Below are 60,948 nucleotides of genomic sequence, written 5' to 3'. Positions count from 1 at the left end.
CAAAAGCCAAGGAAAAGTCATATGAGGAGCTGTAGGAGAAGTTGAAAACTGATAAAGGAGAGAAGGACTTGCATTGTGTGTTTGTGGATTGTCAGAGAAGTCTGGGGTGTCAGAGTGTCAGAGAAGTATGTGAGGGTGGTGCAGGACATGTATGAGGACAGTGTGACAGCAGTGAAGTGTGCAGTAGGAACGACAGACTGGTTCAAGGTGTAGGTTGGACTGCATCAAGGATCGGCTCTGAGCCCTTTCCTGTCTGTTAAAGGAGTTTTGTTTGCGGATGATATTTCTAGTGAGAGTAGGGAGCAGGTGGAGAAGATCCTGGAGAGGTGGAGGTACACGCTGGAGAGAAGGGGAATGAAAGTCAGTAGGAGTAAGACAGAGTACATGTGTGTGAATGAGAGGGAGGGCAGTGGAGGGGTGCGGTTGCAGGGAGAAGAGGTGGAGAAGGTGGAGGAGTTCAGGTACCTGGAGTCAACAGTGCAAAGTATTGGAGAGTGTGTTGGAGAAGAAAAGAAAAGCGTGCAGGCAGGGTGGAGTGTGTGGAGAAGAGTGATAGCAGGAGTGATTTGTGATAGAAGAGTATCTGTAAGAGTGAAAGGGAAAGTTTATAGGACTGTGGTGAGACCTGAGATGTTGTATGGATTAGAGACAGTGGCATTGAGTAAAAGACAGGATGTGGAGCTGAAGGTAGCAGAGCTGAAGATGTTGAGATGTTCGTTGGGAGTGACGAGGATGGACAAGATTAGAAATGAGTTTATTAGAGGGACAGCGCATGTATTTGTAAATCACCAACTGTTTGTCTGTCTGAGATTGTTTGCATTGTTTTGCCCTGAAAGTTTGTGTTTTATGATAAGTATTTGTGTCAGGTAAATACATAGTTAGATCACTTCCTTCAATAGGGTTAGCAAAATGTAGATTTTTCTAGTTTGTATTTTATTTTTATATATAGGTTTTATATAGGTCATGTGTTTATACTGTATACCTCTTGTGTTTTATGCGTTTATGCCTACGCTTGTTTACATATGTCGCACACTGTGAAATGAGACAAAGTTACTCCAGAACCCTGGTGCTACATAAAAAACCATAGAGCTACAAAACACAACACAGAGCTAAAAACAGAACACAGAGCTACAACACACAACACAGAGCTACAACACACAACACAGAGCTACAACACACAACACAGAGCTACAACACACAACACAGACCTACAACACACAACACAGAGCTACATAACAGAACACAGAGCTACATAACAGAACACAGAGCTACAACACACAACACAGAGCTACAACACACAACACAGAGCTACAACACACAACACAGACCTACAACACACAACACAGAGCTACATAACAGAACACAGAGCTACATAACAGAACACAGAGCTACAACACACAACACAGAGCTACATAACAGAACACAGAGCTACATAACAGAACACAGAGCTACAACACACAACACAGAGCTACATAACAGAACACAGAGCTACAACACACAACACAGAGCTACATAACAGAACACAGAGCTACAACACACAACACAGAGCTACAACACACAACACAGAGCTACAACACACAACACAGAGCTACATAACAGAACACAGAGCTACAACACACAACACAGAGCTACATAACAGAACACAGAGCTACAACACACAACACAGAGCTACAACACACAACACAGAGCTACAACACACAACACAGAGCTACATAACAGAACACAGAGCTACATAACAGAACACAGAGCTACATAACAGAACACAGAGCTGCAACACACAACACAGAGCTACAACACACAACACAGAGCTACATAACAGAACACAGAGCTACAACACACAACACAGAGCTACAACACACAACACAGAGCTACACACACAACACAGAGCTACAACACACAACACAGAGCTACATAACAGAACACAGAGCTGCAACACACAACACAGAGCTACATAACAGAACACAGAGCTACAACACACAACACAGAGCTGCAACACACAACACAGAGCTACATAACAGAAAACAGAGCTACAACACACAACACAGAGCTGCAACACACAACACAGAGCTACATAACAGAACACAGAGCTACAACACAGAGCTACATAACAGAACACAGAGCTACATAACAGAACACAGAGCTACATAACAGAACACAGAGCTGCAACACACAACACAGAGCTACATAACAGAACACAGAGCTACAACACACAACACAGAGCTACATAACAGAACACAGAGCTACAACACACAACACAGAGCTACATAACAGAACACAGAGCTACATAACAGAACACAGAGCTGCAACACACAACACAGAGCTACATAACAGAACACAGAGCTACAACACACAACACAGAGCTACAACACACAACACAGAGCTACAACACACAACACAGAGCTACATAACAGAACACAGAGCTACAACACACAACACAGAGCTGCAACACACAACACAGAGCTACATAACAGAACACAGAGCTACAACACACAACACAGAGCTGCAACACACAACACAGAGCTACATAACAGAAAACAGAGCTACAACACACAACACAGAGCTGCAACACACAACACAGAGCTACATAACAGAACACAGAGCTACAACACACAACACAGAGCTACATAACAGAACACAGAGCTACAACACACAACACAGAGCTACATAACAGAACACAGAGCTACAACACACAACACAGAGCTACATAACAGAACACAGAGCTGCAACACACAACACAGAGCTACAACACACAACACAGAGCTACAACACACAACACAGAGCTACATAACAGAACACAGAGCTACAACACACAACACAGAGCTACATAACAGAACACAGAGCTACATAACAGAACACAGAGCTGCAACACACAACACAGAGCTACATAACAGAACACAGAGCTGCAACACACAACACAGAGCTACAACACACAACACAGAGCTACAACACACAACACAGAGCTACAACACACAACACAGAGCTGCAACACACAACACAGAGCTACATAACAGAACACAGAGCTGCAACACACAACACAGAGCTACAACACACAACACAGAGCTACATAACAGAACACAGAGCTACAACACACAACACAGAGCTACATAACAGAACACAGAGCTACAACACAGAGCTACAACACAGAGCTACATAACAGAACACAGAGCTACAACACACAACACAGAGCTACAACACACAACACAGAGCTACAACACACAACACAGAGCTACAACACAGAGTTACATAACAGAACACAGAGCTACAACACACAACACAGAGCTACATAACAGAACACAGAGCTACAACACACAACACAGAGCTACAACACAGAGTTACATAACAGAACACAGAGCTAAGGACTAAAGTGTCCTCACCACATAAAGTACATTGTGTGCAACCGAGTGCAAACAGTGCAGACAGAAGACAGTGCAAACAGTGCAGACAGAAGACAGTGCAAACAGACAACACAAGACAACTGTTAAAAAAGGCTTTCAATTATATATCAGCATTAATTTGCATATTTCTTTAAACATTTATTTTGATTGAGTATAAATCAATGCCTCATTGATACCTTAAAATAATTAGGCAAAAATAATAATAACTATTGTCCAATAGTTGTTCTAAATATTGTATAAGTCAAATTCTGTATTGTTTTTTCAGTTAAACAAGGTTTATGATGGGTTTGTTATTACACAGGGTATTTAAATTATTTTTAGATAACAGCAACTAATACAATAGTGTGGGTTTATTCAATTGAATTCAGTTGTATTTGTATAGCACTTTTACCAATGGACATTGTTACAGAGATAAAGAAGTTATAAAGTTGTATAAATGTGTATTTAACAGGCCCAGTGGTAACATCCAAATCACGTGTCAGGGTACGGACCACGAATCGGGAGCGGAAGTAGCTCTACCATGATTTATTGTATTACAGCAAAACACACACACGAGTTAGAGAGCGTACGAACCGTCACGCGGGTTGAGTCCGTAAAGCCGGTATAATCCGATAGGGAATAAATTGGTTATGTGACAGCCAAGTTGTAAAGTCCCCGCTAAGCCAACAGAGGGCACCATCGCCCAAGTTCTGAACACTAACAGATCCTACGAACACTTCCAGATTTTGGCATTATTTAACCAGTTCTCTTGCTACCTGAAACTGCAAAATATTGTGTTCGCTCCTTTCACTTTACGGAGGCATTTATGTTCATGCCTTTTATGTTTCGACCTGACTCTGTTATTCGACCATCATGTTTTTGACACATTGTTTATTGCACATTGTTTATCTCGCTGACTGTCATTTCTGTGCACCAAAGTGTTTGCCTGTCTCAACCCTGCTTCTGTTGATTAAATGCTTGTGTATTCCAATCCAGCTGCCTCCACTTTGGCTTTATAAGTATATAAGTTTAGTGCCTATACATTTGTTCCTTATAATTGTACGTTTATTCCTAATGAGCAAGCCAGTGGCAACTGTGGCAAGGAAAAACTTTCTGAGATGGTATGAATAAGAAACCACGAGAGGAACCAAGGCTCTTCTCGGTTCTGGCACCGAGAAATGAAAATAGCGAGATAAAAATCCTTCTTTAATTAAGAGTTCTTACTGTACATGTTTTTTTTTTTCTTTTTACATCTACAACAATTGAAGGATACATATTATTTTTAAATGCTTAACAAAAACTAACAATTGAAGCTGATGAATTATAAAGCACTACTCTGGATCATACCAGGATTTCTCTGATGATCTCAGGCCACTGGAGGAGGAGGGACTGGGAAAGTGAGTGGTAAAGATGTGCAATATTTGGCTAATAAGTCTTCTGTGTGTAAGAGATAAGAAACAGGCATAATGTGGATAATTATGAGTGGTTCTTGAGGGTGAGAGAGCTGGTCAGCACAAAGTCCTGTGTGTGAGGTAAAAATAAATAAATAAATAAATAAAAAGGAGGTTGAATATTGGAAGAAAATAATGAGCCCTTTTGTTGAGGTTATCAATAAAACCATCTTTTCATCTCCCTCTGACCCAAGATGAGTGCTACTCTGAAGTATGGTGCCAAAGTAGTAGTCAGGCTAATGGTGCTGGAGCATATAATTACAAACTACTGAAGGGTTGCAGAAAAAGTCCAGTGCCATGTCTGGCATTGCTAGACAGCTTTGTGGCTGTGTCTCCAGCCACAATGCAGCCTGATAGAAGTGGGATTATTGGTCCACATCTCCTTGGGGCTTGGATACAGGCTTCAATCCATCAATGTCATGCCATCACAAAATTACATTTACCCATGGTCTTGAACCCTTTCAAAATTATTTGTGTAGATTTTTAGAACGGACTGCCCAAGGGGATCGCTTGGTGCTTATTTTAGATGAAGATAAAGTAGAAAAGTAAAGAAAAAATTAAAGATCCCTTTTTTGGGTTCACCCAAGCTTTCCTAGCACCTCCTCATTTCCCTCAAACACTAAAGAAAATGCTAGAATTACATAGTGGGATGGTAGCTTAGCAGTTAAGGCATTGGTCTTCGGAACCGAGAGTCATGAGTTTAAATCCCAGTCACACCAAGGGGCGACTCCTTGGCCCCTGAGCAAGGCTAATGTGAGTCTCTCTTAATAAGGGCATCTGCCAAGTATCGTAGATGTAAATAGGGGGCTTTTGGGCTTATATACAGATATAAACTACAATTTAGCATTATTAATTATTTTAAATATATAATAACCTTCGGATCCAGAATCCACTGATCTACCACCAACCCCAGGACCAGTGTTTATTATAGAAGGAAACATTTAGTTAGTTAAATATATAAATAATTCAGTGTAACCTAAAATTGTATGAGTTCTTAGATAGATGCAGGAAAAACCCACACTGAATTAAGAATAATTTAGTATCCATTTATATACAAATATATTTTAAACAAAAGGCAAACAGTTCCACACTATGTATTATTTTTTACTGTTAGTAATTTATACTTAAGCTAAAAATCCAAATCCAAACACATCAAATATCACACTATATGCTGTATTTTGCTGTAATGTGCATATGCAAAGACATCAATGTTAACTTAAGCTTAAATAAAAATGCATTCTAGCAATGTTGCTGCCTAGTGTTATTCAGAGAACTAATCACATTTTCCTTGTCCTTGTGAAAGACCACTCCATCTGACTGCTCTCTCCATTTCACAGTGATGTTCTCAGGCATGATTCCATGATCTGTCAGTTTCTGCTTGATCTGAAGTACAGAGCTTGAGTTTATTAGTGAATAATGGAGGATAGAGGATTTTTAAGGAGCTTTGTAAAGATGCTACATAGGAAGTATAATGATGCTGATGAAACCCACCTTCTTCATCACGGATGCCATTATTTCAGGATCGTTCACATCCTGACTGGACTTGACCTTCATTCTTATGACCGGCAGTTGATCTGGGAAAGCTGGAGGCAGAAATGTACATAGAAACAAATATACAAAAATAAAAACAAATTTAAGAATAAAATTTATTAGCCAAAATATGAAACGGATTTTGAATGTAACTCACAGTAACAGAGGAAAGGCATACTGTCTGAGCACCGTGCTACATCACCAATGCTGTTAGATAAAACGCCACAACTTTTATTCTGCAAGTAATCATTTTTATCCCCAAGTAACCACACAATGGGGGCCGAATAAGTGGTCTGGTCTGACCATTTCCAGGGGTCTCTGCTGAGTCCAATCCAGGTCCACTGCCCACTGTTTTTTCCCCCTACAATTGAGTTTTCTGTTGCATCTTTCACACTGGCCAGGTCTGTGTACTTCTGTCTACAGTAACTCTGAGCATCAGTCCACTTCATAGCCGCAGTGATTAAAACGTAGCTGCCAGATCCAGTGATACTGTCTGTGAGAATGAAAGTAAAAGTTCATGATTTCATGTGAGTATTTAAGGTATGTGAATTTTCCTGAAAGATAATCAGAAGGTTAAAGATGTATTTAGTGAATTCCTCAATAATTATTAACAGTTATAGACAAGCTAAATGGTTTACAAGTTAAAATAAATATATAAAATTAAATACTTTTTTTTTAGCATTTCTATATCTGTAGCCTGCTTCTTTTTACTCTCCTCAATTAGGGCATTAATATATTTATATATAAATTAATATTTAAAAAAATGTCCTATTTAAATAAAGATAATTATTGATAGTAGTAATATTCTAGAAAGAGTTGATAGAGAACTAAATTTTGTTACTTACCATCAAAACACACAAAGCTGAGTATTAATTCACATGGTGCATCATACCAATACCCCTTAACTATGAAAACGCACTCTTCATTTCCCCCATAGTTGTTAGGCTCTGAATTTTCCCAGAATGTAAAACTGCCCAGAGGTTCGTTATTAAAGGACCAATGCCAGCTGGTTATATTAGTGTACAGTCCAATCCATGCACTGGAACTGAATTTTTGTGTCTGTGCTTCATTGCGAAAGTTGACCATGTCCCCGTTACTGTTGATGGTTGCCAGGTCAATGTATTTAGCCCGGCAGTATGCCTGAGCATCATTCCATGTTCTCCCCTGCTGTATCAAATGATACTTACGAGGGACAGACAGGACGAGGGGAAGTACTCCTGTGGAGAAGGTTTTTAACATTTAGTTTGTGTAGTTTCTGCTGTTTAGCATGAATAAATTTTAATAATTTGTACTTTGGCAGAACAGTTTCATAACTATATGATACATAAAACTGTTAGTAATGTATCTTCAATTGCACATGCATTTGTGATCATGTTTTTTATTATGTGACATATTTTCACTCACCAGTGAAAAGCAGGAGTACAAACTGCTGCTTCATTACTGCCACATTACTGGATAGTTTACTATAATATATAAAATGTGATTAACATCCAATCCACAGGGCGGCTCCATTAATGTACCACTTTGCTCTACAAGAACTCACTTGTATTGTACACCGTTCAGGCATAACATTATGACATTATAACATTCTAAGCGGTGAAGTGAATAATATTATCTCTTTATTATGAACCAGCGACAGGGTCGTGGGCGGCCGAGGCGCATTGTTGCACGTGGAGAGCGAAGGCTGGTCCGTGTGGTCTGATCCAACAGACGAGCTCCTGTAGCTCAAATTGCTGAAGAAGTTTATGCCCAAGGGGTCACGACTGTTTTAGCAGCAAATGGGAACCAACACAATATTAGGCAGGTGGTCATAATGTTATGCCTGATAGGTATATGTATATACAGTGGGGTCCAAATGTCAAAATTAAAAATGTGAGATTTTTAAATGGATAATTTTTTAAATATCAAATAAAAACCTCTTTAATTCATGTTAATATAATTAAAGATTGCCTTTTTTTTAATCAAATTGTCAATAAAGTACTTTGTAATGATTATTTTTATCATGTATATAGAAAGTATTCAGACCCCCTTTACTTTTTTATAAAAATTATTATTCTACACTACAAAATAATGAGATTATTGTAGAAGTATCACATGTACATAAGTAATCAGACCCTTTGCAACAAAACTAAAATAATTTTCTACCCTTTGCCTGTAGAAAAGTTGATTGGACATGATTTGGAAAGGCAGACACCTCTCTACAGCTGACAATGCGTTCTTCTTCATCTTATTAATATTATTCTTTCAGCTTCTCCCATTAAGAGTCTCCACAGCAGATCATCCGTCTCCACACCCCCCTGTCCTCAACATCTGCCTCTTTCACACCAACTACCTGCATGTCTTCCCTCACCACATCCATTAACCTCCTCCTTGGTCTTCCTCTTTTCCTCCTTCCTGGTGTCTCCATCCTCAGCATTCTCCTACTGATATACCCCATGTTCCTCCTCTGCACATGTCCAAACCATCTCAATCACACCTCCCTCACCTTGTCTTCAAAACGTCCTACATGCGCTGTCCCTCTAATAAACTCATTTCTAATCCTGTCCATCTTTGTCACTCCCAACGAACATCTCAACATCTTCAGCTCTGCTACCTCGAGCCCCACTTTAGTCTTTTATTCAAGCAGCTGACAATGCATATCAAAAGAAAAACCAAGTCTTGAGGTCAAAGAAATTACCTGCAGATCTTAGAGAGAGAAGTTATTGCAAGGCACAGGTTTGCGGAAGGCTACAAAAAAATTACTGCTGCACTGAAGACTCTCAAGAGCACAGTGGCCTTTAAATTTTTTTAAATGGCACAACCAGGACTCTTCCATGAGCTTGTGGATCATGGTTAATATATATATAAAAACAAATTAATTATAAATTTTATTATATTTATTATTTATTATCATTTATTATTATTTGTGTTTTTTATTATAAATAAATTGCACCAACTGCAACCCGAGAATCTGGCCGTGAAGGGGTCTGGTGGCTGCCCTGCCTTGGCCCCCCAGGGACATGCTCCGTTAACCCTGCCACCCATAGGGCTTTAGGGCCAGCTCCAGTGAGCTCTCTCCTCCATCGTACAGGAGATCTCGCCACCTTCTTCTAAGCCCCTAGAGTCGTTTCAGGGCACTGCCCCGGCTCTAGGCACACCGGAGGTCAGTCTGGAGAGACTAATACCCTTAAAGCACTTTCTGGCAGCTTGGAAAACTTTTCCAGACGTGTCTAAGTGGGTCCTGCGCACTATAGAGCGAGGTTACTCGATTCAGTTTGGGTCTCCTCCACCCTGTTTTCACAGGCTCCTTCCCACCCTGGTGGGAAACCAGCAGGCTCTGGTCATGGAATAAGAAGTAAACACTCTCCTGAGGAAGAAGGCCATCAAGGTGGAATTCTGATAAGACGTAGATTTTTCTCATCGGCCCAAAAACCAGTACACAGAAGCTCCAGCATCTCAACCTGCATTTAGACGGTTGTTCTGTAACTACTAGTTCAACAGTAAAAGATCTGGGAGTTATTTTAGAGCAACTTGTCTTTTAATAATCATATCAACCAAGTTACAAAAACAGCTTCTTTCACCTTAGAAATATTTCTAAGCTAAGAAATATGTTATCTATATCTGATGCAGAGAAGCTCGTCCATGCGTTTATGACCTCCAGACTGGACTATTGTAATGCATTACTAGGTGGATGTCCTGCATCATTAATAAACAAGCTTCAGTTAGTACAGAATGCGGCAGCAAGAGTTCTTACAAGGTCGAGAAAATACGATCATATAACCCCAATCTTATCGTCCCTACATTGGCTTCCTGTTGAGTTGTGAATCGACTACAAACTACTGCTTACATTTACATTTACATTTGCAGCATTTAGCAGACGTCCTTATCCAGAGCGACGTACAAAAGTGCTTTGAGTCTCTAGCAATGAATAAATCTACACTGTACACAAGATTACAAACTTAATATATGCTTCTTACTTACGAAACACTAAATGGTTTATCTCCATGTATCTCTCCAGTCTTCTAACACGCTACAATCCGTCACGCTCCCTGAGATCTCAAAACTCTGGACTTCTAGTAGATCCTAGAATAGCAAAGTCCATTAAAGGTGGTAGAACATTTTCACATTTAGCTCCCAAACTCTGGAATAGTCTTCCTGACAGTGTTTGGGGCTCAGGCACACTCTCACAGTTTAAGTGCAGATTAAAGACGTATCTTTTTAGCGAGATCTACACATAACATACATCACATTGGATCATTGGATCCAAGATGGCGACGCGGCAGTAGCTTACAGCGGCCGCTGCGGGTCCAAAATGGTGCTACTTTCACTTTGTAGCCTGCCTTATGCAACATATGGACATCGGAGCAACCGGTGTCCCTGTGTACCACCGCAAAACACTCAAAGAACTCAGAAACCACCCCAATAACACAATAAATGATGATCTGTGGCAGAAGCTCTCGACCTCTGCGTGCTTCGAGAACCAGGCCTCCAGACCTCGGCATCGCCTGCGGTGGATAGACGGAGGAGGGGGATTTGAAAAAAAGGGCTGCGCGAGGAAGCGTGGAAAGCGAACAGGGGCTAGTGCTAGGCTAAAAGCTAACAGAATGCAGCTCTGTGCGGTAAGACTCGTGGCAGCGGTCTGTGTGTTTACATCAACACAGAATGGTTGCATGCAGTGGCTGCTGTGGCTCTGATGTTCCGGGATGCTGAGAAAATGGTGCTGTCACGTCCTTTGAAAACCTTCTGGTGTGTATTTCTGTGGATATGCAGTTGTTAGACTACCTGATAAAATTGTTGAAGCTAAATCATTACCATACACATCTGCACTAGCTGCAGAGTTGGTGGCACTTTCAAAAGCATGTCAGTTGTCAAAAAGTAAAGTAGTTACTATATACACTGATTCTAAGTATGCTTATGGTGTTGTACATGATTTTGCCGAAAAGACACTTTAAAACAGCTGATGGAAAGCCCATAGCACATTTTAATCTCATAGGCGATGTTTAAAATGCTGTACAATTCACATATTACCAATACACCAGATATTGATCCAAAACTAACGTACATCGACCTGTACAACATACTGCGCTTACTTTTCCTGAAGCCCCTTTCCAACACCTACAGATAGATTTCACACATATGCCACCTGTATAAAGTTTGAGATATCTGTTGGTTAGGGTTGATAGATTCAGTAAAAGGCCAGAAGCATTTGCATGTGCGACAGAGAATGCTAAAATAGTTGTAAAAATATTAACCAAAGAGATCATCTCTAGGTTTGGTATTCCTAGTGTGATTGAAAGTGACAATGGCAACACCTTTTGCTTCTAAAGTAACACAACTTTTGGCTGAAAGTTTAGCAATTGACTGGCATTTTAATATTCCCTCTCACCCACAGTCAGCTGGAGTGACACAAACGAACACAACCATTAAGGAGCAGGATACTAAAGCCTGCACTGACATAGGCCGAAATTGGACTGTTGTTCTCCCGGCAGTACTCACAGAAATGAGAATGACCCCATCTTCAAATAAAAACTAATCTTTTGAAAGTTTAATGTTCAAGCCTTTCCCGACCCCATGGGTCAGGGGACGCACTGGAGTTTCTTTCTTAGGTAACCTGGAAGTGATGGTGGACGACTACATTTCTGTCCTGGTTAAAAAATGTAATTATATTAGTGCTGATATCTCACTAACTCTTCCTCTGCCCACAGATAAGCCAACACACCCTTTTGTGCCTAATCAGCAGGTCCTGATACGAAGTCTAAAGCCTACCAAGGTCGGTGAACCGAAATATCTGGGTTCAGCGAATGTTCTAGCTGTGACCAGAACTGGAGTTCTGACTGAGTATCAGCCACAGTGGATACACGCAAGCAGGATCAAAACAGCACCCACTTATTCTGTGCCCTTATGGGTCTGTTGGCCTAAGAAGCCAGCCTAAGTGAGTGTTCAGGGCTGAAACAGTTGAGAGCCCACGAAAAGATCCTTTCTTTATTGTAGAAAGGGGGCCACCTCCGGGGTGAAGATCTGACTCACTCGACTGTTTAGTTTAGCGTACCCTGATACCTGCTCTAGGTCTAAATTCTATAACTATATGTGCATAGATGTAATTACACTTATTTTACTTATTCTCTTTAAACACATTATTCAGAGAGGAAACTGTTACGTTACGTTGCCATGTTTGATGATGATGATGGTAAGACAGGACATAAAGTTCTCGATTGGAGTGATAATGATGAAGGATTATATGCATGTAGGGATGAAATGAAATAAATCTGTTGTTTTTGTTTTGTCTTTTTCTTTTCATTTGCTGTTTATATCACCGATCCTGTTCCCATGAAGAACATCCTATATTATGGTGTGAGGTTCTAAATCATAAATGATTTGAAGTGGCCATTGTTAGTGTTAAGATGGTTCTCACACTGGTTCTCTAAACACATTCCTGTTATCTGTGCAGTGTCTATTGGATCTTTACGATGTGAGTATGTGAGGTCTACAGGAAGTCTTTATCTGGAACAGTTTTAGCTCAGGTTTTTTCCAGTGTGTGTATATACTTGTCTGTTATTTGCATTAAACTGAAGAAGAACATTTGCGCCATGCTGTGTGCTGTGTGCTGTGTGATTTCTCCCTAAACAGAAAACTCCAAAAATTATGTTTTGTTTGGGTATAATAAAAAGATCTGCATATTATGTGTTGATCTGTTGAGCAAAACTTGCTTTATTTAGGGAAATGAGGCCCAACCGAAGGCAGCCGGAAAGCCTAAGTAATGGCTGCACATCGCTTTGGACCACACAGAACTGTAGAGTGTAGATTTGACCATTCAGATGGCAATTTAACACTGTGTATTCTCTACCATAAGCAACAAGCTTTACATGGCTTGACACCTTCTTGCTTGATTCTTGTCTTGCTTTACTTGTGCAAATGTCTGCAGGGACATGATACATGAGGCTTCTGTGTCATTCTTAATTCAGTTGTTTGAACTGTGCAAGATATTGTTTTCTTTGGCTGTTTTGAGTCAAGTTCAATCATATACTAATGCTTCATATATTTATTTTTTTGCGCAATGAACTTTAGGTGATTTGCGTTTTTGGATGTGGTTCTATTTTTTGCACCTGTGACATTGCTGGCCATATGCAGGACATCTCTCTCGTTTGTTGCTCCACAATTGTTGCAATTATGAACTTGCTGTGAGGCAAACTTGTCTAGCCTGAGTTTGAGAGTTTGAAACAGCTTCCTTTTTACCGTTGGTTAAACACTGTCCACATTTGTCAGGTTGTGTTTTGGTCCAGCGTTTTGTGTGGTGATGTGTTAGTTCATGTATCTGACATATTTTAATAGTCTTTGCTAATGTCAACACATTGTCACGCCACAGGAGTTTTCCTTATTCCATCATTTCATTTCAATTCATCTTGTAAATCTCCAAACCAGCAACTCTGTGCCTTGTTTCTTTAGTTACTCACATATGCCTCAATTGTCTCGCCTGACTTTTGATTTCTCGAATTAAATTTATGTCTTTCCATCGTTATATTTGTGTCAGGATCTCCCGGGTTTCTGATCCTGTTACTGATCCCTGTTCTGTTCTGCTCTGCCTCCCTAGTTCCTGGTTTGGACTCTGGACTGTTTTCTGGTTTGTTTTGCTCTGCCCTGTATTGATCTGTTTTCTGGGTAATGGATTTTTGCACTGTTTTGGTTTTTGGTTTTGGTTCTCTCCCTGCATTACCCTGTTCGCCTGTGTTTAGACCCTGAACTGTTTTTGGACTGTGTTTTTGCCTTTGCCCCTTTGCTCTACTTTTTTATATTAAAGTCTGTTTTCTCCACAATCCTGTGTGCATCCTGCATTTGGGTCTTTACTCACCTAGCCCTGCACCCGTGCCCTCTGACAATTTGTTTGTGGACTACAACATTTGTGGGACGTTTTTAAGCTGATGTTATTATTCATCTTTCTTCTCTCTGTCCCATTTACACCACGGGTGCAAACACGAACGTTCATTCACGTTCAATGGCTTCCAAGCCAGCCAGGTTAAGCAGTGTGAATGCTTTTGTGCGAGGCTCTTTCTTTGAGTGTACCGAAGAAATGAATTTATCATTTTGGCGATATTGCCATTAAAGTCAAGTGGATTGGGTCTGCTGAAGCCTTCAGCCATAATTTATCATGCAGCAATCTCTGACAGCTTACTGTGTGAATGTCATCTTAAGTTTGTGCAGACCACTTCTGACACCATGTTGGATGATGAGCCGAGACCAGAGAAACAGTTTAACAAGTGTCTCTTATTAATTGAAATGCAGGAGTTCGTCCACATACATGAAACTTCTCTAGGATAACACCTAAGCATGTGTAGAGACAAGCAAAGGAAATGAGAATTTAAAGCAACAGAACACTTGTGCTCTTTAACTGTCAACTCTCATATAATTGCACTCCTTGTAATGGTGATTTGCATGCCGGGAGCCTGGGGGACAGGGGCTGGTGTGAGGCTCTGTCAGAGGAGAGGAACTATATCTCAGTAGCTCCTGCATGTCACATTTCACTAACCATTGTTTTCCTCACTTTTGAAATAAAAGTTTGCTATGCATCTGCTGCCTCCAGTACATGACAGTTAGCAGGTGAAGTACTTTGCAATTGTTTTAAGGTTTTATTTTTGTATATTTTTAAACCAAAAATTACAATAAATTACACTGAAATGGTATTTGAAAGGTATTTAAAAGAATTGATGTATAACATAGCTGAAAACACTGTTGATTACTGTGTTTGACCCTGTTTCATGTATGTGCACTAAAAGCACAGGAGCAGAAGCAGATGCAAGTGCTAAAAATGGCTTATTGCATAAACAGGCAAAAAAATTCCATTTGTCAGGCAGAATCAAAACATGATTCATACTAAGAACGGGAAAGAGGCAAACAACATGAACATGGAAACCAGAAACTTCATCAGAAAACCATTAATAAGAACAAAAATAACTAAATGGCTTTGTAATCGTAGTTAAACAAATGAGTTACTTTGCAAAATGTAAACATGCACATCATGTTTTTAACCACAAGCTAATTACAGGGCGAATGCAAAATAGCTGTAAACACTTAAGATATGTGATGGAAATGACAATTCAGGAATTAGGGGCAGAGACATGAATTAAATAAAAACAAACACATGTAAGTACAGAAGTGAATGCTCACTCTATGAGTAGGTACACACTTCACACTGCCATAAATGAGGTGAGGGGTGGGGGATCGGACACGCTGTTATGATTAACATTTTTAAATACATTTACAGCACATGAATGTTTACACCACCACCAAGTCCTGCCAGTTTTTATAGGTTTTAAGGAACATGAACAAATATATCCGAAAATCTAAATGTTTAGCTTGGTTTTACATGCACTCTAATAAGTATTATTTTGCCAAGATGTGTACCAGTGTGTGGCAGCGGGGGCGTGGCCGAGCGTCGGTTTGTGAATGGGGGGCGAGGCAGGACGCAGGTAAGCGGGGATTTGCCTCACCTGCAACTAATAAAACCGGATGTCTTTGCTTTCTTTCTCAGTGATCAGGAGGCGCATAAAAGCCGAGGGAGCGGTGGTGTGTGTGTGTGTGTGTGTGTGTGTGTGTGTGTGTATGTATATATATATACAGTGAGGAAAATAAGTATTTGAACACGCTGCTATTTTGCAAGTTCTCCCACTTAGAAATCATGGAGGGGTCTGAAAATGTCATCGTAGGTGCATGTCCACTGTGAGAGACATAATCTAAAAAAAAAAATCCAGAAACCACAATATATGATATTTAAACTATTTATTTGTATGATACAGCTGCAAATAAGTATTTGAACACCTGTCTATCAGCTAGAATTCTGACCCTCAAAGACCTGTTAGTCTGCCTTTAAAATCTCCACCTCCACTACATTTATTATCCTAAATTAGATGCACCTGTTTGAGGTCGTTAGCTGCATAAAGACACCTGTCCACCCCATACAATCAGTAAGAATCCAACTACTAACATGGCCAAGACCAAAGAGCTGTCCAAAGACACTAGAGACAAAATTGTACACCTCCACAAGGCTGGAAAGGGCTACGGGGAAATTGCCAAGCAGCTTGGTGAAAAAAGATCCACTGTTGGAGCAATCATTAGAAAATGGAAGAAGCTAAACATGACTGTCAATCTCCCTCGGACTGGGGCTCCATGCAAGATCTCACCTCGTGGGGTCTCAATGATCCTAAGGAAGGTGAGAAATCAGCCCAGAACTACACGGGAGGAGCTGGTCAATGACCTGAAAAGAGCTGGGACCACCGTTTCCAAGGTTACTGTTGGTAATACACTAAGACGTCATGGTTTGAAATCATGCATGGCACGGAAGGTTCCCCTGCTTAAACCAGCACATGTCCAGGCACGTCTTAAGTTTGCCAATGACCATTTGGATGATCCAGAGGAGTCATGGGAGAAAGTCATGTAGTCAGATGAGACCAAAATAGAACTTTTGGGTCATAATTCCACTAAACGTGTTTGGAGGAAGAAGAATGATGAGTACCATCCCAAGAACACCATCCCTACTGTGAAGCATGGGGGTGGTAGTATCATGCTTTGGGGGTGTTTTTCTGCACATGGGACAGGGCGACTGCACTGTATTAAGGAGAGGATGACCGGGGCCATGTATTGCGAGATTTTGGGGAACAACCTCCTTCCCTCAGTTAGAGCATTGAAGATGGGTCGAGGCTGGGTCTTCCAACATGACAATGACCCGAAGCACACAGCCAGGATAACCAAGGAGTGGCTCTGTAAGAAGCATATCAAGGTTCTGGCGTGGCCTAGCCAGTCTCCAGACCTAAACCCAATAGAGAATCTTTGGAGGGAGCTCAAACTCCGTGTTTCTCAGCGACAGGCCAGAAACCTGACTGATCTAGAGAAGATCTGTGTGGAGGAGTGGGCCAAAATCCCTCCTGCAGTGTGTGCAAACCTGGTGAAAAACTACAGGAAACGTTTGACCTCTGTAATTGCAAACACAGGCTCCTGTACCAAATATTAACATTGACTTTCTCAGGTGTTCAAATACTTATTTGCAGCTGCATCATACAAATAAATAGTTACAAAATCATATATTGTGATTTCTGGATTTTTTTTTTTAGATTATGTCTCTCACAGTGGACATGCACCTACGATGACAATTTCAGACCCTCCATGATTTCTAAGTGGGAGAACTTGCAAAATAGCAGCGTGTACAAATACTTATTTTCCTCACTGTATATATATATATATATGCATATCCCAGTACTCTAATAAAGAACGGCGGTGACGTCGGTGAACCGACCTGTTGTGGCTGTCCTTTTTCCTCCCTCCCACTCGCTCTCCCACACAGTGCTTTTACACATTACTTGTAAATACTTGAATTATAAACTAGAATTTACAGAATGTTAAAATGTAATTGTGATGTCTTTAATGTTAATGTTATATGTTCAGTTTTATCCCGTGAAAAATCACTTGCTGCTTTCAGACCACCATGAAATGAACATGAATGCTACAGACAGTTTACACTCAAGTCTCCATCACTGAACAACTAATAACATTATTAGCAAATAACATAGATAACAGATCACTTTAAACATGTCTATTGTGGCAATCTCCAAGAAAAAATGCTGGAAAAAAATCCAGATAATTACCTAAAATTAATTTTTATTACATGAAAACATTAATGTAATGTTGTCCAGTATCAGTGTTGAGTAAAGTACCTGAAATCTGAAGAAGGCAATTAATCAGTCTTGCAGCACTAACACACCTTACTCCTTCTGGTATCTGGTAGACTGAGTTGGCTATTTGTGTTCCGTCAGTTTAGATGTCTCATGCAAACTGCTTGTGCATATTCACCTACTCTAAACTGGATTACTGAAACGCGAAGTGGAAGGAAATAAGTGAACAAGTGAAGTTTCTGCTTAGTATCTAATTAAAGATAGCATGACTTCTGCAAAAAGGGATCATTAATTACTAAATGGCTGTGGCTTCTTACTATCTTCCTGATTTCAAATCTTTTACACAGCAGTGTAAAACCACAGAACTAAGGACACAGGGGATGTGGCTGAGGATTTGTTTAAAATTGTCATCTAAAAAAATCCTTTACTTATTTTTACAAAGTAAAAGTTGAATAAATCAAAATGTTATAGGACCCACTCATAGTGGCGACACACTCTCAATTTAATACTAACATTTGGATTAAATATAGAAAATGTAGTCATAATTCAGTCACAGTCTAAAGTTATTTCAGATGATTACCTCATCTCTTTTAAAATCTGCCTCAGTCACTTACCGTGTTAAACATACATTCACTTCGGCTACTGCAGCAAATTTTATTAATAATCTCCTGCAGTTATTAACATTGCATCAGCATGTGACCCCACAGAGCTTGACTAGGCTACTGAATGTATAGAATTAACATTCCATTGCACTCTAGATAATGAAGCTCCCCTCAAAAGTAAAATAATTAGAGAGAAAAAATGAGCATAGCTATAATGCAATGATCGTACGCACACCTCAAATCCAATCACTCAGAAATTAGAACGTAAATGACCAACTAAATTGACAGTATTTTACACAGCATGAAAGGAGATAAAAACAAGCGCTTATTGCTGCCGGATTGTAATAGTTCTCAATGCAATTCCCACTACAAGGGTGAAGGGATGTTCGGGCCAAGGGTCACCTCCTGTGTATATGGCTCTAATAGCTGACAACTTGAGCTGTCTTTTTTTTAAGAAGTGTTTTGAAAAGCTCTCCTAAATCTTGCTTAACAGGCTTGGATTTTACAGTGCTGACATAACCCATAATTAAAAGAAGATTTTGAGAACACCACCAAGCATCTGTCATTCAATTACCCCAGTTTCCTGGAACTGAGGTGCAGGGGCCCCTTGGAATCAGCTTCACATCAAGGAGACTTGAAAAAAGATGAGTATGATGCAATATACAGACGTTTTGCCTCTTTACAATATCTCAGCATGCAGCATTGTGTGATGTTGGACATTCAGTGCCAACCAGATGAGGATGAGGTTCCCTTTTGAATCTGGTTCCTTTCAAGGTTTCTTTGTCATGCCATCTCAGGAAGTTTTTCCTTCACCACAGTCACCACTTAAAAAAAAAAAAAACTTACTGGCAATAAACGTATACATTTTTTATACAACTTTATAACCACATTCATACAATCTCTGTAAAGATGCTTTGAGACAATGTCCATTGTTAAACATGTTCAACAAACAAAAATTTATAGAATTAAATGTAATTGTTTTCACCTCTACCATGTAGCACATACCTCCAGGGGCTGTGGAGAAAAGGTCCGGACCTATAGCAACCCATCCAATGTATCTGAATATGGAAAAAAAAGTGGTTTGGGCTAAACTTAATGCTATGCTTGACATAGGAGGTGTTATACTTGGATTTATGCTCAAGACCAACAACTTAATTTATTCAATCAGCTGTAGGCTGAAGAAAATTGAGCAAACCAGCAGGTAATAGTTAATGATTCTTCCCTGTGTCTGATTAGATGTAGATTGGATTAGATTAGATTAAACTTTGACATTGATTCAACATTGTGCAAGGTACATGTACAGGGCCAATGAAATGCAGTTAACATCTAAACAGAAGTGCATAAGTGGCCTATTTACAATGAATAAATAGCAGTGTAATAAATAGGGTATGGGGTCCATATATACAGGGATGAAAGTAAATAATGTACAGAAGGTGCAGTAGGTGATCATAATATGGTATATATAGTAATATACAATATACTGTGCAAAGATTGTGCAGAGGATAAGACATGTCAGAAGATTCTGACATTCAGATTAAAATAACATGATATAGATATGTACATGTATGAATGTGTGCATAATACAGTATATACATAATAGATATATGTGGAATGTACAGTAGTGCAATGAGAAACTTACATCATGGATGGTGCAAAAATGCATAGTGAATAAAGCAGTGCAATACACACACAATGTGTCTTTTTGTGCAGCTCTGAGGCACCTGTAGCGTCTCCCAATGGGAGAAGGGGGAATAGTCCATGAGGCACCTGTAGCATCCCAATGGGAGAAGGGGGAATAGTCCATGAGGCACCTGTAGCATCCCAATGGGAGAAGGGGGAATAATCCATGAGGCACCTGTAGCATCCCAATGGGAGAAGGGTAAATAGTCAAGGTTTGGGGTGAGAGGGATCTTTGATGATGCCTCTCACCCTTTGCAGGCAGCGTTTACTGTAAATGTTCTCCAAGGTGAAAAGCTGAGTGCAGATGATTCATTAGGCAGTTTTCACCACCCTCTGAAGGTCTTCACGGTCCGAAGCAGTGCAGCTGCTGAACCACACTGAGATGCAGTTAGTGAGGATGCTCTCAATGGTACAGTGGTAAAAGTTTTCCAGTATCCTGTAGTAAAGATGGAACCTTTTAAGCCTCCTAAGCAAATATAGGGGCTGTTGTGCCTTTCTGACCAGGAGAGAAGAGTTTAGAGACCAGGTGAGATCCTCAGAGATGTGGACTCCAAGGTACTTAAAGGTGTGTACTCGCTCAACAGCAGCTCAGTTGATGTGAATAGGGGCATGAGTGTAATTGCCTGCTCATCTATAATCCACAATGATCTCTGGAGTTCAGTCTGACAGACTGAGGTCTGTTCGTAAGGAAGTCCAGGGTCCAGTTACAGACATGTCTGCTGATGTCAAACTGTTTCAGCTTTAAGATTAGCTTTAAAAGGCTAACAGTGTGAAAAGCTGAGCTTAAATCAACAAACAACATCCTGGCATAAGTGTCGGGGTTGTCCAGGTGGGTCAGGGCAGAATGAAGTACCGTAGAAATGGTTTCCTCAGTTGACCAATTTAGGCAATATGCAAATTGGTATGGGTCCAGAGTGGGTGGCAGACAGGCTTTAAGGTGGGGGAGGACCAGTCTTTCGAAGCACTTTGCGATGACAGTGGTGAGTACGACAAGACGAAAGTCACCAAGTTTAGTTGTCCTTCGGTGCAGTGTTCCCGTTTCCCTTTTGAGTCTGGTTCCTCTCAAGGTTTCTTCCTTATGCCATCTCAGAGATTTTCCTTGCCTCAGTCACCACCAGCTTGCTTATTAGGGACAAATTTACACTTAGGGACAAAAAAAATCTTATTCATTCTTTATTACAACATTATTTGGGTAAAGCTGCTTTGAGACAATGTCCATTGTTAAAAGCGCAATACAAATAAAAATCATTTGAATTGAATTGGCACTGGCACAAAGGTAGCACACTTGAAGCAGGTGGAGACTCAAATGGTAATAACTCTGCTTTGGGCATGGGCTCTGTATTTTCCGCAGAGTTGAAGTGCTCCTTAATCTGCTGTTTGTAGGTATGTTTGGCTTTGCATATTCCACTCTTCAGCTTGGCTCTGGAAATACTGTAGGTTTCCCTGTCTCCAGACCTGAAGGCTTTGTTGCATGCTTTGAGCAGAAGAAGGACCTCCTGGTTCATCCAGGGCTTCTGTTCGGGAGAACACGTTCTTTTGTGTGGTCACCCGATCCACACACCTGTTAATGTGATTAAGAACAGATTTGGTGTAAGTATTGATGTTGGTTAACGTGTCAGTGGTGGCCTGTGCAGCAAATTCACTCCAGTCTATATGTGTGAACTGCTGCTGGAGAGAAGCGTCAGCCCCATTGAGCTCTTTCATGGCTAGGCTAGCCTTAGCATCAGGGGACATACAGTGCTATCACAACAACGTATGTGAACTCATGTTAAATGAAAGGGTCTGCAGTTAATAATCAGGTATTTAAGACCAGCAGAGCAGTGAGAAGAAACAGTGACAGAGAAAGTGACACATGTTTTGTTTACATAAATGCATAAGCCTCTGCCTCTGTATTTACCCATGCCTGCTGCTTCTCTAGAAGGAAGTGCGGCTATGGTGAAATCCCAGGGATCTCTCCCCAGGTGGGTGCATCCCCAGCCCGGCACGACCGGCCAACCTGAGGGTGGTCCTCTTCTCGAACAACTGGTCAGTGGTGAGGAGGCCCTGACAATCAGTGCTCCCTGCATCGAGGGGGATGGTCTACACCTTAAATGCTGCCCATACCTACTTGTCACCACCAGGAGGCCAGGCTGTTAGTTCACCTCGATTTGTGGGGGTTAGTACCCAGGTTGGTTCCCCGATCAGGTTTCTTGGCTTGGGAGGCCAAGTTTTTAACTCCGCCGCGGAGTGTCTTGGAGCGCAGCCTCCCTCCAGCTGGTGCTTTTCCCCATCTCCGCACGAGTAGTCGCTGCGGGTGCCTCTCAGGAGGCCTCGACGGCTGCAGGGCATCGATCCAGCCGCTCTGAGTAGGTCTGGGGCCAGCCCTGAGGGGTTGGTTCCCTGATTGGATGCTTTGGAACAGGTGGCCACGCTGTTAGCCCTGCCACAAGATGTGCTTTGGGGCGCAGCCTTTCTCCACCGGATGTCTTCCTCCATTTCCACCCAAGAGATCGCTGCGGATGGAGAAGACCTGCCACCTCTCCAGAGAGTCCAATGGCTGCAGGGCATTGCTCCAGCCGCTCTGAAAGGGTCAGTGGCTGACCACTTCTGACCACAGAGTTCCTGGCAGCCTGAGAAGTGCTCCACGGATCTCCATGGGTCCTGCGTACAGGCTACACGATTCGATTCAGAGCAGGCAGGCTCTGGTCCTGGAACGGAAGGTGCACACCCTGCTAAGAGGTGTATCGAGGTGGTTCCCCCCTTGGTCAGAGAGTTGGGCTAATACGGCTGGTACTTCGTCATTCCGAAGAAGGACAGCGAATTGAGGCCGGTCTTAGGTCTACACTCCTTGGGCCGCTCACTCATGAGACTCTGGTTTGGGACGCTTACACTCGAGAGGTCATGTAACGGATCAAGTCTTGGGACTGGTTTGTCACGATATATCTATGGAACGCCTGTTTCCGCATAGCCGTCCTTCCAGGAGGTTCCTGAGGTTTGCTTCGGGGATGAAGCCTACCAATACGGTCCTTCGGCCTAGCACTCTCTCCCCATGCCTTCACAAGTTTGATCAAAACTTCAGGTGGTCCGGCATGGAGATGTCGTTCTTGCCTGCATGAAGGGGCTAGGGTTAAGACTGAACACGGGAAAGAGTGTGCTCGTACATCAACCGCTAGGGTGTCTTTGATTTCACCTCCTGTACAGGCTGGCACGCCGGATGTTCTGGTGAGAATCCGCCGGAATGGAGTACGTGCCCTCCTGTTAGCACCCCACTGGCCGGGCAGACCATGGTTTGCGGACCTGCTGTTCCTCCTCTAGGGACCTCCTAGGGATATTTCTCCAGGGAGGGAATCTCCTCTCGCAGGCCGGGGGAACCCTGGTTCAATACCGCCCAGAGTTATGGAAGCGGTGGCCCCTGTGGGGGCATGGTTTCTGGCAGCTGGTCTCTTTACTGCGGTAGTTGAGACCATTCTCCATTCCACAGCTCCCTCCACAAGGAGGTCGTATGCCGCTAGATGGCAGCTGTTCTGTTGGAGCAACTGTTTGTCTGTTATGGCCCTCATGGGATAGGTTTTCCTGCCAGTATGCAGGCTCTCAGTATATGGATGGTGAATGTGATTTTGGGTTGGTTATGAGTCCTCTGATCTTCCCACCCCGTTTGGAGTCAAGGCTCATTCGACCCGGAGTATGGCGGCCTCTACGGCCTGGTCCGCGGGGGTGCCCCTGCAGGACATATGCAACGCTGCGGGTTGGTAAACACCTTTGACCTTTGTCAGGTTCTACGACCTCGACATCAGATCCACTCCGGGCTCCTCTGTCCTGCACACTCCTGTTGCCCAGACACTCTAGGCAGGGACTGGTCAGTAGAGTGTGAAGGCATACTCGTTCCCAAAGCGTTTTGATGCAGCTCGAGTTCCTGAAAGGGAACGTCTAGGGTTATGGCTGTAACCCTAGTTCTTTGAGGGAACGAGACGCTGTGTCTCGGGCCATTCTCCCTGCATCCCTGCTAGCGCTTAACTTCACTTTTCTCAGAAGCTAATGCTGCTACGCCATTTTGTAGCTTCCTGGTTTACGCGACTTCGCCCGCCGATGACGTCACAAGTTGCCTACTGGCCGGATTTTACACATAAATTTAGAGCGTGGACAACGTCGGGCTTTCCCAAAGCATTTCAACGCAGCGTCTTGTTGCCTCAGGGACCTAGGGTTACAGCCATAACCTAGAGACGATCTTAGTGCTGCATTCGACACTATAGATCATGATCTCCTCCTGGATTGCTAACAAATTACATCCGCATTCAGGGACAGGCATAAAGCTGGTTTAAATTCTACTTGTCTGATCGTTACCATTTTGTAGACTTAAATGGAGAGCTATCCAGGTTAATGCAAGTAAATTATGGGGTGCCACAAGGTTTAGTTCTAGGACCCCTGCTTTTCACAATATACATGCTTCCCTTAGGAAATATTATTAGAAAGCATTGGATTAGCTTCCACTGTTAGTTAGCGCTTTTCACAACAGACATTGTCTCAAAGCAGCTTTACACAAATCAACAGTTAAGGTGAATGGTGTTAATTTGTCCCTGATGAGCAGCCGTGGAGACTGTGGCAAGGAAAAACTCCCTTAGATGTTATGAGGAAGAAACCTTGAGAGGAACCAGACTCAAAAGGGGAACCCATCCTCATTTGGGTGACATCAAGAGTTTAATCATAAATCTTTCAACAATACAGAACACTGGAGAGTGAGAACTAACATGATTACTGGAGTATAAGATTATAAGTGATGTTCTTTCTGCAGTCTTATACAGTCTATATGGTTAGTAGCTCCTAGTTTTATAAGCTCAGCATTTGTGATCATCACAGATCCAGCATCAGCTTCTCCATGCCAGAGCCTTTAAACACTCCAGGAGGTCCAATGTCAAAACTCCACACATGTAGCGGGATCCAAATGGCACTGGTACGTCTCTAGATGGTTCGGGATGTTTGCGAGTTCCGCATCTACTTCTTCAAAGGTCCGTAATCATCACGAGGTGGGAGGTGACTGGAGCTGGAGGAACCTCAGGGTGTCTCGGGATGGGGAGAGAAAGAGAAGCAGTGGAGAGGAATTAGCGTAGCTGCTGTTCATAATATTAACAGCACAAGTTGATAATGTGCATGTGATCAGATGTCCTGGAGCACAAAGTTATGATATGTGATGTGTGTTATGTGTAGGCTTTGCTAAAAAGATGTGTTTTTAATCTACACTTAAACTGGGTGAGTGTATCTGAGCCCCGAACACTGTCAGGAAGACTATTCCAGAGTTTAGGAGCTAAATGTGAAAATGCTCTACCACCTTTAGTGGACTTTGCTATTCTAGGAACTACTAGAAGCCCTCAGGGAGATCTCAGGGAGCGTGGCGGATTGTAGCGTGTTAAAAGACTGAATAGATACATGGGAGCCAAACCATTTAGTGCTTTATAAGTGAGAAGTAATAGTTTGTAGTCTATTCGAAACTTAACAGGAAGCCAATGTAGGGACGATAGGAATGGGATTATGTGATCATATTTTCTTGACCTTGTAAGAACTCTGGCTGCTGCATTCTGGACTAACTGAAGCTTGTTTATTAATGATGCAGGACATCCACCTAGTAATGCTCAATATCTCATCGAAACCGGACAATACAGCTTAAAAACCAGTACACAGAAGCTCCAGCATCTCAACCTGCATTTAGACAGATGTTCTGTAACTACTAGTTCAACAGTAAAAGATCTGGGAGTTATTTTAGAGCAACTTGTTTTTTAAAAATCACATCAACCAAGTTACAAAAACAGCTTCTTCCACCTTAGAAATATTTCTAAGCTAAGAAACATGTTATCTATATCTGATGCAGAGAAGCTCGTCCATGCGTTTATGACCTCCAGAATAGACTTTTGTAATGCATTACTAGGTGGATGTCCTGCATCATTAATAAACAAGCTTCAGTTAGTCCAGAATGCAGCAGCCAGAGTTCTTACAAGGTCGAGGAAGTATTACCATATAACCCTAATATTATTATCCCTACACTGGCTTTCTGTTAATTTTCAAATCCACTACAAACTACTGCTTCTTACCTACAAAACACTAAATGGTATGGCTCCCATGTATCAAAACTCTGGACTTCTAGTAGTTCCTAGAATAGCAAAGTCCACTAAAGGTGGTAGAACATTTTCACTTTTAGGTCCTAAACTTTGAAATAGTCTTCCTGACAGTGTTTGGGGCTCAGACACACTCACCCAGTTTAAGTGCAGATTAAAGATCTTTTTAGCAAGTTCTACACATAACATATGTCACATCATAACCTTGTGCTCCAGAACATATGATCACATATTAATATGTTAATATCATATACAGCAGCTACGCTAATTCCTCTCCACTGCTTCTATTTCTCTACCCATCCCAAGGCATCCTGAGGTTTTGCCGGCCCCAGTCACGTCCCACCTCATGAAGATTGTGGACCTTTAAAGAAGTAGATGCCGACCCTGCAAACATCCCGAACCATCTAGAGACGTACTAGTGCCAATTGGATTCCACTTCATGTGGAGTTTGGACACTGGACCTCTGAGTGTTTAAAGGCTCTGGCATGGAGAAGCTGGTGTTGGATCTGTGATGGTCGCAAATGTTAAGCTATTTTATGAGTTGCTCAGTAGCTCCTAGTTTTATAGCCATAATGACTGTTTACTCTTAATTACACACTCCAGTGCTCATGTTAGTTCTCACTCTCTAGTTCTGTATTGTTTAAAGACTATAATCACCGTCTTGATGTCACCCAAATGAGGATGAGTTTTTCCTTGCCACAGTCGCCATGGCTGCTCATCAGGAATAAATACACACCATTCACCTTAACTTTTAAAAAAAGCGCAATAGAAATAAACTTCACTTGACTAACAGCAAGCAAAGAAGGCAAAAACAAAGTCCACAAAACAATCCAGGGTCTGAACACAGGCAAACAGGGAAATGCAGGCAGAGACAAAACCAAATCCAAAAAAAACAGTCAAAAAATCTAAGAGCCGCCAAACAGAACAATGAAGGGCAGAGCAGAATCAAAAACCGAAAAAGAGTCCAGAGTCCAAACCAGAGCAGAGGCAGAGCAGAGCAGAACAGGGGTCAGGGTCAGGATCTGAATTAGGACACAGGAACCAGAACAGGCAAGTTGGCAAGAACTATCTGAGGAAAGTAAAAAGCTGGTGAGATAATCTGGCAGGAAGTAAATCTCTAAATTGTCCTAAAATACCGGGTGGTGCGGGAAAAACCAAGTGCGCACTGCGAAGCAGGAAGTGCGTGCCACGAAACCTGGAAGTGCGTGCCTCGAAAATGGACAACATCTAAAGTCATCTTTTGGTTATGATCTTTGTATTTTCCTTTTCTTCTTACCCTCTGTTTAAAACTTTAAGAGTATAGGTGTAACAGACACAGAAAACTGAACCAGATTGGTCTGCATGCCCATTCTAATCCACTTCTCTCCTATGACAAGGATTACCTTATAATATGGCTTGTGCAGTTTAATAATCAGTACCTGGTTTGGTAGCTCAGTGGTTAAACTGTTGGATCTAAAAAGGTCATAAGTTCAAATCACAAGCTGCTTTTTCTGAGCCCAGTACAAAAATGAGCTAAATTTGAGTTACTTTGGAGAAGGGTGAGTGCCAATTGACATACAGTAAATGCTAATGTGCATACCCAACACTTTGGTTCAAAGGTTTAATATTTCTCTGATTGTACCTAAAAAGAGAATCTTTTTTTTTTTTAAGTTTTCTTTCTAGAGTTAGCTTGTTTAACCGGGGATGACATAAGACATCTATGCAAATAGCCTATAAAATTTGATTCCCAGACCAGCAAATAAAGCTCAGGGATAGTTAAATTAGCCTCTTTTTCTTGGAAAAATTGTACATTCTTGTCACGCCACATCTTAGACGGTGAATTAACCCCATAATCAGCTGGCTAATAAACCCACATTTGTACTTCCTGTTTCTTCATGACTGTTGCACCAGGTGTAATTTACATTATTATATATATTATACACTAACCCAGCCATTAGGGGGGCACAAGCCAGTGTACTCTTAGTGCCGGTCCCAAGCCCGGGTAAATGGGGAGGGTTGCGTTAGGAAGGGCATCCAGCGTAAAACATGTGCCAAATCAAATATGCAGATCACAAATGAGAATTTCATACCGGATCGGTCGAGGCCCGGGTTAACAACGACCGCCACAGGTATTGTTAGCCGACAGGGTACCGGTGGAAATTGGGCTACTGTTGGCCGAAGGAGGAGAAGGAGAGGAGGAAGGCGTCTACAGAGACGGCAGGAAAAGGAGCAGTGTAGGAGAGTAGAGGTTCGGGTTGGTACTTTAAATGTTGGTACTATGACGGGTAAAGGGAGAGAGAGAGCTGATATGATGGAGAGGAGAAAGGTAGATGTGTTGTGTGTTCAGGAGACCAAGTGGAAAGAGAGTAAGGCCAGGAACATTGGAGGTGGATTTAAACTGTTCTATCATGGTGTGGATGGGAAGAGAAATGGTGTAGGGGTGATTCTGAAGGAAGCGTACAGTAAGAGTGTAGTGGAGGTGAAGAGAGTTTCTGATAGGGTGATGATCGTGAAGGTGGAAGTTGAAGGGATGATGATAAATGTCATCAGTGCCTATGCTCCACAAGTTGGCTGTGAGATGGAGGAGAAAGAAAGATTCTGGAGTGAATTAGATGAAGTGGTAGAAGGTGTACCTAGGAAAGAACGATTGGTGATTGGGGCAGACTTTAATGGGCATGTAGGTGAAGGGAACAGAGGTGATGAGGAGAATGATGGGTAGGTATGGTTTTAAGGAGAGGAATGTGGAAGGGCAGATGGTGGTAGATTTTGCTAAAAGGATGGAAATGGCAGTGGTGAACACGTATTTTAAGAAGAAGGAGGATCGTAGGGTGACGTATAAGAGTGGAGGAAGGTGCACACAGGTGGATTATCTTCTGTGTAGAAGATGCAACCTGAAGGAGATTGGAGACTGTAAGGTGTTGGCGGGGGACAGTGTAGCTAGACAGCATCGGATGGTGGTCTGTAGGATGGTTTTGGAGGCGAAGAAGAAGAGGAGGAAAGTAAGGTTTGAAAGAAGAATAAGATGGTGGAAACTGAAGGAGGAAGAGTGTAGTGTGAGGTTCAGGGAAGAGGTCAGACAGGGGCTTGGTGGTGGTGAAGAGGTGCCGGATGATTGGGCAACTACTGCAGGAGTGATGAGGGAGGCAGCTAGAAAAGTACTTGGTGTGACATCTGGAAATAGAAAGCAAGACAAGGAGACGTGGTGGTGGAATGAGGAAGTGCAGGAGAGCATTAGGGGAAAGAGGTTGGCAAAACAGAAGTGGGATCGACAGAGTGATGAGAAAAGTAGGCAGGAGTACAAGGAGATGCGGCAGCAGGTTAAAAGGGATGTGGCGAAAGCCAAGGAAAAGGCATATGAGGAACTGTATAAGAGGTTGGACACTAAGGAAGGAGAAAAGGATTTATACCGATTGGCCAAGCAGAGGGACCGAGCTGGGAAGGATGTACTGCAAGTTAGAGCAATAAAGGATGGAGAGGGAAATGTGTTGACTAGTGAGGAGAGTGTGTTAAGAAGATGGAGGGAGTATTTTGAGCAGCTGATGAATGAGGAAAATCAGAGAGAGAGAAGGTTGGAGGATGTGGAGTTGGTGAAGCAGGATGTAGATAGGATTAGTAAGGAGGAAGTAAAAGCAGCGATTAAGAGGATGAAGAATGGAAAGTCGGTTGGACCAGATGACATACCGGTAGAAGCGTGGAGATGTTTAGGAGAGATGGCAGTGGAGTTTTTAACCAGATTGTTTAACAGGATTCTGGAAGGGGAGAGGATGCCTGAGGAATGGAGAAGGAGTGTGCTGGTACCGATCTTTAAGCATAGGGGAGATGTGCAGACCTGCAGTAACTACAGGGGAATTAAGTTGATCAGTCACACCATGAAGTTATGGGAAAGAGTAGTGGAAGCCAGGTTGAGAGAAGAGGTGACCATCTGTGAGCAACAGTATGGTTTCATGCCGAGGAAGAGCACCACAGATGCCTTATTTGCTTTAAGGATGTTGATGGAGAAGTATAGAGAAGGACAGAAGGAGCTGCATTGTGTATTTGTGGATTTAGAGAAAGCGTACGACAGGGTGCCGAGAGAGGAGTTGTGGTATTGTATGAGGAAGTCAGGTGTGTCAGAGAAGTATGTGAGGGTGGTGCAAGACATGTATGAGGACAGTGTGACGGCAGTAAAGGACTATGGACTATGATGTTTGTAGATGATATTGTGATTTGTGGTGAGAGTAGAGAGCAGGTTGAGAAGAGCCTGGAGAGGTGGAGATATGCGCTGGAGAGAAGGGGAATGAAAGTCAGTAGGAGTAAGACAGAGTACATGTGTGTGAATGAGAGGGAGGGCAGTGGAGTGATGCGGTTGCAGGGAGAAGAGGTGGAGAAGGTGGAGGAGTTCAGGTACCTGGGGTCAACAGTGCAAAGTAATGGAGAGTGTGTTAGGGAAGTAAAGAAAAGAGTGCAGGCAGGGTGGAGTGGGTGGAGAAGAATGACAGGAGTGATTTGTGATAGAAGAGTATCTGCAAGAATGAAAGGGAAAGTTTATAGGACTGTGGTGAGACCTGCGATGTTGTATGGATTAGAGACAGTGGCATTGAGTAAAAGACAGGAGGTGGAGCTGGAGGTAGCAGAGCTGAAGATGTTGAGGTTTTCGTTGGGAGTGACGAAGATGGACAAGATTAGAAATGAGTTTATTAGAGGGACAGCACATGTAGGATGTTTTGGTGACAAGGTGAGGGAGGTGAGATTGAGATGGTTTGGACATGTGCAGAGAAGGGACATGAATTATATTGGTAGAAAAATGCTGAAGATGGAGCCACCAGGTAGGAGGAAAAGAGGAAGGCCAAGGAGGAGGTTCATGGATGTGGTGAGGGAAGACATGCAGGTAGTTGGTGTAAAAGAGGCAGATATAGAGGACAGGGTGGTATGGAGACGGATGATCCGCTGTGGCGACCCCTAATGGGAGCAGCCGAAAGAAGAAGAAGAAGAAGATATATATTATACACTTACTGTGGTTAATTCAATCTACAGCAGTTATGAGAGGCAGCTGATCTGTTTGAGTACTGGTCCAGAAAGGCCAAACCTCACTCTGACTTTAGTAAGTGTGAATGTCTCTAGGGTACATATGTAACCCTAGTTGCCTGAGGGAACGAGACGCTGCGTCGCAACGCTTTGGAAACGCGACTGCGTTGTCCACGCTCTGAAATAATGTGTGTAATGTGGAAGAATATAGTGAATCAAATATGCATATTCAATATGTATTTGTAAATTCTATTAAAAATGTATTTCTGATGTGTACATACAGGAATGCACAATGTGGGGTATCTATGCATGAAATAGTTTAGTTTGTTATGTGTGTGTGCGTAGACATTTGTACCTAGACATCAGGGACACCACTATTGTATGGGGGGGCCAAATGAGACACAGATGTTAAGTGAACAATGTATGGATGGAGAAGTGGGATGTATAGACATGCATTTGTGGTCCAGGTATAAATAAACTTGGATTGTGACTGGAGAGTCAGTTGCTCTGCAGACTAACTCGGGCTTTTGTTGACTGATAATAAAAGCCATATTTTCTTGAAGCAAAACCAGTGACTCGGAGTCGTTTTCTACAACAGTAATCAGTCAAAATTGGACGCGCGCCATCACCGGCGGGATGACGTCAGGAACAGGAAGCTATAAAACACACTTGAAATGAATACGGCAGTGTGGCATAAAGATGCAGCATCTCGTTCCCTCAGAGAATTAGGGTTACATACATAACCTAGAGACGTTCCCTTTCAGGAATTCGAGCTGCATCGCAATGCTGTAGGAACGAGTGTCCAATCACGCCACACTGACCAGTCTCTGACTAGTGTGTATGGGCACAGCTAGGTTGAAGGACAGAGGGGCAGGAGTGGCACTGAGGTCCAGGTTGTAAAACTGGATGAAGGTCAGCAGAGTGGACCAGCCTGCAGCGTTGCAGATGTCTTGAAGGGAACTCCAAAAAACCAAGACTTTGAGGCTGCCACACTCCAGCTTGAGTGAGCTCTGACCACGAATTGAGCGGGGAGACCAGAGGACTCATAAGAGGATGCAATAGCAAAAACTATCCATCTGCTCAATGTCTGCTTATTAGCGGGTGGGCCACTTCCAGCACAGAACCAACTGGGCAGTGGACTGGATCCAAATCCAGACTGGCAATACAAGATGGCGGCGCGGCAGTAGCTCGCAGCGGCCGCTCCGGACCCAAAATGGTGCTACTCTCACTTTGTAGCCCGCCTTACTACAATACATGGACATCAGAGCAACCGGTGTCCCTGTGTACAACCGAAAAACCCTGAAAGAACTCAGCAACAACCCAAACAACACCATTAATGATGACCTGCGGCAGAAGCTACGCGACCTCGGCGTGCTCCGAGAACCAGGCCTCCAGTCCTCGGCATCGCCTGCGGCGGACGGGCGGAGGAGGGGGAATCGGAAGCGCTGCGCGAGAAAACAGAAGCGCGGAAAGCGAGCGGGTGCTAATGCTAGGCTAAAAGCTAACCCTAGCCGGCCCGCTCTACCATCACTACTGCTGGCAAATGTCTGCTCCCTGGACAATAAACTAGACTACATCAGACTCCAACAAGCTACTTGGCGTGAGTGCAGACACTGCTGCGTTTTTGTGTTTACGGAGACGTGGCTGAGCGACAGAGTTCCGGACGCCGCCATCCAGCTGGATGGGCTAGCCGCGTTTCGTGCCGACAGAAATGCAGCTCTGTGCGGTAAGACTCGCGGCGACGGTCTGTGTGTTTACATCAACACGGAATGGTATAAGAACTCTGTGCTTGTTTCTACCTACTGCTCATCGCTGCTGGAGTTTATTGTTGTGAGATGTAGACCTTTTTATTTACCCCGGGAATTCACCACCGCTATTGTGCTCGGAGTGTACATACCACCTAGCGCTAATGCTAAGGAAGCGCTCAGTGTGCTCTACGGGACCATTAGAGGACTTCAAAACTCACACCCTGACGGATTGTTTATAGTCTCCGGAGATTTTAATCATGCAAATCTCAGGACTGTGCTCCCTAAATTTTATCAGAATGTGGACTTTGCAACCAGAGGAGAAAACACGCTGGATGTTGTTTACACAAACATCCGGGGCGCATACCGGGCGAAGCCCCGCCCCCACCTCGGTTACTCAGACCACATCTCTGTTATGTTGATCCCAGCATACAGACCACTCAGCAGGCGTTCAAGACCAGTTCGGAAGCAAGTGAGAACCTGGCCAGCAGGATCCATGTCTGCCCTCCAGGACTGTTTTGAATGCACTGACTGGGACATGTTCAGGGAAGCTGCAACCAACGGCGATTTCATCAACTTGGAGGAATACACGTCAACAGTGACCAGCTACATCGGCAAGTGCATTGATGACGTGACTATCTCCAAGACCATCACTACACGCTCCAACCAGAAGCCGTGGATGACCGCCAAGGTGCGTGCGCTTCTAAAAACAAGAGACTCTGCCTTCAGAGCAGGGGACAGGGCGGCCTTGAAAACAGCAAGGGCCAAACTGTCCCGTGCCATCAGAGAGGCGAAGCGCGCACACGCCAAGAGAATTCACGGCCACTTCCAGGACAGTGGAGACACCCGGCGCATGTGGCAGGGCATCCAGGCGATCACGAATTACAAGACCACATCACCTGCTTGTGACCGTGACGCCTCCCTCCCAGATGCGCTGAACGACTTCTACGCCCGGTTCGAGGTGCAGAACAACATGGTGGCGAGGAAGACCATCCCTCCTCCCAGTGACCAGGTGCTCTGTCTAACAAGCTGAAGTGAGGAAAACTCTATGCAGAGTTAACCCACGGAAGTCTGCTGGACCAGACAACATTCCTGGCAGAGTGCTCAGGGAATGTGCACAACAGCTAGCAGATGTCCTCACTGACATCTTCAACATCTCCCTGAGCAGCGCCACTGTTCCTATGTGCCTCAAGACGACGACCATCATTCCTGTGCCGAAAAAGTCTTCTGTCTCCTGCCTCAATGACTATCGTCCCGTTGCACTCACACCCATCATGATGAAGTGCTTCGAGAGGCTCGTCATGAGGCACATAAAGACCCAGCTTCCACCCGCACTGGACCCCATGCAGTTCGCATATCGTCCAAACCGCTCCACGGACGATGCTATTTCCACAACCCTTCATCTGGCCCTCACCCATCTGGATAACAAGGACTCTTATGTAAGGATGCTGTTCATAAACTTCAGTTCAGCATTCAACACAATCATTCCTCAGCACCTGATCGAGAAGCTGAGCCTACTGGGCCTGAACACCTCCCTCTGCAACTGGATCCTGGACTTCCTGACTGGAAGACCTCAGTCAGTCCGGATCGGAAACAGCATCTCCAGCACCACCACACTGAGCACTGGGGCCCCCCAGGGCTGTGTGCTCAGTCCACTGCTGTTCACTCTGCTGACTCACGACTGTGCACCAATGCACAGCTCGAATCACATCATCAAGTTTGCAGATGACACGAACGTGGTGGGTCTAATCAGCAAGAACGACGAGTCAGCATACAGAGAGGATGTGCAACGGTTAACAGCCTGGTGTGGAGCCAACAACCTGTCTCTAAACGTTGACAAAACTAAAGAAAATTGAAAATGTTTTTGTTTTGGTTTTTTTATTAAAGGCTATATTCTGAGAAATAGAGTCTGAATTGTGTGTGTGTGTGTGTGTGTGTGTGTGTGTGTGTGTGTGTGTGTGTGTGTGTGTGGTTTTAAATGAAATGGTATCATTATTTTATCGTTATTTTTATTTTACTTAAAATACCTTTGAATTGTTAAATTGATGGGGAAAAAATAAGACCAAACTATGAATTGCAAATTGTTATTTAAATGCCCTATGCATTTGTTAGGGATAGTTTTGGTGTTTTGCTTAAACATTTTGCATGGATGCTCTGATGCAATGTGCCATGTCTAAGAACAAGCCTGCTGTCATGGTTGTTTGGAATTTATCTGTCATCATGATCTGTACACCCTGCACTGTAGGAAATTACTTAAACTAAGTTGATAACAGTCATGTCAATTTCTAAGCAACTAGGAATTAACATACACTAGCTGGGAAGAATGAACTGAAATCTGAACAGTCTCGAAATATTATTACTGTAGGAGATTTAAAATAAAAAATACATAGATCAAAACCACTATGACCAGTTGCATATCTGATACAGATGAAAACAGTATGAGCCTTTTTATAGGGACACAAGAACAGATTTATGGCTTCATTTCATCACATGTACAGTGCATCCTGAAAGTTTTCACAGCATTTCACTTTTTCCACATTTTGTTATGTTACAGTATTATTCCAAACTGGATTACATTTTATACAAACAAACCCCCATAATGACAACGTGAAAAAGGTTTGTTTGAAATCTTTGCAAATTTATGAAAAATGTTAAAACAAAACAAAAAGATCACATGTACATACGTTTTCACAGCCTTTGCCATGACACTCAAAATTAGGATCAGGTGCATCCTGTTTCCACTGATCATCCTTGAGATGTTTCTACAACTTGATTGGAGTCCACCAGTGGTAAATTCAGTTGCTTGATCATTTGAAAAGACACACACCTGTCTATAGAAGGTCCCACAGTTACAGTGCATGTCAGAACACAAACAGGAATTATCTGTAGACCTCCAAGACAGCATTGTATTAAGGCACAGATCTAGGAAAGGACACAAAAACATTTCTGCAGCATTGAAGGTCCCAATGAGAACAGTGTTTGGAACCACCAGGACTTTTCCTAGTAGAATGGATGGGAGAGCCGGCTAAAGTTAGTGTTAGGTTTCTAATTAAGAGCAAGACACCATGTATTTCAAAGCTTTGCCTATATTTTAAACAGTAACTTTACAGGTTCGCACCTAGCTCACTCTTCTTCTTCTTCTATATCCTTTCTTACCATTTACCCTATTCAGCGGCTCTAGCAGTAGCACGAGGAAATATATATACTTTCTTTTCGGCTTCTCCCGGAGGTCGCCACAGCGGATCCTCCGCACGTTTGATTTGGCACATGTTTTACGCTGGATGCCCTTCCTAACGCAACCCTCCCCAATTTATCCGGGCTTGGGACCGGCACTAACAGTGGCTGGGGATGGTTCCCTGACCGGGAATCGAACCCGGGTCGCAGCGGTGGGAGCGCTGCATCTTAACCACTAGACCACCAGGGGACAGTAGCACAAGGAAATACACAAGACAAAACAATACACAAGACAAAACATTTCCCCTCTTTTTAAGAATACTACTCTTAACTAGAAGGAAACATTTACTCTGAATAAAGTAGGTGAAACAACCTCGGCAACTATTCATTAGCAGTCTTTACAGAGCATTGTGTTTTATATGTTGCCTTAACTTCTAACATGAATACATTAACTGTCAGTAAATGCTGAACTTCCACAGAACAAAGAAATATTCTTTCTTTGTAAGCTACATTTTATGAAACAGATCCAAATAGGCTTATGCCTCATACGTAAGACTTTCACAGGACTGTGTGTTGTGTTAGGTGTTTGCTGAAACATGTTACTTGCACAGTCAGTCAATCGAGGTGTGGGGTGCCACTCTCTTCTCTACTCTTATAGGAGTTCCGTTAGTACAGATGTACGGATGTGTTTTATGTCTCACTGTTTTAAAAACTTGTCAAAGACAGCAGAAGTGAAATGGGTGCCATTGTCCATAACGATACACTCTGGATTGCCGTGACGACTAAAGACAGTGCTCAGAAACTTTATAACATCCTCAGTAGTTGCACTGCTAACAAAACGCAAGCTCTGGCCACTAGGAATGTTATAGTTTATGTGCAAGCAAGGGTGGCTGTTCCAAATGGTCTGACTATATCCAGACCCAGTTTTTTCCATAGGCCCTCAGGAAACTGAACTGGCTGCAGGGGTGCTGCATGCGTTACAGCCGATTTGTCATTGGACTGGTAAGGAATGCATGCAGACACTGTTGACTGGACCTGAGAGTCCATCTGCGGCCACCAGTAAAGGTTCTGCAATCACTGTTTCGTACATACTACTCCCTGGTGAGCCTCATGTGCCAAGGAAATCACAGTGTGTCGTAAGGCTACAGGAACTAACAGTGTTGTTCCTCTGAAAACAACTCAATCTTTTACTGAAAATTTGTCTCTCACTCTTATTTTCTTTCCGTGCTCAGCCATAGTTGTGTTACAAGGACAGTTGCTTTCTGTAATGTTAGGTCCTGTGGGAGTAACAATGTCTGTGTAATATCATTGCTTGGTAAATGTTCCAGCAACTGGTCGCGAATTACGTATATCATCGATTTTATCACCGAAGTCACAGTTAGCAGGAAAGTGCATGCAAAGCATCAATGTACTGTCGTATGTTTTCGTCTTAGGCTTGCACCCTTTTTCTGAATGTATGCTGCTCCATAACAACGTAAACATTTCTGTATGATCTGTTTTTTTAAAGCAGCGACAGCAGTGTTATATGTTTACCCTCAGTGCCTAAACAATGAAGTAATGTAGCCCTCTTCCAAGTGTCAGGCCATGCAGAGCCCACTGCATTGATAACCAGCAAATAGTTATCAAAGACATGTAACCAAATGTCGAATGGCATGGTAGGCTCGCCCTGGCAGGGCAGGAATGTTGTTTGTGCTGAGACATTTAAGGACATTATTAGTCAGTTAATAAAGTCAGTATGTAAGCTTAGTATCCTCGTCGCCAATTTGTTAGGTTTCTAATTAAGAGCAAATCACCATGTATTTCAAATCTTTGCATTTATTTTAAACAGCAACTTCACAGGTTCGCCTTTAGCCTAGCACGGACACCCCCCCGATTGTCAAGCTTCCGGTTATTCAAGCAGCGCTTCCGATATCCCCTCTCTCACCAGCATCAGGCGACACCTAAGTAGCCTAAGTCGCAGCAAGCCGAGGTCACGAAGGTTATTTAGTACTTCATCATGCAGATAGGTTGTTGCATGATTTCTGTACTCTAACAGTGTCTGGCGGTCGTATAAATGAACACAGCTGTCTCTGGTGAAAGTCAAGCTAAAGACACAAAAAGCACCATTTTGGATCCAGAGAGGCCGCTGCGTACTACTGCCACGCCGCCATCTTTGACTCTTTTTAATATCATAACATTTCACTTACTTTAAGAAAACCTTTTATACAGTGATCTCAATCTTATTTTCTAACCCGTCAAAATTTTTATAAATATACCAGTTAACCGTAATGCATATTTACATTTATTAAAGTTAATACAACAGCAAACTATAAACATTCTCATTGCCTCGTTGTATGCTACAGTGCCTTGCAAAAGTATTGACCCCCCTTGGCGTTTTTCCTATTTTGTTGTCTTACAACCTGAAATTAAAAGGGATTTATTGGGGGTTGCCTACCACTTTGAAGATTCAAAATATTTTTTATTGTAAAACAAACAAGAAATAAGACAAAAAAAACTGAAAACTTGAGCGTGCATAACTATTCACGCTCAAGATCCTCTAACCATCCTCTAACCATCCCGAACATCCCTGTGAGAAGCTGATGAGCTGAACTCACCCCCATGCGCACTCCACAATTTACTGGCCCCTGAAAGGGCCTCTCCAGACAGGAGAGAAATGCAGAAAGCGATCTTGGCTCGTTCGGAGGGGAATTGGGATGGCTGCGCCTTTAAATGCTGGCTGACACTCCATAGAAATGTTTGCTCTAACCACGAGCTCATCCACGAGTTACTTTTACTGACTGCTGAATTGTCACCCTTTTGACAAGATTTCGGCTCTCACAGGCTTCGTCCCCTAGTAGGGACTCGTTACTCGTAAACAATTGAAAACAGTAAGTAACGCACTTTCTCTTTCACTGTTACTTTTAGTTTGCATTTGCCAAAGAATTATTGCTTTGTCCATTATAGTTCTTATTGTTATTAGGGTTTTTTTTTTTAAAGATTTTTGGCTTTTCAAGGGTTGAGAGCAACCACTGCTCAACTGATCTTTAGTGGTGCCATTCATTTGTCGTTTCTGCACTGATAACTGTTCCGGTGTGTTTTCACAGGTTACCATGTCTCACTTTTGTCTCACTTTTTTGTTAGAAAAACATTGTTTCGCAAAATGTATTTTACCATTACACTGTGCATTGTTTTCCAATAGCTGTACACTGCTTAGACTGATGTTCAGTACCACAACATTCGCAACTATAAACACCAGTGGCGGGCCGTGCATTTGGTACCTGGTCCTTCAGTGAGTACTTAATCCACCTCACAAAAACCATCTAATGTCGCAATTATAGAAACCATTAATACAAAACAAAAACACAATATAACAACACGTGCATTACAGAGAGACGTTTCACATCTGGAGGTAAAAACCATTTTACTAAAACAACAAACCCAGTTACACTCCAAACCTCCACACTACAACCACAACTGTGCACCTACAACATCTGGAGCAGTTCACAATCAATATTTGTTTAATAACATGACAAAAACATTAAAAATTTAAATAAAACACAACCTACTCACCAGAGATGCAGACTCATAATGTGCAGCGCCCCCCAGAGGCTGTAATCCAGTGGTACTGCTCGTATTCACTGGTCTGGAAGTGGAGAACAAACTCTTTCCTGCATGCTACACATGTATGTGGGGGACAGGGTTTCTTTTCTCTAACAAAAAAACTCTAAATGACCAGCATATTAAGTTCACTGCTCTGTTAATTACCTATGTTAATAAAAATATATCTTTACAACAGTGACATCTGCTGGCCGTTCTGTTCACTAAGGTTTCCATGATTTATTGTCCAACTGTGAACTTTTCAGAGGAAATGAATTTGAAATAGAAAAATGAAGTGGTAGAAGGTGAACCTAAAACTGAAAGATTGGTGATTGGGGCAGACTAGGGTGATGTATAAGAGTGGAGGAAGGTGCACACAGGTGGACTATGTTCTATATAGGAGATGCAACCTGAAGGAGATTGGAGACTGTAAGGTGTTGGCGGGGGACAGTGTAGCTAGACAGCATCGGATGGTGGTCTGTAGGATGGTTTTGGAGGTGAAGAAGAAGAGGAGAAGAGTGAAGACTGAAAGAAGAATAAGATGGTGGAAGCTGAAGGAGGAAGACTGTAGTGTGAGATTCAGGGAAGAGGTCAGACAGGAGGCATATGAGGATCTGTAGAAGAAGTTGGACACTGAGGAAGGAGAAAAGGATTTGTAGTGATTGGCCAAGCAGAGGAACCGAGCTGGGAAGGATGTACTGCAAGTTAGAGCAGTAAAGGATGGAGATGGAAATGTGTTGACTAGTGAGGAGAGTGTGTTGAGAAGGTGGAGGGAGTATTTTGAGCAGCTGATGAATGAGGAAAGTGAGAGAGAGAGAAGGTTGGAGGATGTGGAGTTGGTGAAGCAGGATGTAGATAGGATTAGTAAGGAGGAAGTGAGAGCAGCGATTAAGAGGATGAAGAGTGGAAAGTCGGTTGGACCAGATGACATACCGGTAGAAGCGTGGAGATGTTTGGGAGAGATGCAGTGGAGTTTTTAACCAGATTGTTTAACAGGATTTTGGAAGGTGAGAAGATGCCTGAGGAATGGAGAAGGAGTGTGCTGGTACTGATCTTTAAGCATAAGGGAGATGTGCAGACCTGCAGTAACTACAGGGGAATTAAGTTGATCAGTCACACCATGAAGTTATGGGAAAGAGTAGTGGAAGCCAGGCTGAGAGAAGAGGTGACCATCTGTGAGCAGCATACATTATTTACTTTGAGAATGTTATGAGCAGTGTTGTGCTCGTTACTAAGAAATAATAACTAGTTTCAATTACTTTGTTGATAATTTACACCATAAAGTAATGTGTTACTGTTAAAAGTAACTTTTTAGTTCCTTTTTTAAAGAATCTTCTTTAATGTTCTCATTAATGCTCTTTTATGTGTTATAATCTACACAAACACAAAACTGACTTAAACACAGAGTCATTTTTAAACACTATTATATTAAAGTCAGAGCAGCACACACTGAATATATCACAAGGATTTCTGACATAAACAACAAAACAAGCTGAATAATAGATTCACAATCAAACACTAAAGTGGCTTCTGCTGTTGTGTTGAGCTCTTAAACATGTTCCTTTCACAGCTGAAGTATGAGAACACAACACCGGGTTAGCGCATAGCTTCTAGCTCCTCAGGCATGGAGGTCCTGGAGGAGCTTCAGCAGATTGGAGTTGCTGTTTATCGCAGTAGATACGAGCTTCGAACCAGAAACACACAGCTTACATTTGACTTAAAAGTGTTTGTCTTTATGCTCAACTAAAGTGTAATAATGATCATATTTCCACTTTGAGAAACTCGTCTTGCTCTCGCCTCGACTCGCCATTACTGCTGCACAGACCTGAATAAACAGAGACACGTCCACAGTGCGTCTTCTTCCTGTTTACAGTGGTTCATCCACCAATCCTACAATGTGTCTCTGCTGTAAGCGGGTCAGACTGTAGTCTACACTTCAGCCCAAATTCATTCATTTAATAAAGTAACGGGTAACAAACCACACGCTAACGGAGTTACATTATTTAAAAACTAACGCGTTACAGTATTAGTTACTGTCAAAAGTAACGCGTTACAGTATTAGTTACTGTCAAAACTAACGCGTTACTGCCCAACACTGGTTATGACTTTATATATTTGCTTTAATCAAGTTTTGGGAACAAGTTGATTTTAGGAGTCTAGGAGTTTCTAGGAACAAGGAGTTGTTTCCTGCATATAAAGATGAGTGTTGTGGACACATCTAAAAGTGACTAGTGATAAAACAAGATTTCCCTTTTAATGGGACACATTATGTCTATGTTTACCCAGGACTAATACATTCTCTTAAATCAATTAAAATAAATAACGTTAGGGTTGCACAAGTCAGGTCACTCTTAGTGCCGGTCCCAAGCCTGGATAAATTGGGAGAGTTGCGTTAGGAAGGGCATCCAGCGTAAAACATGTGCCAAATCGAACATCGATTCGATCCGCTGTGGCGACCCCTAATTGAAGAAGCTGAAAGAAAGAATAAATGACATATAATAAATGTCAAAAGGCATCATCATGGCGTCATATTATAAATGTAATAACTTTATTAGATCAGTTTTACTTGGGTTTGTTTTATTTTGTAATCATGGATATTGTTTAAAGTGTTTGGGGGTCTATAAAAAATGATTTTTTCTCCATACTGTACCCCCTGTCCTCTACATCTCCATCTTTCAAACCAGCCACCTGCATGTCTTCCATCACCACATCCATAAACCTCCTCTTGGAAAGTATTCTATATTAAAAATCATCTATATTTAGTCTATAAATACATTTTGTCATATAATATATAAATATGTATACAAATACAGCATCACGGTGAATTACACGGTTATTACACAAGTCTCCAACAGGTGGCAGTGCTTGCGAAAAAATACTCTGAAAGACACAAAAGAAGAACAGCTGTGGGTTTCCTCACAATTACTTGCCTCATTATCTTTATGTGGATGTATTATTTTTATAGAATATATTTATTTTATCTGCTTGGCGTCTGAACCCCGCCGTGGGCATCGCTCCGCCTCTGATCCCCACCGAGGGCGTCGCTCAGCCTCTGGTCTCCGCCCAAGAAAGTTGCTCCGCTGCCGGTCTCTGCCGAGGAGGTCGCTCAGCCTCGCCAAGGGGCTTCGCTCCGTTCCAGATCTTCATAGCGTTCCAGATCTTCGCAAAAAGCATCGCCCTGTCCACAGGGGAAGTCACTCCACCTTGGGTCCTTCCCGACCTTCCCCAGTTTCTTGGCGATGCGTTCCAGGCCTCCTCCTCCGTCCCTGGATGGTTGGCGGGGCCTTCCTCGGAGTGCCCTGGCCCGTCTGGTGTGGGTGGTTTTGGGGCGTCAGGTGCCACCCCTGGAAGGCGGGTAATGTCAGGGATCCACCTGCCATGCCCCACTCGGTAGCTGTCACTCTGCCTCGTGTCTCTCGTTACCGATTCCCCTATATAAGCTCTGATTCCCATCTCACTCGTGTCGGACCTGCTTCATGGCTACGGTGACTAATCTAACCCGAGACTGCCAGCATTCCTCGCTGGTTCCATGGATTACTCACGTGCCTTGGATTATATACCTTCCGTGTGGATTGTACCTGTCCTGAGAATTATACCGGCTTTACGGACTCAACCCACATTACGGTTTGTACACTCTTTGACTGGTGTTTGTGTGTTGCATTACTTCAATAAACATGATAGAGCTACTCCCGCTTACGGTTCAGGGTCCATACCCTGACACCAAATTAATAGATTAAAACTTAAATTTGAAAATAGAGGAAGTAGAAAGTACAGATATTTTGTAAAAATGTATTGAGTGAAAGTAAAAGGTTGTCTTAAAAATAAATAGCAAAGTAAAAAACTGATACCAGAAAAATCTACTTAAGTACAGTTAAAAAGTATTTGTACTTCGTTACATCCACCTCTGCTCGTAGCTAGTGGCTGTGGTATAGGTGGACATGAGATTTCAGTAGATTTTTTTATTCACATTTCTGTTTCCTCACTGTTTCATCCAAACCTGTCAGAATGTAACGTTACCATGACACCCAATATTTTATTCACTGTCATTAGCTTCACCAGACCATTAGACCATTACTCTCTAATGCTGGACATCATTTAACCAGGAAATGACGCTAGGTAAGATGGCATTAAGAAGAAACCTTGAGAGTAACCACACTCAAAAGGGAAATTCATCCTCATTTGGGTGATATCAAGACAAAACATTGGAGAGTTAGGCAATGCTCATTACAATGAGCACCAGAATGTAACATTATGAGTAATGTCCTTTTTACAGTCTTATACAGTCAGTTGATGTTGTGGAACCAGGAGCTACTGAGCAACTCATAAAATAGCTCAACATCTGAGATCATCACAGATCCAACAATAGCTTCTCCATGCCAGAGCCTTTAAACACTCAAAGAGGTCCAGTGTCCAAACTCCACATGAAGTGGGATCCAAATGGTGCTGGTATGTCTCTAGATGGTTCGGGGATGTTTGCGGCATCTACCTCTTATGTCCACAATCTTCATGAGGTGGGACGTGACTTGAGCTGGAGCAACCTCAGTGGAGCAGTGGAGAGGAATTAGCGTAGCTGCTGTTCATGATATTACCAGCACAAGTTGATAATGTGCATGTGATCAGATGTTCTGGAGCACATAGTTATGATGTGAATATGTTATGTGTAGAACTCGCTAAAAAGATCTTTAATCTGCACTTAAACTGGGTGAGTGTGTCTGAGCCCCAAACACTGTCAGGAAGACTATTTCAAAGTTTAGGAGCTAAAAGTGAGAATGCTCTACCACTGTTAGTGGACTTTGCTATTCTAGGAACTACTTGAAGTCCAGAGTTTTGATACATGGGAGCCAAACCATTTAGTGTCTTTTAAGTAAGTAGCAGTAGTTCGTAGTGGATTTGAAACTTAACAGGAAGCCAGTGTAGGGAAAATAATATTAGGGTTATATGGTAATATTTTCTCGACCTTGTAAGAACTCTGGCTGCTGCATTCTGAACTAACTGAAGTTTGTTTATTAATGACGCAGGACATCCACCTAGTAATGCATTACAATAGTCCAGTCTGGAGGTCATGAACGCATGGACGAGCTTCTCTGCATCAGATATAGACAACATGTTTCTTATCTTAGCAATATTTCTAAGGTGAAAGAAGCTGTTTTTGTAACTTGGTTGATATAATTTTTGAAGGACAAGTTGCTCTAAAATAACTCCCAGGTCTTTTACTGTTGAACTAGTTTTTACAGAACATCCGTCTAAATGCAGGTTGAGATGCTGGAGCTTCTGTGCACTGGTTTTTGGGCCGATAAGCAAAATCCGTCTTAAATAATAGATAATATAGAAATAATATTTAATAATAGAAAGTTATGAGTCATCCAGTCTTTTAATTGTTCAACACACTCAGTTATCCAAGCTAATAGAGATGTTTCGTCTAGGTTTGATGAGATATATAGCTGGGTATACAGTGTGACTCAGTGTGACTCAGTGTGACTCTTGCTGTAGCATTCAATATTCTAGGTACCAAAAAACAACCTGCATCTTTTGATTAGAGTAGTCATGGCTTTTGGATTAACCAAAGTTTTGCTCAGGTACTGTTTCTGTTATATACTGTATATTAAACACCTTCTCTGTAATAGTTTCCTTTATAATCAGCTCTATTGACAAAAAAGGTCTCATATTTAACTTTAGATGAATGATGTTGGCTGTGCATTCTGTATTATCTGATGTTATGTTAATTAGGTAACTAAAACCTTCTGAATAATTCTGCATTTCTTAGCTCAGGGGACAGATATATTCTAAATATTGTGGAGACTGTATCTGTCATGACTCATTACTGCTAGCAAACAGTTGGTTTAGCCTGCTAGCCTGTCCTTGGCTCTGGACTATAACATATAATATAATGAAAAAGGAGGTTTTATGGAGACATTTAAAAAAAATTACAATTTCAAGTACAAGGACGCCTTAAAAGGATGTTTGGATTCAGTCTAATATAGACCTTATTGTTTACCAAAGTTTAGTTTATAACTAATAAAAACGTCATATTCAAAACTGATGATAATAGTAAGATAGTAAACAACTGTGTTGTTTTTGATGGCTGAAATTATTACTTGCTTATGAAGACTTATGTATTATGAGAACAAGCATTGTTGGGTTTGGTTGCCATACTGTTATCTTCTGCTTATGATTATTTGGTCGTCTATTCTCAGAATGGTGTCAGCAAAGTGTAGGCACTACTGTACTCGTTTAGGAAACCTTCTCACACTCACACAGTAAAGTTTTTACTTAATGTCGGTCTTTCAGCGTTAATTGAACTGCACCCAACTCTATTGCTAGTTATTTATGAAACTGGCTATATGCTATTATCTGACTGATAGAGGTGGTGGCTTAGTGGTTAAGGGCAATGCCTTTCGATTTAAGGGGTCATGAGTTCAAATCCCAGCCACACCAACTTCCTGAGCAAGGCCCTAAACCCCAGAGCTGCTCGGTTGTATGAATAAGATCAATTTAATTGGCTCTGGATAAGGACATCTGCCAAATGCCATGAAAGTGTGAAAGTTTATGGTGTAATAATAAAAAAATATGTAGACATATATTCATGTTTTAAATATTTTAGTGTAAATGTGACCTGACCTGCGAATCACATGTTGCTTAAAAAAAGTCAATTTCGTGAGGAGTAAAAAAGAAGATGGTTTCAAACACTCAAACCAATTGTTCAGCAGGATGTGAAAACAAAATATTGTACAGCAAAGATTGGAGAGACTTGAAACATCAAAACATTAGTTTGAAGATTGTATTCTAGTCCCACTACCCTGATACAATTTACAGAATACTTCTTTCTCTTTTTAATGTATGCTATATACATGGAGCCAATGTCTCTTCATCTGTGTCAGACTTGGAGACAACCACAAGGGGGGATTTTCTACCTCTGTTGTCGACCCATCAGACCAGGAAAGGATCTTCGGGTGTGGTATAATGAGGATTACGCCAAAAATCTCAGCCTTACTTTCGACTTCCTTTGGAACCCAGATAGTTATTTACAGATATTGTGATTTCTAAAAAAACTTGGTTTTAGGCTACTTCAAATGATCATGTGGTGGATTTAGTCAGGTTACAATTTCCCTCTTATAGAACACTAGATTCAATTTATTTAAATAAGATTCAATCAGTTCCAGTTCTGGGGCTTCATTTAAAACATCCTTGTTTCTTAAATATAAAGGTATAATAAACTTAAACTCTTTACTTTATATATCCTGGTTTGTTAGTAAGCTGTGGTCAGAGTAAAGCTTTAGCCATGAGATGACACATTTGGAACAGGTTTTACCCGAGAGCCTTTCCAATTTCTAATGCCCAGAGTCTTTCATAGTGAGCCTCCACTGCCTAGTAACTCTGGGTGATCAGTTACCCAGGAATCTGTCAAGAAGTCTGCTGTACCTTAAAAGTCAAGAAGTCTGCTGTACCTTTGTAAGTTCAGCACATAGTGGTGCAGATCACCCTGGATACCTAGGAGTAGGTCATGTGTTCATATGTATTTATATCCAGTTAGAAATATGCATAATTTCTTGTTCCCACAAAAGACATCATCCTAAAAATATAAAGAGGACTGAGCCTTGTGGGACACCAGTGTAAAGTCTGCATGGAGCAAATGTGAATCCCCTCCATGTCACCTGATATGACTATCCCTCCAGCTAGGGAGTAAACCACTTCTACGCTTGGCAATTAAGGCTTGTGACAGAAAAGTCAGGAGGTAAGTGAATCATTCACCAGTTGAGAGAAGATTTCAAAGACTTTACCCAGCATTTACCCAATCAAGCAACCGGAAACTGGTTATTCACTGAGATGCAAAGTCACAAGTCCAACAACAATTCATATGCATACATAGAACAGCCCCCTGAAATTCTACCCAATTTCACGTGTTACAGTCACCAGACCACAACAATGGAGACAAAATTCAAGTGATATAAGGGACCATCACTTTTTATGTATATGTAAAAGGGAGAAATGGGAAAAGGGAGGTAGTAGCAGCTTAATGGTTAAGGCATTGGACTCTGGATCAGAACGTCAAAAGTTCAAATCCCAGCATCATCAATCTGCCAATGCTGGGCCCTTGAGCAAGGCCCTTAACCCTCAACTGCTGAGTTGTACATCACTCTGGATAAAGGTGTCATAGATGATGAACAGAGGTATATAAATAATAACAAATAAATTCTGGAAGTTTTAGACTTCACAGCCTGTTTCTGCAGGGCCACAGGGAGTACCCATGCTTTCATGTTTTGTGGGTCTCTAATCAATATAATGGAAACGACAATAATGCAAGATTTCTTATCTTTTATGTTTTTCTTTTACTTTTTCCTTATAAATTTTTGTCTCCCTTCCCCAAACACTCCAGGTGATGCTACGATGAGGAATATGCAACGCAGACAGAAATAGAAGAGGAAAAATATGAGACTCTGTTTCCCCATCCAAATATCCTGTGGTCAGCAAACTACTGTTACACTGTTATACTGTTACAAAAATACAAAGAGGAATCAACAAAAGACTGTGGGATGAGTTTTAATCACATCTGTAATGTGAACAGGGCTATTAAACCCAAAGACCAAGAAAGTACCTCTTTAATGGACACATTGAAACTAAACCGATAAGCAGTTGGAGAAAAGGGTATTTGGTGGGTTTTTTAACAATACTTATGGAGCGATTGGGTTTTGTTGCATTTAACATCATTCCAATGAGTTTTCCTGTTAAACATATGGAGTCTAAATATGGTAACAGGGTGATGATTTGGGGATGTTCTTCTGGCACACGTTACATTACCACATCTGCGATTTCATCATGGACAATAAGTTAAAACGAAGAGCAAACGTGAAATTCTGCATGAAACCCGTAAACCTGCCACAGAGATGTTTGCCATGAAATATGTTTGACATACAGCAAAGCTGCAATGAGTCGTTCGAGGTGTTTTGAGTGGCATGCATGCTTCAGGAGCAGAAGAACATCACCAGAAGATGACGAGAGATCAGGAAGACCTTTAACTAGCTCAACTTCTGAAAATGAAGTGAATGATGATCTTCGGAGAACAATCCACATGATTTTACTACCGCATCCACCCTTTTCACGAGGACTCTTCCCTCAAAGCTTGTCATCTTTGACACCGTTGTGATGATTCAGTTCGAATCAGAGAGGGTGCAAAAGAAGACTTCCAGGACATATTCCAGGGGAACGCTGGGAGCGCTGTATTGCTGTGCAAGGGGACTACTTTAAAAGTGATGGCCTGTAACTGTAGATAAATAAAGTGTCATTTACAATTTATAATTTAAATAAATAAAGTGGTTAGGATGCGGCGCTCTCACCGCTGCGGCCAGGTTCGATTCCCGCTCAGGGAACCAAACCTAGCCATTAGGGTTGCACAAACCAGGTCACTCTTAGTGCTGGTCCCAAACCCGGATAAATGGGGAGGGTTGCGTTAGGAAGGACATCCAGCGTAAAACATGTGCCAACTCAAACATGCGGATCATGAATACGGATGATCCGCTGTGGCGCCCCCTAAAGGGAGAAGCTGAAAGAAAGTTAAATTTAAATAAATAAACGTGTAAACAGAGCGAGTCCCAAAACTTTTTGATTCCACCTCGCATAATGCATGGTTGTACTGAGACTCCGGAACCTTTTCAAGAAACTCTTGGAACTCTCTTCAAAGATAAACTGCAAAGTTCCTGGACCCTGGTTTCTGGTAAACATTTCCACCACACTGCAAACAGAATAGCAAAAAATGCAAGAACCTAAGAAGGGGAGATCAATCAACAATAATTGTCATCTCTATAAGATGGTCAAACAGGAAGACACTGTCCATAATTGTAGCAGAGCAGGTACAGATATGCTGGAACCTACTTGACTGCCACTATGTTGTTATTTGTGTATTGTTTTGCGTGGCTGGTAAGGACTTAAATGACGGCCTCCATTGCAGCAACACTAGACAAACCTCAGTCCTTTTAGAGATCTTGCTCTATGAATGAATTAATCCCAGGTAGGATGACTGAGTGGTCTCCACTATCTACTGCATTGTAGTCCAATGTACAGAACAGTGTTCTTTCACAATCATTTAATTTCTTCTTGGTTTCTTTGTCATGTTGTTTCCGAGAGATTTTTCTCACCGCTCTCTCCCCTGTCCTGTTCTTTAGAAAATCGAAATCTACATACTGATTTCTGCAAAGCTGCATTGTGATAATCAAGTCAAGTTTATTTCTATAGCGCTTTTCACAACAGATAATAATAACAATCATATCTACGTTTACAAATAAAAATGAATTGAACTGAATGGTGTATTCTGAACACAGCCCTGAGGGACTCTGGTGATCAAAGAGAAGAAGTAGGAGGTCCACTTAACTGATGTTGCTCCAGAACTGGTTGGACTTGTTGACTTTTCTGGGGTCTAATGGTGTTCAATTCTCCACTGAATTTGATAAAGAGAATTCTATCAAGAGTTGTTTTGTTCTCCATATGTGATGTGGTCAGGTGGATTGTTAAAGGTTTGGTCTACAGGTGTACAGCTGGATGTTCAGTGTAGCTGGAATCAGGGTGCTAGTGAGACATTACCACCCACCCATCAAATGATCGTGTCTTTTGCAGCCATCTTTAAATGTTCATTTTCACAACATGACTGGAGTGGAGGAGATGCAACTAGAGAGTTTTTTGATGATGGCAAGATAATTTAAAGCAAGAACAACTTCCTGCCATCATTCCTGAGTCCAGCAGGATTCTTATCACCACTTACATACAGCAGCTGGTCTGAAGGGGTGCAGAGCTCATAGATACCTTAGTGATGGATGCTGTCAACTGTCTGAATTTAATTTTTGTGGAAGTATGGTGTAAATTGACAAGGCAGCTGGAGATGTTTCTTATCAACGCCTTGAGTGGTTCCATGAAATTCTGGAGTAGGAACAGGAGTTTTGAGGATTTGGACTGTAGTTAATATCAACAGTCTGCTACACTGATTCAGGACTACAGTTTGCTCTGATCTCCATCACTGCACCTCAACATCATATATCTGTAATAAATGGACATTCAGTGGAACCCAGATGAGGATGAGGTTCCCTCTTGAGTCTGGTTCCTCTCAAGGTTTCTTCCTTCTGCATCTCAGGGAGTTTTTCCTTCACCACAGTCTCCACCGACTTGTTCATCAGGGACAAACTTACACTTATTAAGAACATCTTTATTTTTATCACCACATTATCTGTGTAAAGCTGCTCTGAGACAATGTTCATTATTAAAAGTGCAACACAAATAAACATGAATTGAATTGAATTTGTGAGCATGAGCTCGTTTTCTAAATTCCCTTCTTCTTAATCATGTTTTTGTTATGAGCTTTATGGAAGCATCAGTGATGTGTGTGTGTGTGTGTGTGTGTGTGTGTGTGTGTGTGTGTGTGTGTGTGTGTGTGTGTGTTTTTGTGTTTGTGTGTGTGTGTGTGTGTGTGTGTGTGTGTGTGTGTGTGTGTGTGTGTGTGTGTGTTTTTGTGTGTGTGTGTGTGTGTGTGTGTGTGTTTTTGTGTTTTTGTGTGTGTGTGTCCTTAGCTTTTATTTACACATCAGCTCATGTGTGTGGCAGTGTTTGCTTTCACACATATAGCAGAACAAACACACCATGATGCAGGGTGTATAAACCCCACCCATCAACTTTCCAAAACTAATTCTGTCATTCCCTTCTTCATGCCTGAGTTCCCAGACTCTATCATTCATCACAGTGTTCTTCCTGAAACATCTATCCATCAAGAAACCCTCCACCACATTATTTACATGTATGTCAGAGAACTAACTCTGTCTTTCTCCAAGGTCTTCACCCGATCATCTCTGTCTTCTGCTGTCTTTTACTGTCTTCTCAGTGATGGAATGAGCTTCTGTGTGACTCTTCTGACCATATCAATGTTTGTGTTTTTTGTTGCTGTTAACTCATTTTTTTCTGCACTTGGATTCTATTGTTTAAATTTGTGTAACTTATTTATGCACCAAAGTTTACAATTATTTTGACTGAAAGATGTCTAGAAGATCTCAGTATAATCCCAAATCCTGTGAATAATCTGATTATGTTTATTTGTATTACATTTTTTATTTTTTGTAAGATTATGTTCGCATTTCTGTACATCTGAAGGCTTATTCTGTCCACTTGCATTCCTTCTCTACACAACTGCTGTACAGCATATGGAAATTCATTATAGAACTATGTTTTTAAATTTAATAATGATTGCATTATAATTATGAATTATGAACAGTCACTGGCAGAGCTACAGCTCCGTATAGTTGATTATCATGTGTAGATCATGCACAGGGTAGAATAAATCTAAATCCAGTCTCTAAAAAAATAAAATATATCTATATATATAATTACCTTGTATATGAATTCTTTTTTTTTTTTCAATTATTGAATAAAAATGGCTGGAAAATTAAAGGGAAAATCCGTTTTTATAATAAAAAAGAAGGAGGTTTGACTCATATCCGCACAATGTCACTGCATTTCAGAGCTTTTCAGACCTTTCAGAATCTTTCAGGTTTATGGGCCAAGTGTGTTGACACACATAAGGAATTTGCTTCCAGCTGTTGGTGACTTAAAAGTACAAACATAAATAACACTATACATTTCACTTATACTTTACGAGACAATGCAGACAATACAAGTATTAAATAGAACACAATATAGAAAGTATAGTGCAAATAGCAGTATTGTGCATCATGTAAGATACAGACGTTACTTTAGAACTTTCTGAAACAACTGAAAAACTGAAGTAAATCATCCTGGTGTCCTGGAGGTCTAGAAGGTAGTGAAACCTGTTTCCAGTTTAAATCTGGATACAGAATGTTATCAAAACTAAACACTGAACGTTACAGCTGTAGTGTCTGTCTATTGATTTACAATCTCAACACGTCATTATGCTGTGTGTGTGTGTGTGTGTGTGTGTGTGTGTGTGTGTGTGTGTGTGTGTGTGTGTGTGTGTGTGTGTGTGTGTTTTGTATTTGCGAAGACTCTACTGCGTCACCGTTATCATTTCCATCAGGTCCAGCAGTGTTTAACGTGGGTGTGTTTGTAATTACAGTACGGATCATATGTCATATTCACACACAGAAAAAAGCGTCATGATATTGACAGAAGCCACCCGATGACGTCATTTTCTTTGTTTAAAAGATTTTTGAAAGATCAGTTGTGTTGTTATCAGTGTTGTGCTCGGTACTAAGAAATAATGACTAGTTACAGTTACTCGTTACTTCATTCAAAAAGTCACTCCGTTACTTTGTTGATTATTTACACCATAAAGTTATGCGTGACTGTTAAAAGTAACTTTTTAGTTCCTTTTTTAAAGAATCTTCTTTAATGTTCTCATTAATGCTCTTTTATGTGTTATAATCTACACAAACACAAAACTGACTTAAACACAGAGTCATTTTTAAACACTATTATATTAAAGTCAGAGCAGCACACACTAAATATATCACAAGGATTTCTGACATAAACAACAAAACAAGCTGAATAATAGATTCACAATCAAACACTAAAGTGGCTTCTGCTGTTGTGTTGAGCTCTTAAACATGTTCCTTTCACAGCTGAAGTATGAGAACACAACACCGGGTTAGCGCATAGCTTCTAGCTCCTCAGGCATGGAGGTCCTGGAGGAGCTTCAGCAGATTGGAGTTGCTGTTTATCGCAGTAGATACGAGCTTCGAACCAGAAACACACAGCTTACATTTGACTTAAAAGTTTTTGTCTTTATGCTCAACTAAAGTGTAATAATGATCATATTTCCACTTTGAGAAACTCGTCTTGCTCTCGCCTCGACTCGCCATTACTGCTGCACAGACCTGAATAAACAGAGACACGTCCACAGTGCGTCTTCTTCCTGTTTACAGTGGTTCATCCACCAATCCTACAATGTGTCTCTGCTGTAAGCAGGTCAGACTGTAGTCTACACTTCAGCCCAAATTCATTCATTTAATAAAGTAACGGGTAACAAACCACACGCTAACGGAGTTACTTTATTTAAAAACTAACGCGTTACAGTATTAGTTACTGTCAAAAGTAACGCGTTACAGTATTAGTTACTGTCAAAACTAACGCGTTACTGCCCAACACTGCTTGTCATGCTGAGAGACTTTTCACAAAGACAGACCTTTGTGGTCTCTCTTGGAAAAAATGTATCCAAAAGTTTCTGGATAATTATCATTGCCTGGATTTCCTACAAATACAGTCATAAGAAAAGTCCACCTGTCTTAGAAGTTAATCTTTATATCTTTTCAGTGAAATTGGTTTGTATGTCTGCTGGCTGAATTTTGATTCAGAGCAGATGTGGTTGTGTTTGTATAAACCACATATATTTTTTTCTGAGCTTCTAATATCATGCATTGAACACACAGAACCAACAATCTGAGCTGTGATATTTACATTGATGGCATTCAGCAGACACCCTTATCCTTATCTGCATCACCTTACAGTACAATTATCATTATTCTAAGCAGGAGAGAGCTCAGGGGCTCAGAAATGGCAGTTTGGCAATGCTGGGATTTAAACTCACCACCTTCTGATCAGAACTTTAACATCCTAACCACTGATCTACCACCTCCCTTAATATATAAAAAAATATTAGAACTTAGCCACAAGGACTTCAGTGATAATGTAACCTTCCATGAAAAGCAGAAAAAAAAAACATTTCAGGAAATCTAGTTCGAGGACACGGCACTGTATATTTTGGGATTTTCTTTTCATGCAAAATATCCCAATAATATCTATAATAAGGCACAGGATGTTAATAATAAGGTTTGCTTTATATATATATATATATATATAAAGTATGGACCAAGTTCACTTCTCTGCACCTAATGTTACAAAAAGGTACACCCTAGTGTTAAATGATTTGCTTCTAATTTCCAATATTTACACAGTGAAAAACAGCACTTCATGTTGTGTCTTGAAGAAACACCAACAAACATCATGAAGCCTTGGGTCCTGGTGTTCAAGTGGATGTTACCCTTACCAACTACTTAAACATTGTTCCAGATCAAGATTCATCCCTGAGGTTTCAGGAAGATCACAAAGAGTTCCAGATATTATATCCAATTCCCCAGATCCCAATCCAATCAATTCATGGACACTCCTTCTCACATCATTCAGGAGTGAGCTGTAAAATGTGAAATGTATCAGAGACACACAGTGAGTAGAATAACCAGCTCGGCCTCTTAGAAAACATCAACAAACATCAAGTTTCTCATTTACACTATTTATCACAAACACCTTTTATTCTCTATTTTTTCGTGTTTATCGATGTGTTTTTTGCTCATACTGACTCATGGTGGAACAGGTTTGGGGGAGAACCACTTATGACTGGGAAAGTTAACTGTTCCAATATTTTTGGCCATAAAGTGTAGCCAAGATTGTTGGTGTCTCCGATAAGTGAATGTAGGTAGTGCAGTTAGCTCATTTTGCTAATCTAATCTGTGATGTGTGTTATTTAATTTGGTGTTTCACTCATAACATACAGGAATATTTATAGCTACTACTGAAGGAAATCGCTAAAAAGGCCAAACAATAGCTGATACATAAGATGTGAGAGAGTGTAGGAGTATAGAAGGTAACTGAAGTAAACATTCATGATAAATCTGTATTTTTTTATCCTCTCATTCTGTAAGCAACATAGTTTCATGCTGAGGAAGAGCACCACAGATGCCAAGGGTGGAGAGAGGAGTTGTGGTATTGTATGAGGAAGTCAGGTGTGTCAGAGAAGTATGTGAGGGTGGTGCAGGACATGTATGAGGACAGTGTGACAGCAGTGACGTGTGCAGTAGGAACGACAGACTGGTTCAAGTTGGAGTTAAGACTGCATCAAGGACCAGCTCTGAGCCCTTTCCTGTTTGCAGTGGTGATAGACAGGTTGAAGAACGAGGTCAGACAGGAGTCTCCATGGACTATGATGTTTGTGGATGATATTGTGATTTGTGGTGAGAGTAGGGAGCAGGTGGAGAAGATCCTGGAGAGGTGGAGATATGCGCTGGAGAGAAGGGGAATGAAAGTCAGTAGGAGTAAGACAGAGTACATGTGTGTGTGAATGAGAGGGAGGGCAGTGGAGGGGTGCGGTTGCAGGGAGAAGAGGTGGAGAAGGTGGAGGAGTTCAGGTACCTGGGGTCAACAGTGCAGAGTAATGGAGAGTGTGTTAGAGAAGTGAAGAAAAGAGTGCAGGCAGGGTGGAGTGGGTGGAGAAAAGTGATAGCAGGAGTGATTTGTGATAGAAGAGTATCTGTGAGAGTGAAAGGGGAAGTTTATAGGACTGTGGTGAGACCTGAGATGTTGTATGGATTAGAGACAGTGGTATTGAGTAAAAGACAGGAGGTGGAGCTGGAGGTAGCAGAGCTGAAGATGTTGAGATGTTCGTTGGGAGTGACGACGATGGACAGGATTAGAAATGAGTTTATTAGAGAGACAGCGCATGTAGGACGTTTTGGAGACAAGGTGAGGGAGGTGTGATTGAGATGGTTTGGACATGTGCAGAGGAGGGACATGGGGTATATCAGTGTGGGAGAGCGTGTCAGTGGGGAAGGAGGAATGCCACAACAGGTCAGGTGTAAAGGCTATTCAGCCGTCTTTATTTAGTTTTTATAGAGGTTTTGTCTGCACTGTGCTCACGCCGCACGTCTCTGGCACCCGTACGCACACGTTTCACACACACACTCCCTCCTCCTTAAATGCCTCCTTTGATCACTGAAACAGAAAACACATGAGTTTAGATAGGCTTCAGGTGAGGCAATTCCCTGCCTATCTTCTCCCGGCCCTGCCCTCCATTCACAACCCGGCGCTCGGCCCCGCCCCCGCTGCCACAATCAGTAGGAGAATGCTGAGGATGGAGACACCAGGAAGGAGCAAATGAGGGAGACCAAGGAGGAGGTTTATGGATGTGTTGAGGGAAGACATGCAGGTAGTTGGTGTGAAAGAGGCAGATGTAGAGGACAGGGGGTGTGGAGACGGATGATCCGCTGTGGGGACTCCTAATAGGAGCAGCCAAAAGAAGAAGAAGAAGAAGCGGCCTGTATTAAGCTTCATGATAATTTGTTAAATTGCTATCTTAATTTCTGACTCCTCAAATAACACTAAGGCGTCTTGCATTGTCTGTAGTGCTACATCAGTTGCTTAGCGACAGATCTCTTACAGCTTTTATCACTTATGTCATGGATATAATATTTGGAAATCTGGGGTAATAAAATTATATACAGTGGTGTGAAAAAGTGTTTGCCCCCTTCCTGATTTCTTTTTTTTTTTGCATGTTTTGACACTTTTTAATGTTTCAGATCATCAAACTAATTTAAATATTAGTAAAAGTTAACACAAGTGAACACAACATGCAGTTTTTAAATGAAGGTTTTTATTATTGAGAGAAAACAAAATCCAAAACTACATGGCCCTGTGTGAAAAAGTGTTAAAACTGTGGTTTATCACACCTGAGTTAAATTTCTCTCGCCACACCCAGGCCTGATGACGGCCACACCTGTTCATAATCAAGATCTCTCTTAAATAGGACCTGCCTGACAAAGTGAAGTAAACCAAAAGATCCTCAAAAGCTAGACATCATGCTGAGATCCAAAAAAATTCAGAAACAAATGAGAAAGAAAGTAATTGAGATCCATCAGTCTGGAGAAGGTTCTAAAGCCATTTCTAAAGATTTGGGACTCCAGTGAACCACAGTGAGATCCATTATTCACTAATGGCAAAAACATGGAACAGTGGAGAACCTTCCCAGGAGTGACCAGCTGACCAAAATTCCCCCAAGAGCACAGCGATGACTCATCCAAGAGCTCACAGAAGACCCCACAACAACATCCAAAGAGCTGCAGGCCACACCTGCCTCAGTTAAGGTTAGTGTTCATGACTCCACCATAAGAAAGAGACTCAGCAAAAATTGTCTGCATGACAGAGTTCCAAGACCAAAACCTCTGCTGAGCAAAAAGAACATAAAGACTCGTCTCAGTTTCCCAGAAAACATTTGGATGATCCTCAAGACTTTTGGGAAAATACTCTGTTGACTGACGAGAGAAAAGTTGAACTTTTTGGAAGGTGTGTGTCCCATTACGTCTGGTGTAGAAGTAACACCGCATTTCAGAAAAAGATCATCATACCAGCAGTGAAATATGGTGGTGGTAGTGTGATGGTCTGGGGTTTTGCTGCTTCAGGACCTAGAAGAATTCTTGTGATAAATGAAACCATGAATTCTGCTGTTTACCAAAAATTCCTGAAGGAGAATGTCCTGCCATCTGTTCATGACCTCGAGCTGAAGCAAACTTGGGTTCTGATCCAAAACACACCAGCAAGTCCTCCTCTGAATGGCTGAAGAAAAACAGAATGAAGACTTTGGTCTAGTCAAAGTCCTGACCTGAATCCTATTGAGATGTTGTTGCATGACCTTAAAAAGGGGGTTCATGCTGGAAAACCCTTTAATGTGGCTGAATTACAACAATTCTGCAGAGACGAGAGACAAAATTCCTCCACAGCGCAGAAACAGACTCAGTGCAGGTTTTCACAAACACTTGACTGCAGTTGTTGCTGCTGAGGACGGCCCAAGCTGTTATTATGTTTAAAAATACTTTTTCACACTCAATAATAATAATAATCCTCATTTAAAAACTGCATGTTGTGTTCACTTTTACTAATATTTAAATTAGTTTGATGATCTGAAACTTCAAAGTGGGAAAACGCAAAAAAAATAAACACTTTTTTTTAGAATCATAAAGACGTTAGAGGTCATACATGTGCCTTTTCTTATCTTCAGCTCTCTGGTTGTCTGTTAATGGTCATAAAAGAGGTCTATATGTAGAGCGTCTCTCTCTGTGTGTCCTGCTTGAACTTTGGAACTGATTTCCGGCAATGCACATGTTTTTTCACTGTTTACACACAGAGATAAAAAGAAAAAAACCTGCATGACCTCATCCAGGACGTGAACGTTTTACCGAAGCCTACAGATCTGTCTGTCTTCACCCTTCTGTCAATACACAAGTCTCTTAAACAGCGACAGAAATATTGGCCCCCTCATTAAAGACGGGTAGATTTGTGGGTGTCGTTGTGGGTAATTGTGTTAAACTCACATTGAATAATAACATTTATATTTAAAGGGAAATATTTTCTACAATTCTATTTTAATTTAAGTTTCTTATTAAAAGTGTATACTTTAACATACAATCATGAATGAGCTTCTAAACATGGTTTTGGAACATTTGCATGTAATGTTTGTTTTATTAATGTTTATTTATTGAATCATGAATTAAATTGTAGTTTTATTTTTCCCTGAGTTTTTATGATGTACACCAGGCCATTATAAGGAACATCTTAAAGCAGGGTAATTAAATAAGTCCAGTTCATATAAAATGAAGAGTTTTTCATGAAACTGCACAGCAATAACCCAGTAAGAAGCTACTGGTCTATCAGTATCTTCTCATTTCCTAAGAGGATGACAGTAAACCACATTGTAGTCCCCACTGACTTCATCCCCCCGTGACTCTGAGGACTGAGCACAGCTGGTGTTAGCTATAGTAAGTATGAGTAATAAGATTTATAGGTTGTATATGTTATTAGCTATATTTAAAAAGGTCATTTCTGCAGCTATTATTCAAACAGCTATTTAAAATGAGCTCGGTTTAATTAGCTTTTAGTTGTGAAACCTGGTGAAATCAGTCAGTTTATCTGGTGTCACTTATATATTTGAAAATGGTTACAATTGTATGAATTGTAAAGTGTGGTTCAGATTCACTACAACCTACCTTGGGTAAATTGTGTGTGTGTGTGTGTGTGTGTGTGTGTGTGTGTGTGTGTGTGTGTGTGTGTGTGTGTGTGTTTGCATAGTATGATCACATGTGTCTCCATGGTGTTTGTTTCTACTGACTCGCAGCTCCAGTTATTAGCTTTCATTAGTCTTCTGCTCATTCACTTTTTATTAAAACATGACATCGCTCTTCATCGCTTCTCTTAGTATGTACAGTAGTTTTGATAGGTTAAAAGCAATGAACACAGTCACATATAACATAAAACACTGTAAACTGTAATTGTTCTTTTAATCACAGACTGGAGGATTCTTCAGTGTATTATCTAAAATGAGAAAAGTGTAGATGATGCAGTCACAGGCAGATGAAATAAATGCAGCTTTAATGAATGTGACAAATTAGAATCAGTTTCTGCAAATAGAAACATAACAAAATACAGGGACATGAGACAGGACAGGGGACAGGAGACAGGACGAGGCACAGCACAGGTCAGGGGACAGGACAAGGCACAGGACAGGAGACAGGACAAGGCACAGGACAGGTCCAGGGGACAGGACAGGGGATGTGTAAACAAACAGAACTCAGCCTGAACAGGATCAAAGGCAAAAACTATTCAAGGACAAAATATCAGTACATTTGATTCAATTGTAGATACACGTTAACAGAACTGAGTAACAGAGTGAATACTTCACATTAGTGTGTGTGTGTGTGTGTGTGTGTGTGTGTGTGTGTGTGTGTGTGTGTGTGTGTGTGTGTGAGAGAGAGAGCGAGCAGAAAAGGGTACTGGGAACTGGAGTCTGTAGCAGTCATGTTTAGAGGCTGCTATGTTAAATTATTTTATATAAAACCACCTGTCTGTCTGTCTGTCTGTCTGTCTGTCTGTCTGTCTGTCTGTCTGTCTCCATGCCTCTGTGGTTTTTCTCCCCTTTTTAATAAGCAGGTAGAAAAAGATCAGGACTTTTTTCTCTCTTCGTATCAATCAGTTTTTATTTCATGGTGTTTCCATGACAATATTTCTTATCAAAGCAAGATTGTAATTTGCCCCCCCCCCCCTTTCTCTCTCTCTCTCTCTCTCCCTCCCCCTTTCTCTCTCTCTCTCTCTCTCTCTCTCTCTCCCTCCCCCTTTCTATCTTTCTCTGTCTCTCTTTGTCCCTTTTCTCTTACAGTCGTTCCCTTTTTCTCTCTCTCCACCTTTCTACAAATTCTTCTCTTTCTTTTTGTCTTTTTCATTTGGTCTGGCAGTGAGAAAGTAACTAAGTGAGAGAGAGAGAGAGAGAGAGAGAGAGAGAGAGAGAGAGAGAGAGAGAGAGAGGAGAGAGAGAAATCGATATTACCTCTCTCTCTCTCTCTCTCTCTCTCT

General features: G+C 41.6%; 1 protein-coding gene across 1 annotated transcript; it reads right to left on the bottom strand.

Moving 5' to 3' along the window:
- Positions 1-4,606: 4,606 nt before the first annotated feature.
- Positions 4,607-18,492, bottom strand: LOC310724675 (secretory phospholipase A2 receptor-like). Its single transcript, XM_083538945.1, has 6 exons — positions 18,034-18,492; positions 7,760-7,818; positions 7,201-7,572; positions 6,513-6,848; positions 6,317-6,408; positions 4,607-6,208 (listed from the first exon to the last, which is right to left on the bottom strand). The coding sequence occupies exons 2-6, from the start codon at positions 7,791-7,793 to the stop codon at positions 6,065-6,067; spliced, it is 978 nt and encodes a 325-aa protein (XP_083395071.1). The 5' UTR covers positions 7,794-7,818; positions 18,034-18,492; the 3' UTR covers positions 4,607-6,064.
- Positions 18,493-60,948: the final 42,456 nt, after the last annotated feature.

This window comes from Silurus aristotelis (genome assembly GCF_946808225.1).
Source record: "Silurus aristotelis genome assembly, chromosome: 4".
NCBI lineage: Eukaryota > Metazoa > Chordata > Actinopteri > Siluriformes > Siluridae > Silurus > Silurus aristotelis.
Note: the sequence above shows the minus strand (reverse complement) of the source record. Positions and strands in the feature narration are given on the sequence as shown.

What these genes read in the sequence shown, in the direction of transcription:
- LOC310724675 (XM_083538945.1), bottom strand. Translation starts at nt 7,793, where the DNA reads ATGAAGCAGCAGTTTGTACTCCTGCTTTTCACTG. An exon ending in CAGCTTTGTGTGTTTTGATG is followed by an intron (nt 6,849 to 7,200) that starts GTAAGTAACAAA and finishes TCATTCTCACAG; the next exon opens with ACAGTATCACTGGATCTGGC. An exon ending in TATGCCTTTCCTCTGTTACT is followed by an intron (nt 6,409 to 6,512) that starts GTGAGTTACATT and finishes TTCTGCCTCCAG; the next exon opens with CTTTCCCAGATCAACTGCCG.